Raw genomic sequence first — 72089 nt, forward strand, 5'->3', positions numbered from 1 at the left:
CAAACTTGAATAGCTCTCTGAAGTTTCCTCTAAAGCTTTTGTAATGCATTGGTTTTCTCAGCAAGATTTCCTAGTAAACAGCCCTAAAAGTTTAGTATGCACTTTTAACATTTGTAACTTTTCATTAAAATCATACCAGATCCAAACAAGATACAATACTCTAAGACTTTTGATCAATTTTGGACACCTTGTGCAGGAGAGCAATCTAAATTCTCCTACCTCAGAGCCTCGTAACATGACCATCAGCTCCATGAGAATGTGCCTGGGCAGAGATGAACTCTTATACCATTCATGCTTTCCTATTATTTTGGAGGTCACAGCTCAGATTTACCTTCTGTAGAAAAGTATGCAGATTCAAATCATAGACTAGCAGGCAGAAATCTCTCATTGTTTTAACAAGAAACCGTTACCAGCATTCTTGGAGAACAGTGGATAACCATGATCCTGCCTGATCTGATCATACTCAACTTTCATACTCCCTGAAGGAGAAAGGTACTCAGTGATCTGACTCAGGGTCAGTTTCCCTTCCCAAATTGTGTACCCCTCTAGGGCTACAGCAGTTGTAAACAGCTTGGGTGCTAGCTCTTGGTACCTTTTAAAATTAATAAACATTTTTATAACCTTTTATCAGATTAATCCTGATTTATTCGACAGTCACTCAAGATAACAGCCTGTTCCTCATTTGTTCTGTAATGAATGTACAGGAAATAAACTTTAGTATTAATTATAATAATACAATAATTATGTAGCAGGAAAATCTTGAGCAGTTACAAATACCACTGAGAAATAGATTAACTAAATGTAAGTCATTCAGATCCATAGAACTGGATTCTGGTATCACTTCCCTTCCACAGGTTTTTTCCCCACCATCTTTCCCCTTCCTCCACAGCAGTTCTCAACTGAATTCCATACATCCATTGTTACAAGTCATCCTTTCTACCTCCTGCTAAAAGCTCCCTCCACCTGTTTTGGAGGAGAGCAAATGGCCAAGCATATTAGCAATCAGATGAACCCACCCATCTGTCTGAAATACTAACTTAGGAAAAAGTACATAACACTTTTTTTTTTTTTTTCAAGTTTTGTTCATCTAACAACTGCTTTTGCTGGCATAAGTGAAACAGAAGCAAGAGACCACTGAAGAAGAACGGGTTGATCTTTTCTTGGCTTAAACCACTTGGGGAAACAAACCTCTGCTCTGAACAAATGGATAGGTCTTTTCTACTCCTTGCAGAACATTTTGCCTCTCTCAGTGAGACAGTCTCCCCTGTGGCATGTTCAGAGGGCCACGTGGACTTTCACTAATTTTTTTCAGCAATAAAAGCAGAGTTGTTCTTTCTAATTCCTGGTTTCATATTCTAAAAAGCTCTAGTCTTGCTGAGGAATTCTATTTTAGTTACTATTTTCTCTACTGTAGTCACTGCCAAATACAATTATACTTAAGAAAAAATGAAATGAACACTAATCTAACTGAGAAGAACTGCAATGAATTTAAAACAAAATAATAAAAAATATTTTTTAAAATGTAAATTGGATGTGTTTGCATTAATCTTCAGTTATGTGGAAACAGTAAACAGAAATTATGACTGATACAATTAAGCAAAATGTATCTTATATTATGCAGATAGATATAAAAATACACACTCCTCCTTTCGGGTTTTCAATTGAAAGGCCAAGGGTGCTCACAGATGGCAGAGTTCAGATAACAATTTTAAACAAATCTTTCACTAGTATATTAAATAAATCACAAAATTATAAGAACTCTGTTGGAGGTGATTCTCCTTCAAAGTCTTACACAAACCTATGTCTCTGAATGACAGAAAACTGGATAAGGTTAAAGCCTTTGAAGCACATCAGTGTGTGAATATAAAATATGCTACCCAGAGCTCATGCTTTGGTTGCATCACCACTGTTTGTACATTAAGTGGATGCACTCAGACACATAAGACATGAATCTGAAGATCAGTGAGTACAGACAGAGACAAAACCTTACCAAAAATAACACGCTGAGCTGTACTCACTACTAAACCAGACAAGTGGGAAACACAAACATATAAATATCAAGGAAACATTTTTTTTTTTTTTTTTTTAGAATACATTTCAGGAGATGCTGACAATTTGTGCAGTATAAAATAGTTCTCCAGGCTTGTTTCTCCCTTCCATACTTTTCTGGCAATTTCTCTTCTATGTCTCTTTCTTTCAATAAGAAAATATTTTACTAAAGAGGTTCTGGTTCCCCTCATTGGTGTTCAATCATTTGAGCAACAGAACACCCATCACTGAAATTAATGTAAATTAAGCATGTGTTAATGGCATTGATTCAGGATAACATCAGTCTTTATGACAGTACATAAGCACATGCTTCTTTGAATTCTAGATGTATTACTATATTGATTAGGAATAGGTTTAAGGACACCCTTAAAACAGTGTTAGTCAAAATAACATGACCTCAAATATTGTAGTCCCAATTATCAGTAAATGAAATTATATTCAAGTAGGTTTGAAAAACGGTTGCAGCATCCAAGCCCAAGTAACCATAGTGTGTTTCTTGCTTTTTTTTTTTTTTTTTTTTTTTTTTTTTAATCATTCAGATTTTCTGGAACGAAGTGTTTACATGCAGACTACAAAGAAAACACATAGGACTAAAACAGCACATTTATTACATGCCAAGTTACAGTTCACCACATTCCCACTTCAATTTGCACTCACAGTACTGAGGGAAACTGAAATGATATCACTGGAAAAAAAACGAAATCCAAAGAAAAGTTTGTCAACAGACAGAAGCAAGTGTATCTCTAAACCAAACAGCCATAACGTTCAATAGCTTTATACTCTATTACATTGTTTCATAGAAATTGGTGATGAATGATTTCTTATCCATCCCTTGAAAATTTGGGGGGTTTTGTTTTCCAGTCTAGGCTGATTGGCAACTGACAACCAGACGAATAGAAAGAACTAACTGAATGTGCTGTAAAATTTGTATTTCCCTTGTAAAGCGTCAAGCTCTTTCAAGTTCTCATTGTTTAAAGGTGAATTAATGAAAGTCAGGAGCTAAAAAAAAAAAAAAAAAAAAAAAAAAGGATCTTATATTTTGTAGCAAGTAGATTGCCTTTCAAGTACACATTCAATATGCTGCTACTGAAGCCACCTTCATCCTTCCTACAGAGGAATGTGTTTAGTGTGCTGTCAAAAAGAATAGCACAGCACTATGGAATCAAAACTGGCATATTTCCATTGTACTGAACATTTTCTGAAAATGAGAATGTAAAGAAACAATAAGTTATTCTATCAGCATTGTTAGTTTTGCTGCACTTCTAACCTATCTAAAAGTCAGAAGAAGTTGCTGCTCGCAAAGGCCATCCAACAAATGATATCTGCCAGCCTCAACAGCAGACATTCAAATTCTCTCAACCACTTTCATATTTTGTTGGGTAAATAATGAAATAAAGCTTGCATTAAAATGGGATCTTCTCAGTAGAATTTGCTTGCAGAATCACTGCACAAAATCTTGCATTCTTTATTAAACTCTGGAGCTGAACACTTCACACGTGTCATGCCATTTTATGTTTGGTACCAACTAGCATATGACAGTACTTTACTTCTTTCTCTGAGAAAAAAATCAGGAGACAGCACATTTAACAGAAATAATTAGTGTGTGTGAGTGTACGCAGAAAGAGTGTACTTCCATGTATCATTTTCTATAATTAACCATTAATCATATATTTATCTCCAGTACCAAGCATCTTCATCTACAGCCAAATTTTAATCCCATTAATCCTCTTTAAAGATCTGTAGGGACTTCTGTGTAATTCTGACTCTTAATTTTAGAGGGATTTTTGCAAGCTCACTTGAGACTGGTTTCTTTCTGACAAAGGAGGAAAGATCACATTTTTCCACAACAGACAAAAATAGAAATGAGATACTAAATGCTGCCAACCAGCAATAGTCAACACAGAGAAGTCAATCCAGAAAGACTACTACTACTAAAGCATTCCTACCAAAGCGATCAGAAACTCTCATCACAGACTGAAGAACCAATTCTATGTTTTTGAGGGGATATAACCCATCTTGTAGGAAGATCTGCAATGCATAAGAATTATTACATTGTCCATGTAAAGGGCATTTCCTTTAGAAATATATATATATGTGTGTGTGTGTGTGTGTGTGTGTGTATACACTAATGTAATTATATATACCAAGGAGGTAATTATACAGCAATCCAGAACACAGTATCAGTAAATCTGACTTTGGCTCAGTGAGTAGCATAAGCAATAACGAGTAGAACATACAGAACTCTACTGTATGCAAAGTATACCAGGTCATACATTTTACCCTTAGGGATGGAGATTTAGCACAGTGGTTTCAAATACAAGCACTGTAGAACTGTCAAAGGATTCTTCCAAATTCTGATGATAGAAAGTCAGTTGAGCATAATTCTTTCTCTGCCCCTGAGTATAAATTAAACAAAGGATAGAGAAACGGAGAGGATGTGAAAAGCATTATGGCCATAATAAGTTATCCAACATTTGGGTTCCATGAAACTAGAGCAGTGGCAAATAGGTAGGAATTTTTAAAGTTGTAGCCCTCTTGGAGAACTGTGAGAAACACACCACAGTGATATAGCAGCAGATGGATCACAGACATAAATGTAATCAAAGGCTGAAAGCCAGAAGCCTACATCAGTAGTCAGGATAAGACAAGCTCAGAATTATCTTTGTGGGCTTTTTAGTGATATATACATTTGTTACTCTCATTTCTGCATTTCAGGTATATATAAATCTGATTAATTATTATATAATCATTCTTTTTAACACACTACAGAGAATAAATGGCTAGTTGAAAAACGGAAGTGTTTTTAACTTTTATCAGCTATTTAAAATCAGGAATTAATAAAAATTATCACCTTATAGGTGAAATGGATGAAAATAACTAATCCTGTTTTATTAAGGCTTTCTTTGTTAAAGTGTAAGAGATGCTACAAAATTCATCAGTATTATCACTTAGAATTAAAATTTAAAGATTATGTAGAACTGTCCAGTTCAATGACTTAGTCTCTTGTCTGTGCATTTTGTTAGACCTGGACAAAAATACATGTGCGTACAGATAAATTAAATGTTAACAGTTAATTTTTCAATTTTCTCATCAAAATACTGATACCATTTCTATTGTTGATCACAAGAGGGAGACTATATCAACATGTATCCTCTTGTTTCAAATTTTTAAAACATCTAATTTTAGTAATTTTGGATCAGATATAAATTTTGACCATTCTCTGAAAAACATTAATGCCTGCTCAGTTCTTTTCTGAGTTTGTCTAGTCAGCAAAATTTATAGATAAAGATAGCCAATCCAATAAACAAGATTAAACAATGCAAAGGCAGTTGGAAAGAAGATTCGAGAATAGGAGTCAATTTTTGCAATACGAATGTGTATTCTTCCTTCTCTCCAAGATCCTGTGCGGCAGTCTTCAAAACAACAGAAGAAGCTAGCACAGTCTTTCCCTTCTAGGCACTCATATCCATAATCATCATCACGTTCAGGGAGATGATTAATGTTATTGATTGGAATTAGTGTTGATCCAGGTCGAACAGCAATTGCAGATGGTTTCTTAAGAAAAAACAAAAATAATAATAATAAAGTGTTTGCTTTTGTTTTATCCTCAAATTAAATAATTCTATACAATTCCACAGCAAGGGCCAATGTAAGCACATTTTTCAGTACAGTATACAAAAATTCAAATGTTAGATGATAACAACATGGGGAGCTTTGCAAATTATGAACTATTCTGTGTAATTATCTCATGCAGGCAAAAGATCATGAATGCTTTCCACCTGCCACAGTGAAAACTGGGTTATGCTGGGGTTTGTGAATACTAGATAATTAGTAATAAAGACAGGGTTAGATGATCCCATCTCCATGACACAGAAGAACATTTTGAAGTCAGTCACAGCTTGACAACTGGGTCATAAGCAAGTGCATAGAAAGGATATAATCATCACTACCAAGGGAATGATAGCTTTCCCATCATTTGGAATCTTTAGTATCAGACCAAATGTTTTTTCTAGAAGATACATTTTCGCTAAGGCAAGCAAGTGGTGTTAGGAGAAAAACTCTGGTGCAGTTTTAAAGACTGATCCACAGCCTCTACCCAGGCCGTCAGCTAACCTTATCATGTTAAATCCCTAAACAATATACCCAGCCTGTACAGATACATAAAACACCTTAGGAGAATTCCATGCAAGTCAGTAAAAATAATTATTCTAGCTCTTAATTGTTGCTTCTACTTTCCACTTGTGTAACTGAACCCTCCTGAAATTCAGTTCAAACAGACTGAAATAGGAGCTAAAGTTCATAAATAATTTTCACAGAAATAATCTGGGTGATTTATTGGCAAGTACATAAACTATTTGCTTTCACCTTTCTCATGATTTTTTGCCTTACCTTTTCCTGTACTATCATTGCCCATCTTTCCTCCTTTTACTATTCTGTTTCCATGTGGCTCTTCACACATCATCCTTGTTTTCCCAAGTATTCAAAAATATATTCTCTGTTTCCTTACTTATCCTTAACTTCTAAAACCCAGAGTCCTTTTAGACTACTCTATTATCCTCTTGTATTCTCATTATTTCAGTCCCTTCCCTACTTTGGCATCTCTTCTAAAATTTTCAGACTAAAATATAGTTGTTCCATTAATACTACTCTTACATTTTCTCCTCTCTTTTCTTGAATCTCCATATTTTGTCATGTAATGAATAAAAACAGTTAGAAATGATGCAGCCAAAGTAGGTAAGGGAGTTTACAGTGAAGTAATTAACAACTCTGTCTATGAAGTGAAGAAAAAAATTTCTCATATAATTATACACGATAGACAAAGAATGAAAAATATATAAAATGCAAGAATCAACATCATTTCAGTTCTTGTGTTGTTTTAGAGACCAATTGTCCCACGTTCAGGGAATTACTTTGACCAGTACACAAATCTCAAGTAAAGGAGTAGCTTAATTCTTGTAGAGACATTTTACGACCACATCTTGAGGAGATGGTGTTACAGATGCGCAGTATCCACTACATTTTTTAATTGCATTTCTAACTTCCTTTAATAAGTATTTCTACCAGAGAAAAATTCATACACTGCTGTTTAAACATTTTATACATGTTGAACTAGGGAGCTTATTATCATCTTACAGGTCTTCATTATTCTTTTCAGTCACTATAATTTCAGATAAAATTTGTTTTGAACTTACAAAAACATTGCCTTTAAGTAGCTATATAAGGAAAGATGCCTATCCATTATTTCATTTCATCTTCTGCTTGATTGTATACAGCAACATTCAGCCCTCACCCAAGAAGGTCAACTAATATGATTCAGCTATGCAACATCTTAGTTGATGGTAAAGGGCTTTACAGCATTGGTCCTTCCTCTTATTCTTTCTCAAAGAAGATTATAATCAAGACTCAACTAGCAAGACAAGTTTTCTAATGAAAATTCTATTTAATTCCTTTTCCTAAATGCTGTAGTAATCTAAACACAAACTTTAAATATGACTATATTTACTGTACTATACTATAACTGACAGATTCTTCAGAAATTCCATTATTCTTACTACATGAACAGAAAATCTCTTAAATGGAATAATATTTATTTCTAGGATTTGTGATGATTCATACCATACAAAGCTCAAATTATAGAAGCAGAAGAATCATTTTACTAGAAAGAAACATTGGATTAAATGAACAGAAAGACTTTTCAGAAACATTAAGCCCAGACAGAACTATGTCTAGAGCCACATGCTCCACAGACAGCTCAAGAGGCTTGGGAACAGCATGGAAAATTATTTTTAAAGTCTCACTATCTTAGGCTTATATGTTTTAATTCACTTAGAAATAGAATGATCAAAAAAATTTTGCACGTTAATAGTATTCACAGAAAGTGAATATGAACTCCCAACCATGAACGCTATAATAAAGAAGAAGTAGCATATTTTTAGTTCTTAATCATGTAACTAAACTTACTGGTGGCTTAGGTTTTGCCTTCTTATCTTTTCCTTTGTCCCCTTTTCTGTTGCTAGTAAAGTAATGCAAAGTGCCATATTCCATCAAAGCAGCAAACACAAAAATGAAGCAAACTGAGACAAAAAGATCCATTGCTGTCACATAGGAAACTTTTGGAAGTGACTTCCTGGCAATTGTGCTCAATGTTGTCATGGTCAGCACTGTTGTAATACCTATTTAATAAAGACAGTAAAAGAGAGATGGAAGTGAAAAAGAGGGAAGTGTATGAGGAATTCAAACACAATGTCACAAAAATAAATAAATAAATAAATAAAAATCCTCAATTTCATCATTAGCTCATTCATAAGGCAAGCAAGAACTGAGGCACAACAGAATTCACCTTAGAAAGAAGCAAGAAGCAATTATGTTAGGTCATACAGAAAGTGGCCAGTTGTGTAACCCAGCATGGGGTGTGTCCCTGGGCTGTTAACAAGCTTCAGGAAGCTCAGTAAGTGAAGCTGTCCATCATGACATCTTTAGAAACACCAACTAGCTTCAGGTAGCTAACTACTGTAGGGAGCCTGATATGCTGTGGGGTTGGACCAGATGGCCTTCAGAGGTCCCTTCCTGCCTTACAATTCTGTGACTGTGACACATTTCAACTTTAGTTTAAATTCCTTTAATTTTCAACACACACCGGAGAAATCAAGAAAATGATAAAGTTTTTGTAATTTCATTAATCTTTTAAAGAAAGCATACATACAACAAATTCAATAGACAAACTGGTACAAATAAGAACATACATTTTATAAACAGATAAAAGACCTCTGGCTCTTGGAAGTTTAAATAAAAGCACACACTCAGAAAAAGGTTTATTATATATCACTAATTTTAAAAATAATTTTAAAGCTATTAGAAAAAGGAATAAATTTTTCAACACTTTGTTTATGATGCGTAATAGCTCAAATCAGATGAATTTAATGGCCTTTCTTGTCTCATTCCCTAAATTACTAAATATATTTTCAATACTCTGTCTGAAGTAATAGAAAATATTTCCCTTAATTCACATACAAGTTAATTAAATGAACAAGCTGGCCTTATTGGCAACATGTTTTGTGTCTTAATTATACCACTCTTCACTGGTTTAACATTTAGAAGGTGTTAATGCTTCTTTCTTGTATGTGATCCCATAGGGAGATGCAAAGCTTTTTTTCCTAGTTGTTCAAAATTAGGATGTGACCTTTCCTTTGGAGAGCAATACTTGAACACGCAAATAATAATTTTACTTACATGTCTAGGCTTACTGGAAAAACAAACAAATAAATAAATAAATAGAAATCAGTGAAGTGTGACAATAGTCTAAGGCTGTCTGTGTCTTTCCAGTCAAAACATGGAATCAGTTGCCATTAGCTTATCTTACAGCAGGAAAACACTGGCGATTTTGCAACAGATTTCTTATAGAAATTACATGCCTAAAAAGGGCATACAGATAATTACAGAGTTTTTTAAATGCTTTGCTCCCACTAGATGTTTTTGAGAAACACGTATTTCTCTGCAGACTCATATATCAAAATGCATTTAATCATCTTTTACTTTGGGAAACCTATCTGACAGGATCCTTCAACATGCACGCAAGAAAAATTATCAAGCATTTTCAGTATACTAGGCTTCAGCACAGTCTCCAGGTTGGAGGTGATTCCCACCATACTGAATTTTGTTCCAAGAGGAGGAAAGGTGACATAGTCTTTTCCAGTCATCTCTGCTTTGTAGAAGGGATAAAACCTTCCACATATCACAACTTCTAGCTTTACTTAGTGTTGGCTTTCTTCTCTTATCCACTCAGTCTTTAACCCACCCTGTAAAATCATATCTATTTGACTGGTAAATTCTTCTTTTGTTCACTAGAAAATCTGCATGTGAGAATAGTTACCCTACAATCTGCCAAATATTTACTTTTGAGCATTTACACATAAATCAGAAAACTGTCACTACTAATCTGAGAGTTGTTAGTGTGCATCCTATGCCCTTCATACATCTCTATCTGACACTTCTCCAAGGCAATACAGTTCCCAAGTGGTCAAACATAGGAGGCCAGTGCCACACTAATCAGGTCAGTCAAGTTTGACACTAATGCTGAATTATAACTACAGAAGAACTTGCAACACTAAAATAATATCTGTAATAAAAACAAGGTCCTGAAGGACAGCAGTTTAGGTTTTTGCAAGTTACATGCCTAACTCCTTGAAGTTCAAAATCAGTTGCAAATATTCTCTCCTGTCCTTAAAGGAGTAAATTAATTTTCTTAATTTTCTTCATTAAGACAAAAAAAACAAAAAGGCACAAACAAAAACCACACTAAAATTTAAAAACAACAACAGAACAAAAACAATACACATCTTCAAAGTTTTCCTGTGTAGTAATGACAGCCTATGTTCCATAATGATAAGTTTATTCATACTTGTCAGACTAATCATTGCAATATTACCATCTATGGAGATGACAAAAATATCATATAAAAGAAAAAAACCTATATATTTACTTAAGAAATAGGGAAGCCACTAGGTTTGGATCAAGGTCAAGTTGGAAGGGACCTTTAAAGGTCATCTAGTGCAACACCCCTGCAAGGAACAGGGACATCCACAGCTAGATCCAGTTGCCCAGAGCCCTGTCCAGAGATTAGGCATCCACTGCATACATCTCTGGGCAACCTATTGCAGTGCCTCATCACTCCCACTGTAAAAGACTTTTTCCTTATATCTAAACCTAACATAAGCATGAAATTTTTCCCCTTGTCCTATATCACCACAAAAGTCCAAGGTTTACAGGTTTCTCATATCAACACTCCCTCCCTTAAATCCTTCTGTGGCACCACAGCATGATTCTCTTACTCTTAACCTTGTAACTCAATAGAAAGGGTGACCAGTGATCACAATCATTTAATTCAATGATTAATCCAGGACTCAATGTGGATTTCTATTGCTGGCAATTTCCAGAACCCTCAAGGGTGACAGTAAGCATCCTTACCCAGAGATGTCCTTGCAGGAACTGCATCCTTGTTGATCCAAAATGACACCCATGAAAGAACTACTGTGAGTATACAAGGAATGTATGTCTGGATAGTAAAATATCCCATACGTCTGCTGAGATCAAAGAAGATTGTCATAATAATATAATCACCTATGAAGTAAAAAAATAATAATTCTTTTTATTATACCTGTTAGCTTTGTTGCACATAGATAATACATGCCAGAAAGCTTAACACTTTCCTTACCAGATAGTGTATGAGAAATTTCAGTTGTATTTCGCAGCCCTACAAATGCAAACTGATACAATCTCCAGTATTTCGGATCTGCCACTTCAACAGAGGTTTTCTTCCATTTGTATTCAATTTCATTTCTGGGATATCCATCTAGAATAAAACAACAAATCAAGACTATACCCACAGCAAATTTCAAGACATGTATTTTGATCTCTGAAGTTTGGAAACAAAACAAACGCTGTATATAAAATGAATCAGAGAGCAAGAAAATCTATAATCCACCTTATCCACGTAAAACTGAATAACAAAATATCTTGCGTCAATTTTAAGCCTTACTGTTAAGATCAGACTAAAGTTTTGTAAATATAATTGCTTAGGAAGTATCTAGACAATATTCTGGAATTCAGACATGAAGAACTAATACATGAATGCAATATACTTTAGCTTTAAAAGAACACTTTTAAAAGGAAAAGAAAAGGACCTTAAAAGTACATATACTTCCGAGCACATAATATAAAATTCCTATTCCTCAGATTGGATTTTTGTAACCTGATTCATTGTTCAGTAATCCACCTGGAATTACAGACTTCTTGATTTTCATGTTGACCCACATTATCTAGTGCAAAAGCAGGAATGAAATCAAGCAAGGCTCACTTGTATCTAATTGACAGACCTACCAAAGTTCATTTAGCATTCAGGAAGGAAGCACTAAGTATGATATTCATTTAAGAAGATTCACTGAAGTTTGATTTCATTGTCTTTTAAGTTTCATACTTAAGAATAAATTGTTTAGCTGTGTTCAGTTGGTTTGGGTTTCTTTGGCTAGCAAAAGAAGAATACTCTTAGGAACAGTATTTTATTTTTAATATATTAGAAAAATAAGCCTGAAAGTTATGTTTCTTGCTTGCAAAAATAAGTCCCACTGAAAGGAGAAAGCATGTTTATAGTGATTAAGCATTTATGAGAACAAGCTGAAGAAGGCAGATCTTAATTTTCCTTTTAGTATGGAACCAGTTCAAAGCTGGAAAGTCTGACAGGCATAGAAAATAAAGTTCTTCCAAGGCAATAGATTCTTATTAACTGGAATGAGTATTGCATCACACTTCTTAGTAATACAATTGTTTTTAAAGTTGCAACTAAATGAAATGCATATAATTCAACTCATTATTATTGCATTTAATTATGCAATAAATAATGCAATAAATCAAAGCAAAATACAAATAGAACTTTTTCCTTCAAGGCTTCAAAAAGTAATTACTTGCTCTCTTGCTGCTGGATTTTAAGGAAATTTAAAGCCTGGTTGTAAAGAGAAAAGAAAACAAAGTATTGTACCACCTACAGCTTGAAAATTCCAGTGGACAGGAGTGTTCATCCATAGGAAAGTTATGAAGCTGAAGATAACACTCAGCATTAATTGTCAGTCTAATTAGAAAATAAGAACAAAAGAAAGATTATATCCATGCATCTAGACTAGACACTTCAGACTAGATAATAAACACATGCATAGAAATCGTTTTTGCCAATTAATAGATGTTATGCATATCCAGCTGTGTATCTGCAAAAGACAGCCACCATCATCTCCAAAGAACAAAATTACCAAATGCAACCTAGAGATTTGTGTCATTTCAATCACCATATCAAGTCATTTAAAAAATGCCAATTGATTTGGGAGTCTCTTACTTTTCTACCAGAAAGAGGAGTAAAAAGGAAGGGCTAAAGGTGTGGCAAGGAGGGGAGATAAACACAGCAATAAAATTAAGTTTTTTGAAGAATGTTTTGGAAAGCCACATGGCATTTAGCATCCATATATGTGATGGTTATATACACTTACATAAATATATATATGCACACACATATATACATAAGTGGAAACATGAGGACTGCTCTATATTTGTGTAAGAACAGTGAAGAACAATCTTGATATTTCTATTCATTCAATATCTAAGGCACACAGGTTTTTCAAATAGGTAGTATAAATTTTAGAAGCAGTCTAGAACTAGTCTAGCATTTTAACAACAGAACAAATCAGTTACAGCTTTTGAAAATGCTATCGCAGACTTCTAAAGAGTTTTTAAACAAGGTGAATTTTAACGAAAACTGTAGTTCTTGCCATACACTGGGAAAGAAAAAAGTCCCATTTCCAAGTAAGACACTTGCATCCCTCTGAGGGTGCCCTTCAAGTTTTCCAATTGCACATATATGCAACATATACACTCAATGTTATTCCACCTTAGGATGAATTCAGATTGTATCTTCGTCTATACAGATGTTTGCATGTTGCAGTGCCAGGTGAATACCAAGTTTTGCTGTTTCATTCCCAGCCCACTGCACTTCATAGCTCAAACATCAGCAGACTAATTCTAAGTTATTGCTTTGAGAGAGCTCACATGTTTTTCATTGCATTTGATTTAGTAATCCTATTAAAAACAAAAATTGTACCATTGAAATTGAGCAAGTAATGAAAGGATAACATCCAACTCTTACATATATATTTTTAATTCAAAAAAGGAAATAGTATTTGCATGTTAACAGAAGAGGTTATCACAAGATTTTTATAAACATCAGCAGAAAAAAAAGGCTGTTAATTTAAACTGCCCTCCCAGGAGCAATTTATACATTCAAATAGAGCATACTAAGATCAAAAGTAAGCGAACAGGATGCTTTTAAGAGCACTGTAATTCTTTCTTCTGTTACAGAGCACTTTTATAAATTGCTCATACATTGCTGCTAGTCTGTAGATGAAAGCAGTGTGAGTGGCTGTGTAAGTAATTAATAAGTTGCTACTGTTTGATTTTTAAAAAGAAGTCAGATATACGTAATCTTTTGCACATGCTACTTCCTTATCAGCTTCTAATTTATTTCAGGACTTTTTAGGTGTGCTTAAGAAATAATAAGAAAAAATGAAAGATTATCCTAAAATGCTTTCTGTAGACTACAGCTATTCAAGAACTGTATGTCTCAGAGATCAGTGCAGATAGCCTAGATGGTAAATTTAAAATTAACCCAAGCACCCATCATTTGCCAGAATTACTCCCAACATGTTTGTTTATATCTAACTTGGAGGAACAGATCTGTAGATTTTAATAGCTTGTAAGAGTAAACATGGGAAGCAGTATATGCAGAACTTGGACCTTAGCTTTAATCAAGCTCTTATTTTTATTTCTTGGAGCATTCATCTTTTACTTACAGAATAAAAGTTGGTGAAAATTGCTTACAATAGAAAGTTTGTGAAATAATTTATAACTCAGTTTTGTGATATCTTAGTGATGCAATGTACCTAAGAAGGGATTGAAATTTGCTATCCTTTTCAACTGCATTTAACCAATATTCTGAGCAATATATTTCAATTTATTTTTTATTTTTTATTTTTTTTCCCCATCTTAGCAAACTCTTTGTGAGCTCCTGTGGTCAACAACAAGCAAAATTCCAGGTACTTGATCCATATTTATTTTTGTGTCCTTGCGCATATCAGTTCTATCTTTTCTACTTAGTCAATAAATTCCTACCTTAGAGTGTATAATACTCTTCCATCACTCCAGATTCGAAGTAAGCGATTTGGAGTTGTAATCCAGTGGGCATCAGATTTCCTTGAGTTCCGGAAGAAAGTGTCTGGAATCCAAATTTTTCCGACCATATTGCTATTAAGCATAAGGACTTTCATTGAGCTGTTAAATTTCAGACGACTGTCATACCAAGTCTGGGCAAATATAATATCTATGGTGTATTCCTAAAAACAGAGAAACAATATTTATCTACACATTCACCAAAGCCTGCAAGCCAAGAATTTTAAATTTGGTTATAAATCCAAGGCTATTGCTTCTGTTCTCTTTAGTATGATTTATATTGCATTCAGCAGCCTGTAGCAAACTGAGGAAAGGCACACATAGCTTTCTGTCTCTACCTCCACTCTCCTGAGACACACTGTTTACCCAAAGAAGGGGAGACCTGATAGGATCTTGTTGTAATTTGGCAGTCCTTGCACAATACAACCACTCTGGGGGAAACAGACACATATATAAGGTCAACTTTAGTTCTTCTGGGCTTTGCCAAGTTTCTAGAGACATAGTTTTACACCTCTTCAAAAGCAAATGAAATAGGTTTCTTATATTTTCCACCCTGAATTTCACAAAATGCATCTTTAGATCCTTCAAGAAAGCTATAATCATCTTTAAAATTTCCCATCTGTGTTATGATAAAAACCAATGAAACACATCCACTGGCTAAATATCAGACTTTGAAAAATTCATGTACATGCAGGAAGTAAATATAACTGCTTGCAGAAATAACTTGACCATTTACCTCATACTTTCACCTGCAAGCACACAAAAGTATACACAGTCAGAAAGGAAATTTCCCTAATGCAAATTCACTTCACTTTTTAGAGGCCAAAGAAAATTTATTTTCTGATACAAACTCAAATTCCTCAGTAGATTTTATGGTCAAAAAAGTGATAAATCAAAGAATTTAATGAAACTGTAAATGACAAGGGAGTTAAACATTGAAAAACAAGATCTCACTGCATCTGCAAAGAATCTAACTGTTGCTCAGTATGGAAGCAAAATAAAGGAGCAGAGCAGCAGACTAATCTCTGTAACATTTGTCTCAGCTTGATCATGACTCTGATGTCAAGAGCAACTGCCACTCTGTACATGTACACTCCTACATGGCTACCACATGAAACCTCCTATGAGCAACTCAGTATCTCCTCCCAGAGCTCAGTCCGCAGGGAAAAAATGCTCTGAAAATCAGACTTCCACACTTCACACTGGTTGTTCCCTGTCATCTCTGAGGGGAGAAGAGATGGAGACAGTGCAGACATGAGCCAAAAGATGCAATACTAGTTAAAATGCAGACAATAAAAATGCACACAGATAGCCAATTCTGACTTTTAACGCAATGAATGGAGATTAAATGAAATTAGAATGCAATGAAAGCTGAAGGGTTTGCTGATTGGATTAGGGTTTATTGCTCGTTTTATTTTTAAATAGCCACAGTATCCAGCTGTATGAGTTATAGATTCCTCTTTCATTTCTACAAATGTTAGCAGCTATCTCCCAGGTGAAATTTGTCACTCCATCCTTCAGAAGTGCAAAGGCAGATATACCAGGACTGCTTAAATCTCTCTCCATTTTCCCACTTATCTGGGTGTGAAAATATTTGGAATAGAATAGATATGCAAGGCTAAGACTTGTCTCTGCTCTTTCCTCCATACAAACTATTGTAACTCAGTGACTTGCAAAGTATCAGGTGTATGAGGCAAACAGCAGTAGGACAAGGGAACAAAAGGATTAATCAAAAATGCATCCTGGAGATGACTTCACCCAAAAACTTTGCTTGCTCCTTGACAGTCTTTGTAATCAGGAGAAGTTTCTGCAGGGCAGAACAAGTCCTTCATTATTTTATTTTTATAAAAAAAAAATCTTCAAGACACCCGTGAAAACCAAAACCCCAGGAGCCTGTTCATCCTCAACATCCTGCTTTCTGTGTTCATCTGCAGTTTGCAACTGGAAAGGAAATTTGCCTTAGTCTTTTGTAAATGAATACACAAGACAGTGTGCTAAAGAAGTACTTCAATAGACTTAAATGAAGCAACATGAACAAAGATTTACTTGTCGCCTTAACAATTAAAGGTAGGAGAAAAAAAAGTCAGTGATTGTAATCAACAGAAACAACTGACTGTATGATAAGAGCATGCTGTCTGAAGGTGCTACTCTAAGCAGCCAATTCACAGTGGCACTGCATTGTCTGAGAAAAAGAAATATATCAAAGTGTCATTATAGTCAAATACACCCAGGGCAAGAAAACTCAGGCTGCCACTGAATACCAATATCCCTATCAAATTAAGATAAAAAAAAGGAAGAAGTGCTTGATGATTTTGAATGAGCAAAGCAAAGAAACAGCCCCAGATGCTTGGATTCTCTTAGCTTTCAGTATTAAATGTGCAAGTCTTTAACAGAACCTTGTACTGAAAGACTTACTTAAACAACATTTTAAAGGGGGGGGGGAAGAAAAAAAAAAAGCACTCATAAAAGGAGGAAATGTTAAAAAATGTTAAAAAAAAAAAAAATCTGATACATAATAATTCAATGTCATAATATTAATAACCAATCTTTTCCAAAGCTGAATGCATAACAATAGATCCAACTGCTAGCCTCTTATCTGCAGAGAGTGGTCTTCCATTTCTAAGTTGAAATAAGCACCTAGAACCTCTTTCCTCAGAGTCAAAAGCATAATCATACTCATTCATCCCATCTGAAAGATTCATGACTTCTGGCTCTCCGATTTAACCCAAGTGCAATTATTCTACTTCTACTACGTTCTTCTTCTAATATCTATATTTCTGAACACGACTATTTACTTTGTCAGCATACCAGCTTGTCCTATGCCTTGCTGAGACCTTGCTGTCTTTTAGGGTCCCTTGTACATCCTTTAGGCAGCATATATCCTTTGACTAACTATCCCACACTCTTGGCTCATTTCATATATACTATCATTCACTCAAGTGAACTTGAGCATAAAGACCAAGCATATGCATGTTGTGATCACATGTAGACACTCAAGAAGTGAATATGGGATTCCTTTCTCAACAAAAATTCCTTTACGAAGAGGACTGATGTTATGGGCCCAAACAGATCTTGTACAACCTCCAAGAACAGGTACACATTACAGGATGACTGGGCAAATGAGGCTCAAGTAAGTCTGTCAGCATGCAGCTGTGGTAGTGTACATACCTGAGAACAAAAACCTGAAGAGGGAATAATTTAAAAAGTTGTGTACTCTCTGAAGATCTAGTTTGGAAACAGACCTGAAGTTTTAAGATTTTATGGATTTTTACAATAAATTCCCTTAAATCTGTAGCTCCTGAAAAAAATTCATATTTTTCTATGAGAAGGGAAAATCTGGGCCCTCAAAATTTGTTGAAAATGTGGTAGAAAAATGACTACACTAAGGAAGTGCTTTGTCTCCAAAATTAGATGAACAAAAGCACTGTCTTTGTTTATATGCCATATCAACAAGCACAACAGCACATCAGCAAATACAATTTTCTTTTAGAGTAATAAATCTTTCTGAGCAACTGTTTTGCTTTTCTCATTTTCTTAGAAAAAGTTAAATTTAACACTTATCACTACTTTTATTAGTCTCATAAAGCTCACCATTCAATGACATTCTGTAACCATAAAAATTGGTTTACTACTCTCTCTTTTAAATGAGACTAATGATAAAACATCCATGCAGAATAAAATGAAATCAATCTATGGCTGCATTAGTCACAGACAGAGCAAAATGTGTGCTTATTCATATTCAGCCTCACAGGGTTCAATAAACATCGCACATGTTAGCTCATATTTGGCGTCTGATTAAATCACCGAACTCTTTTGCACAGCTGGCATAAAGAGCCCACCTGCCTAATTATTTCCAGATAACTGCAATCCTCCTTCATCTCTGTCCTCTCTAAAAGATAATAACAAACTCCAAAGGCTGGGAACACAGTGACTAATCAGAGAACACCATTAAAGGGCCAGGCAGTGAACAGTCTGTGAATACTGACAAGCAGGTGTAGAGTCTCAGGGAGATGCAGTTAATAATAGTAATAATAAAGTTAATAAAAAAGCTATATCAAATAGAGTAGGAACAGATAGTGTATGGAATACACCAAATTCCCAATGTTAGTTTCACAAAAGAATTAGTACAGGTCAGTTACAGCCAAATATTAGGCCACTAGATTTTTGTTTCACTGGAAATCTGTGAAAGTGAGGAAGCCATCATTCTATAAGATTACATCTCAGTGCACCTACAACGTGCCAGTTCCAACAAAACACTAAAAGGATGGGAAAATTGCACAAAGCACAAAACCATTTTTCTTGGATATTTTGTCTAGCAATTCCACAGTTGATTTGATATTTCACAGCAAAAACCATGGAGAAATGAGTAGGTTAGTTGTTGCCTATCTTATTAAATATGATACATTTGTACGACAACAGGAAAAGATGTCCCAGTTTTCTCAGGTTAAACACAAATGCAGTGTAATGTCCCAGCAACAAAACCAGAGTTGAAGTACTACCCAGCTACACTCCTACAATACAGACCATTACCAGTTGAAATACTACCCAGCTATAGTTCTACAATACAGATCATTACCAGTGATTTGCAGAGGTAAAAAAAAAAATCAAAACACCCTTTTCTTTCTCCTTCTTTGCCCAGAAACCTACAGTTGCTTCTCCATGAGAGCCAATCCACATCTTACGTTTCCTGGAATGCAACAGACTAATTCAGAAATGTGTTTTACAGGGACCCTCTGAATTCAGTTCAACTACAAACTGTGAAGTGACTTCATCTTGTTCAGTTACTCAAAATCTATAATACTTTCCCCATCTTTCTTCTTTCTATTCAGCTTTCTAATTTCTAAAACAGCAATGTAATGAGAGTGAGGCAGAGACAACCTGATCTAGTAAACGTGGAAGTTTGGTGGCCCTGCCAGGCGGGGGGGTAGAACTTCATGATCCTTGAGGTCCCTTCCAACCCAGGTCATTCTGTGATTCTGCGTGATACCAGGCTGGCTTATCTTCATCTTGCCAGAAAGCTGACAATAAGCTTTCATAAACTTTACCTTCTCTCACATCTGACTATCTCTGGACACCAAAGCAATGCTTTTCAGTACTTTACTAAAATACCTAGTTATACTAAAATACTTAACTATCTTTGATATATGGCTTCTTTCAACAAAAATTCTGAAATATGTTTGTTCTTACTCACAGGTTACTTAGAAGTTCTTAAACTTTTTTGGTTTTGAGCTGCAATAGATTTAACCAGGGTTTCAGATCTTGATCCTCATGGTCGAAACCGAAGTAAAAATAAATTTTCTTGGTTCAGTAAATTATTTTAGTTTGCTCACTCGTGGACCTTACAGAGAGATCTAAAATATCTGAAAAATCACAGTGATTCTGAGAAGAACATCTGTATTAGATTAATAACCCTACAGTAGTGGAAGAAGTGGGAGTTGCCAGAAATATGGTGCATATAGCATCTGCTCCTTTTAACCAGTCAGATTGCCATAGTTGTGCAGAAAATCACACTGGAATATTCTATAGAAGCACACACACAGGATAAGGGGAAATACAGAAAATCATACCCACAGAAGGTGAGGGAGTACAAAGAGGACCCCCTACATAGGCACAATATAAAGGAATCCACTGCTCTTCACAACACAGTTTAGCATCTGTGCTTATCCTTATTTTGAATGCAAAGTGACAGATGCATACCACAATATGAATAAAAGGCAAGATTTATTTAAATGCTCTGTAGATTAGAAACAAAAATAAAAATTCTGCTAACTAGTAAAAAGATCAGCTACATAAGTAACTAAAGCACTTCATCAAAATCTCTGCTGATAAGCTATGATTATGGCTATTTGAAAAGGGCATGAAAGGAGGAAGTAAATACTATATATACATTTGCACATTGAAAACAATATAAAAAAGGTGTGGGATTTTGTTGTTGTTGTTGTTGTTTGTTTGTTTGCTTTTTCAATTGAAATTTGAACATTTCAGTCACTGTCATTCATTAGCAAATATTAAAGTACAGAAAGAACCAAAACTCAGAAATGAAAAACGAGACACAAACACTACTTATATATTAAAAACGCAGGAGTGAATACTGATAAGGAGTAGGGCTTTGGCTTTGAGGCTGTCAAGAATGATTTATCAACTCAATTAACTGTACTTTCTATATTCTGGGCCTACATCTACCTCCTTGTAACAAGAGAGACTCAAGCAGTCAAAATTAATCCCACAAAATATTTCTGCAGCAAAGCTGAGCTGCACTCAAGCGTACATGGTTTTCTACAACTTCATCTTGTAAATGAGCTGCAAAGTCTCAAAAGCAAGGTTTCACCATTCAGTATAGTACAGCTGCTTTAAAGCCAGATCAATTGCAGTTATTCAGTTACAGCTGTTTGGTCTTTTGCTTCCCTGGTTTTCCTGCCTGTCCCAAAATCTCAATATTGGTTTCCAAACCAGGAGAGATAATTACCTGGTTTGGTTCTCACCTTGCAGCTCCCATGAAATAGCACTTCTAAACAGCTTTCTGGTTTCTGAAACAGTCAGGAACCTCCAAAGCTCCTACATGTTACAATGAAGATAGAAGAGCATGGTAACTGCTAACAACTTCCAAAAAATCCTTCTTGAACTACTGGCCCCAGGGAAAAGTTTGTAATGTTTTGTGGGAATAAATCACTGCAAGAGAAAATACTCTTCTTCAAGAAAGTGAAATCTTACACAGCACTTACTGTATCCCAGTGACTAACAAGTTCCGAAATAGTCCAGCAATAAGTGTTTTAGATGCAAATTTTCCAGAGTGGTTGAAATAAGCAGCAATAACCTGACCAAATTTAAAATTATACAACAGAATAAATTAAAAATAATAAAAATTAAAGCTAATATCAGCAGGCAGCTGTTACACCTGCTTAGCAGCAAAAAAAAGTATTGTATTTCCTAGCTGCAATTTTTTCAGCTCACTCAAACATATATCAGCTAAGGAGCAGGACAATAACTTCTACCAAAAAAGGTTTTGCTTCTTTGGTAAAAATCCTAGGGGTCCTTTTGGTCATACAGACTGTTCCACCACTTGACAAACTTGACTTCCCAGAGTATATATTATGAACAGAAAAAATCCTGCTCATGAGATTTCTCAGCTATTAACAGAGGGTGAGTTTTCATAGAGTCAGCACAGATCCTGGCACCAGGGCAGCAGCTTTCCTCTAGCGTGCAGTAGTGAAGGAGGCAATAATAACCTGTGTTGTAGGAGCCATTCCCAAGGACAGTTTCTAGATGGCATCACGCAGTTCTAACAGTAAAAGCACAACCTTTACCTTTCTTTCAAAAACTGCAAATCACTCAAGAAATTTGAATACAGCCTCCCACATTTCCACATGGACAGAAAAATTAGGCATTAATAACAAAGAACAATCAATGTTCTCCTAAATATAAGAGGTACAAGACAAATACCTAAATGTATCTTGTGTCAGATACAGACACAAGAGACAACCACAGCAGAAGCCAGCAGGAACTGTTTGAAACAGATATTAAGGTATCAGAAATAACAGTAAACTGTACAACAGAGCAGCCATACACTCTGTGCAGTTGAGGGGAAAAAGCAGGAGAAAAATACTGACTGGTTTAGCTTTAGTGCCAGTTGATATCTTCCATTTCTTTCAGATGGGGCTAAAGCAGCAGGAAATAGAGAACCTAATAGCAGTAAGAACTGTCAGTAGCACAGCAAAAGTTTAAATGTTCACATTTTGTAGACTCCACAGAGAGAAATAAAATTAAAAAAAAAAAAAAAAAAAAAAGTTTTAAGCAGGAACATGATGAGAAACAGTAAAAAAGCCTTATAGAAAGTTTCTTTGAAGTGTAGGGGGCAGACTAGGAGAAAGCATATGGTATACCAAGTTGAAAATTTGAAAGGATGTGAAGGATCTCTGTTGAGATCTCAGGTAGGAATTGGCCTCTTGGCCGGGGGGGGGAAGACTGAACAGGCTTTGAAATGCCTTGAAGGAAACAGTTTATGTGTGAGATCCAGTGTAAGAGGAGCCTGAGGAGGAACACAAGCAAGAAAGAGATGATTCAGTAGAAACAGAGGAAAATTCTCCCAGCAGGACAACTATAGATAGTATGACTGGAGCAAGATTGGCAATTGCAATCCAAAAATTTATTATCAGAATAATGAAAATGTGGACAAGAGATTCACTGTGATAGAAGGATTAAGAATAAATAAAAATAAAACCCCCAAAAGCTGCTTTACAGTCAGAATTTACAAGACTGTCTGAGACCTTGCAGAAGGCTCTAGGATCCATCACATCATAGAAAAATATTATATCTCAATGCCAAACAGAATATCCACAGCAATGAAGAGTGAGAAAGGGTAAAAAAAGTAAAAATAAAAATTAAAAATTAAAAATTTAAAAAAAAAAAAAAAAAGAGAGAGAGAGAAGATTTAAAGCTACGATTTAGCCACACTGAGATATCTAAGTATCTAAAGATCTGTTAACAGATGTGGGGTACACAAAGCAGTATTTCATATAGGACAGAAGGAGATAGGCAGAGTTACAGACAACAGGAAGGCAGATGAATTTGTATATGAAGTCATCAAGAAGTAGCTGACAGCACAAAACCACCATGGAAGATATTCTGCACAGAAATATGGAAGGAAGTACTGGAAACATAAGAAACCAAAGTGTTTGCTTCTGGCACACTGGTCACAAAGAGAAAGGAAAAAAATTTAAGCAACTTTTCTTAGTCCCAGCCATACACAGCCATCTCAGCACTTCTGCTATTTTCTTTAACAAATTAGCCTTATGCAAATACAGAAAACCAGCATCTGAAATATCAAATACTTCACAGTCAGTTTAGTTATTACTCTGGCTGTTTATCTGTGAGATCTGAGATTATATAAAATGGATTTCAACTAGTGTATGGTGGTATACTCTAATGAAGTCAAGGGAATTCATGCAGACTTTCTTATATAGTTAAACCATATCAGCTGCAATTTAAGTGATACAGTGGATCTACACACACACACACACAAAAATGCATCTCCTGAAACACACAGAATTTGAGAATGAGCAACAGAACAAGAAGTCTGCAGCCTCAGATTGAATCGCTCCTAAACAGCACAAGCAAATTAAGGAATTAAGGCACATTTACAGAGGTGGGCAACTTTCTGATGCTATGTGTGGGACCTTAACTACCTATTCTGACTTTGTATTCATGGAGAGACAACAAGTTATACTTCAGCTGCAGTTTACAAGTACTGAATGCTGTCTAAAGCAAGGGTTGAAAAGATTGCTCTTCTTTGGTTTGCTCTCAGAAAAAATATTGCAATATTTCTCTGTCATACAAAGGCTGGCTTTTCCCTCATCCCTTGTCATTCCCTTCAAAATGATCACAGAAATTGCAACTGACTTCAGAACTGTTGTACTGAGCCAGTATGAGCAGGATATTTCTTGTACTTGGCTGATTCCCCTGAAACCAGGTGGGATAAGCTTAGAGCTACCTTGCAACAGCAGTAGGCAAGCTCACTGCCAGCAACAGCCAGACTAATCAACTTAAGCTCTTATTTTTTTACCATGAAAAACAGAGAGCACTTATAAAATTTTATTTATGAATTATTACTCAAGATCCTATAGCTGGCAAAATAAGTCATACTAATAGATGTGTTTTTTAATGCTTAAGTATGTTTCATAATGAAGAACAATATTCAGGATTACTAAAGGAATATTTAATCAGCTGCTATTAAAAAAAAAAAAAACAAAAAACAAAAAACAGTCTCCAAACATTTATGTGATTAATAGACAATTAACTCTGACCATTGTTAGTGTTGACAAGCACCAGAATTATTGAAATCTATCTTTTCTAATTAAAGAGAAAAAGAAAAAGAAAAAGGAAAAGGAAAAGGAAAAGGAAAAGGAAAAGGAAAAGGAAAAGGAAAAGGAAAAGGAAAAGGAAAAGGAAAAAGAAAAAGAAAAAGAAAAAAGAAAAAAGAAAAAAGAAAAAGAAAAAGAAAAAGAAAAAAGAAAAAAGAAAAAAGAAAAAGAAGGAAAAAAAAAAAAAAAGAAAAAAAGGAGTGAGTTGGGGGAAAAAAAAATGTGTCATTCTTGTTCACTCCAAAGAAGATGCCATACAAAAAGCTAAGGGTGATAATCAAAGCCTTGCTGATACTTCTGTTCTGATTTCTGAAGAACTGTTCCCACCACATGAAAGAAAATGGAACCTATTTCTATAAAATGTACATACTGGAAAGGAATTCCAATCAGAATTGCCATATCATGAAAGCTGAGGTGCTGGCATGATTCTGCCACAGGCAGCAGCAGAGGACATCTGTAAATAAACTGGAGTATCAAAGCACAAAACACTGATAAACACAGAAGGACTGGGTGATGAACACAGTGCAGAGAAAGATCAAGAGGTCCAAAGGCAGCATGTGTGGACACTGTTTACATACAAGTGCCATATATCCAGCTGTACAAATGCACCACTACAGTAGTTTGTTTTTGTTGTTTTATTTTTGTTATTTTTTTTCTTTTGTTGCTTGCTTGTGAGTTCTTTGTTTGTTTTTGATATTTGTTTGGTTTTTTTTGTATTTTAACATTAGTCTTAGCTTGAAAGGAAAAGTAGTAAGAGTACATTTGCATTAAGAGTTCAACAGAATGAGCTTCCACATAGAGAAAAACAGGCTCTAAATATTCATCATATGTCTAAGTTCCATTAAGAAAATACCAGACTACTGCACAGCTTTTAGGCACCAAGACTTTGGCCATAAAAATGCACTTAGATGTAGTTTATATGACTGCTGAACGATGCATTGCACAGGATAGCTTTAAAAAAAATAAATTCAAAACTCTTTAGGCTTAATAAGTGTTAGAAGCCTAAATACTTCACTGATCTAGACACTTGTTAAGAATATTTACTCAGACTGCAGATGCCTAGAGAGACCACATGCTGCAAGAAGACATCTTTTATGCATGGGGTGTCTATAGCATCTAGAATTTTATGTAGATCTTTGTAAAGTTAAATACTAAAAGTCAGACTCCAAGAGCCTTTAAAAATAAATTCTAATTAATGTCATACACATACTAAAAATCTCTGTTTTATGAAAGTTAAAAAGTCTATTACATGGCAAGAGGAAAATAAAATGTATGAGAAAAATAAGTCAGTTTTCTCTCATAACAAGTACCTTTTTAAGTTTCCATAGGAACATATTCCCCTGATATCACGCTACAACCTTATTGTTCAAACAAAAAAAAAAAAAAAAAAAAAAAAAACCATCCCCCCCCAAAAAAAACAAAACAAACAAACAAAAAAAAAAACCAACCCTCTCTACGCTTCTAAACTGAAAAGTTTAAGGTTATCATTTGACAGAGTGAATTAACATATATGGGAAATGATTAATCCAAAGGGGAGTCACAGATATGTGTTCTCACATAACGTAATAAAATGAGGGCTAAGGACAGCCCTGGAAACTGAAGCAAATGTTGGAGTATTGGTTAACTAACACAAACAATATTAACTCCAGGGGAAGTGGTTCCTTATTGAAACAGCTCGCACAAAGAGAGCTTACAAAGTCACACCTGTAATTATTTTTTGCTGAGAACACTTTTTCCTACATTAATGACGTTTTTGTTGGAAGTTTTAATAAATCTAAATATATATATATATATATATTTATATAAAATTACTTTTTTTAAAGTTTGATTTTTAAGTTATATTACATGCTTATATAATCCAGGTTCCTAGAGTCCAAGCTTAGAGAAAGCAATTGCTAGTTTAAAAAGGAAACTTTTACTACTTGCTATGTCTCTATTAAGAAGCAGCAATCTGTCCACACGTTTTGCTCACACTATAAGTTCCATCAGAGGGGACACAACAGGGAGAAGAAGAGAAGAAAAACTGAGTTCTCTACATAAAACCCCCACTTGAGACTTCCCTGCCATGGCTTCAGGTGATGATAACCCTAAACTTGGTAAATTGTTACACTGGAATGAATGTCCATATCAGCATCTTGCATTTTTAACACCTTTACCAAATACCACTAGTCTTTCTTGTCTGGTATCTCATCTCTGAAAGATGAAAAATAGCTGGAAATAACATCATTTTGCCAAATGCTCAGAAGTTCCCTGCACTGGCCTAGTCTAGCATACCTAGACTGGAAGAAAAGGCCCTTCTGCACACAAATGAAAAACTGAGCAATTCTGTAGGGAGGTAAAAATGAAAAAGACAGGAGGGAGCTGAGCACAGACCCATTCAAGTGTCCTTCTGCTTCTGAGCTACTGAGAGGAGCTACTGCCAATGCACTGTCCTGCAGAGGTCATGCATCCAGGCCTCAACACCTCAAACTCAGGCAGAATTGAAAACAAATTCTAGGCGATTTCAGGAAAGGCCACAGGCTCAACTTCCACACTAGTGTTGTTCACAGTTTGTATCAAACAATGAGATCTAACCTCAGCGGTTCCCCCCAGAATTTAGATAAACTGTGCTTTTTAATTTCTGAAGAAATCAGCTACACATACACATTGACAATGACCCACAATACTAAGTGAGTCTGAAGGAAGGAATACAATTAAGTTTATTCCAATTGTTTTTTTCTAGTGAACTAAATAAATAAATGCACTGAAAATAGTTTTATTCAAAAATGTTGGGTCAAACATTATTTTTCCAAATCCCTGAGGAGCAGCTCTGGAAATATCGCATACTGAACCAGAGGTAAACTAAGTATAGATGAATACAGTAAAAATACTTAACATGGGCCAAAACAAGCTCCCAGAGCAATGTCTTCTATATATACTCATTTTTAAAACTAAGTTTATTGAAAAAATTAAAACAATTTCAACTAGCTAAATTGGATTTTGCAATATCCAACAGTGTAAGAATACATATTCAGAAACAAAGAAGCTCATTTGATTGAGATTAGAATTACTTCAGAATACTAGCCCACAGCATCTCTCAGATAATGTTTTTTGTCAATAGTCTGAACTTACCATATTGATTGGGTCAACTGGGCCAATGCTGTTAACATAGACATCTGTTTCAATTACAGTAGTTCTCACTAAAAAACAAAACAAACAACAATAAACAGCAACCATAATAATTATTTATTCAATTTATTCTCTACATTGATAATGTATTTTATTAAAATAATTATCAATCTGATGTTTTATTAGATTCAGAATAATTACAACTTTATTTTGTGCATTCTGTGAAGACTCATATGACTTGACTTCCTTATCCCATATGAATTAAGTTAAAATTGTCAAGATGAATTTTTTGTAGCTTAAGGCAACTTACATTTCACCTATACTTTGTGAATAGGTATAAGATAGATACAAAAACTGTCAAAGGTAAAGGCAGCAGTGAGAACAAAAAGATTCTTCCATCATTAAAAAAAAACTAACACAAGTAGAAAAAAACATTCAGAAAAAGAACTTTTGTACAGTAAACCAGAAGGTCTAGAAGCAGACATGTTTACCAGCTGCAAGAGAAATCAATATGCAGCATTTCCTACTGAAGATACCTAAAAAAAATAAAACAACATATTTCATATTTCTAAATAAAACAACTTTTAACAACATATTTCTTCACACAATTACATTGCACCTAAGAGTTGCCAATATACTTTCATCACTTTCATCAATATATTCTCTACGCACCAAACTGAAAGACCAAGAAATTCCAAAAATTACTGTTTCTGTGCTGACAAAGTTAATTGCTTTAGAAATACTTTTTTTTTTTTTTTAAATGTATTAACTGAAAGACACAAAGTCTCAGCAAATTTCCATGAAAGTGACATCTGATGTATGCGTCACTGATAATTTTGTTGTTATGCTGATTTATAGGGGAAAAAAAGACAAATGGAAAAGGTCAGGATGTGGTACAGGAGAGTTCTGCATTTAAACAACACCAATTTACTAAGCACTTTTTTTCCCAGCTTGTACAATAGACAGAATGGCAATGAATGAGCACAAGAGGGTTCATTCTGAAGTTCTTCTGGTCTTTCTCCCATGATCTAGCATGTTAAAATGAAGTCCCTCTGTTCATTTGTAGACAGAAAGAGGGAAAGTACAAGAAAAATATACTTTGATTTCACAGAAGAGGGATTCTCCATCACCAGATATGATTTCTTCACATTGCATACCATTAGAGATCTTCTAAGCCTTCTACAAGAGATGTAAAATCTTAAGTAACACAGGATTTTTCAAACCTCAAAGACCTAGAACTCAGACACACAGAAAGAAATAGGGTACCATTAACAACCCTGCCAGCTTTGATAACAGGCAAGATACATTTCCTAATTATCCACAGATACATTTCCCTGCCAGTCTCACCTGACAGGAAATTCTCCCTGATCCCAAATCCGATTACCAGTTCCCTGAGCTTGTGACTGAGACATGTCAGTCAGGCTGCACAAAGGGTTTTCTGTACAACCACAGAGTGCCCAGTCACCTGATCACTCTCCTGTCTCCAGTGTGCTCTACTGAGAGTTAAAATGGGAAATCAATTTGTTTCCTGAGGAAAAAAAAAATAATTACTCCCTGAGCTTTAAATGGCTTAAATTTAAAGAGGCAGGAATGGGGAGAGTATATGTATGTGTTTGTATGCATGTGTATGATGTAACATATAGTTTATGCATGCCACATCTCACAAATACATATCCACTGCCCTTGATTTTGCAAATTTATTTTTCTATACAACAGATAAACTCTTCAGTTTAGTCACTGCAAGACTTGAACACAAGGATCTTTCCTCACTGCTCAAGCAATGCTGAATCCAGCATTTCTCCCTCACATTTGTAGGAAATATCTAGTTCTTCTTAAAGCTAGGAAAATGTGTTTTATTTAGAGGTTCAATTCTTTGATTAACTTTCATCACTACTTAGCCACATAGTAAACCTGTTCCTTAGACACAATTACCTGCACAGAGTGAATAAGGTCACCTCTCAGACTAGGATATGATGAAGAGTTCTTATCACACACTGAAAATGCAACCCATGGTTTATCTGTTCAGCTTTAACATCTAAAATTTCACTATTTTTTCCAGACTCATCTTGGAATTTGGACATCAGATCTGGCATTCTTTTTAAACAGTACTATCAGTGACTCGTGAACACTTCTAGTTTTCTACTTAAAATGTCTCTTTTCAAAAAAGTCTTATCTCAGAACAGTCCTCTGGGAGACACATACCTAGGAATTCACTATAGTTATTGAAAAATATATAAGTAATTACATTTTCTCCTAAATCACTACTTTTATGTGAAGAACCTCTCACTTTGAAATATAACCCATATGCTTTCTTTCCACACTGTTATCTTCCTTTTTTTTTTCTTTTTCCTACAATTAGCCTTTGTCTGCATCTCTGATTTTACTGAAGGAGGGGATTACTCTGCAGATGCAACTTCTCTCTTGCCAACAGTCTTTGCTCCATCTGCCAAATTTGCTACAAAAATTCATTGATAAAATCATTCAAGATATCATTATTCTTGATCAAGTCACCCTTGTGAGACCCAACAATAGACAACCTAACATTGATATTTCATTATTAACAACTAAATTTTGAGATCTGTCAGTGAGATAGTTTTTAATATGGGCTGTGTCAATTTTATGAAATTCCAGTGTGCAGCAAGCAGTACTTGATCTACCACAAGGGCTCTTCTGTAATGTTCCACAGAGTTCAATTTGCCTTTTCTATACTTCTCTGAGTAAGATTATTAGAGCTATTAAGAGCTAGTGAAGGGTCTGAAAATCCACCTGTTGAAATTGTTTTAATTGACCCAAATGATACAGAGCTACAGACCCAGTGCAGTAAGATTGGAAGGGGTTGTTTTGTTTCCTTAGTTCTTCTGTGCAGAAGCGATCCCAGTGCTTCCGTGAATTAGAAGAAAGAATTCATTTTACTCGTGTTTGTGAACTAGAAGTGATACGAGCCCATGGAAATGATGACCTCCATATAATTACTGTGGTTCATTTTCTTTCTACAAAGAGCTAACAGCGATAGATGGTTTGGAAAGGTACTTTTCCTTCTTTTATTTAGGAAATGTAGTAATGGCCTTGAAAAAACTGTGAGTAGAAAGGGTGTTTAACAAACCTTGAGTGCAAAACAGTACAGTAGATCTTATAAATTTCTAAGTAAGAGAAGAAAATGATAGTCCACTTTAAATATTTGCACTGAAAAAGGCAAGAGTAAAGCAAGAAGGTAAGAGAACTGTAGTTTAACCTGCATATTAAATAGTTTGAGTGAAGAACACCAAGCAGTTGCCCCCAAGAGAGAGTTCATCAGCTCCCAAAGTAGCTGATGTGTGCAAGGAACTCATACACTATGCCTGATATGAAGAAATACACTCACATTTCTGATTTCCTGCTTTGCTGCATTTTCTTCGCTAGAATCATAGAATCATTTGAGTTGAAAGGAACCTTTAAAAGTCATCTAGTCCAATACCCCTACAAGGAACAGGGACACCTACAGCGAGGTCAGACTGCTTAGAGCCCAGTCCAGCCTGACCTAGAATGTCTCTAGAAACACAGCATCCACCACCTCTCTGGACAACTTGATCCAATGCTTCACTACCTTTACTGTAAAAAGCTTCTTCCTTATATTCCTTCCAATCTAAATCTTCCCTCTTCTAGTTTGAAATCATTTCCCCGTGTCCTATCACCACAGACTCCACTAAAGAGTCTATTCCTTTCTTATAGTCTCCTTCTAGATACTGAAATAGATAGATACTATTACTGGTCTCCCCAAAATCTTCTCTTCTCCAAGCTGAACAGTCCTAACTCTCCAAGTCTGTCCACACAGGGGAGGCCTTCTATCCCTTGGATCATTTCTGTGGCCCTCCTTCAGACACAATCCAATAGGTCCATGTCTGTCCTTTACTGGGGACTCTATATCTGGACACAAATATGACTCCAGCTGAGGTCTCATTGATGCAGAGCTGAGGGGGCAGGATCACCTCCCTCGTCCTAATGACCTTTATTTGATTTTTTTGATTCAGCCCAGGATACAGTTGTCTTCCAGGCTGAGGGCAAATCACTGGTTCCCATCCAGCTTGCCATCCACTCCAGGTCCTTATTGGCAGGGCTGTGCTCAATCCTTTTGTGCTCCAGCTTGTATTGATAAACTTTTTAAAGAAGTATAACTGGTATTTGACTGGTTTAGAGCATCATTTAACACAAGCACATAGCTAAGAACAGGATTGATCTCTGGAAAGATGTGACTCTTATTCCTGAAGTTTAAGAGGGAGAATGAATCTCCCCACAGGAAGCAATACATGGAAAGCAGTGTTTCTTGGAAGACACGACCACTGCTTCCCTAGCAAAGAATGATGCTGAAATCCCCAGGCATATTCTGAACACCAGTTTGGGTTCAAAATCTGCATTCTGAAAAGGTTAACTATGGATTAGAAAAATTACACTGATACACATCCACCTCAATCACTGACAAAATTATTTTAGTGATTGTTCTTGCTGTTGAAAATGCCTCTTTTATTAACCTGCATTTAACTAGGTCCAATTTTCAGATTCTGATACTTGAAATCTCTCTGCTTGCTATGTGGGAGACCTTTCTATATCCCGACAAAAAATATAGACTTGATTTTAAAAGCACAGAATATTGCCCTTTCTATTGCTGAATATTCCTCCATTTTCATTAATCTAGTCCTCAACATTACCCAATAGGAAGTTAGTCCATCTAAATTTGCTAATTTGCTCCGTTAACTTATCAAAAATGTGCATCTTAGACTGAAAGTCTAACACCTATCTTTATTTATCACAATTCTTCAATTTAAACAAAAGTAGTTAATTTCATCTAAGTTGTTTGGATTTTTGTTTGTTTGTGGGGGTTTTTTCTGAGCAAGCTTTCTTTAACTCCTCAATAATTGCCTAAAGTAATCAATGATAAAGCATCTATTCAGCAAAGCAGTCTTCAGTGCTTGAATACTACTTCAATAGTATTTAATATAACAATGTAATTCTCACAATAATTTACCTAAGAATATTATATATGCAACTATCTGTATGAAAATTCAACTTCAGATGTCTACAGCAGGCTTCCAACTCTTTCTCTAAAGAATTTTTTCTGTTCTTCATTTTTATTTTTATATCTTTTTTTATTTAAAATGAAGCAAAGGTTCCTACCCCACCACCTTTTTTCCCATCATTTTCTTTGCAGGGCACACTTCAAATACTTTAAAATTCACTGCATTTACTCTTATAAACATTACTCTTGTATTTCAGTTTCCTTCAATTCATGTAAAATATTCTTCATGAGAGTACATCTCTATTTTTACCTGCTATTTTTGTGCTTATATGAGTTTATTATTTTCCTACATACTTCACTATTTTGTTTATGCTATTCTAAAAGCAACAGTTCAAGAAAATATCCCCTAATATCATTTCAGAGTTAGCACATCTATCAGTCTCTAGAAAGTTCACTTTCTGTTCTTGCAGCTTTTATACCTCTGAGTACATAACTTTTCACATCAGTGAATTGAGATGCAATTATTTGTTCATTCCTTGCTAACAGAACAATTACAACTATTCAAATTTCTCTAAGTAGGCTTTTCTCCTATGTTTGTGAACTATCATCCTCATCATTCTTAAAGATTGTATCAATAATGTCTTTCCTCAAGTTTGTGATTGAAAATACTACATTAGAGAACTAATGTGATTATTCCTATTTCTAAATGAACTTTCAGACTATCAGTTGCATTTCACTAATGCAATACATGACACCTGACATGAGACATAGCTGGAAAAAATATAAATTGATAGACTAACATTGATATGCCAGTATCCCTAAGTTGTGAGGGATGGAATAGTGTGCAGACAGTTCTTTCCTTTAAAAAAGAGAGTTTAAAAAATGCCAATTACAACTAGGAATGAAGATGTCGTTATAAATTATATATATATATATTCTTACCTTACAGTAAGTATAATATTGTTTTGTTAATATATCGACACACCAAGGCTGCATCAGTAATTAAAGGATTTGTACTACAGATCAGAAAGTCCAGGTGGCAACTGCCACTATTTCATACTGTGCTGAATCTACTTTAATAATAGTATATTTGTGCTCCATACATCTAAAAATATGTTACATATAACGAGTTAAAGCCTACTAAGTTTTATAAACATAGCAAAGAGTAGCAATTAACAAATCAATACAACTCACAGATATTAGTATGAGACACACAGAAAATGACACAATGTGATTTTCTGAAATTAAATTTCAGTATTGCAGTAGATTTTTTAATTTTCTTTTGGCTCTCCTTTGTCACGTCACTCTGCCTATTCAACAATGAAACCCCTTTTTCTGCTCTGAGATGCTGTGTCAATGTGAAGAGGAAAATTAAATTTGACTCTGTTATTCAAACCCCAAAAGCCTAAGCTCAAAATATACAAAAGTCTTGCTATTTTGACTGAGCTTTGTAACTCAGTAATAACTTTGCATGGGAAATTATTACCTTGAAAGATAATTATAAGTCCAGTCAATAACCTTGTTGTAGAATAACTGGCATACTCCAAAGATATGTAATCTGACACTAAATTTTATCCACATAATTGGCTCAGAATAAGATGAACATGCCACAGCCTAGTTTTATTATTCTATGTTAGATATCTGCTGTTAAATATCTCAAACAGCTGGACAGAATTTAATACCTGTATTTAAAGCTGGTATTTCATCTCACTTTTGCCAAAACTGCAACTTTTTCTCTAAACAAAAGAGATCCAGACTTCACATTTGCTCTCCCAGCAGCAAAGTGAACATATTCCAGTTATCTACTGTTCTTATCACTCTAGCTTTTCACGAGCCTTTCAGTATTTGGACAGAGTCAGGTCCCAAATAGCAAAGGTCAAAAATGTACTCTTGGGAAAGTAAAGAAGAAAAAGTAAGTGAGCATTGATGTTAGACCAGCTAGAAGCTAGAAAGTGCTTTCTTTCAGAAATAGTAATTCTACCAATAATTGAAATCCAGAATACTGTACATTGAAGTACTCAAAAAAGACTCTAAAAAGTTTTTGCTTGACCAGGACTCAGTGCACAATTAATCTTTGTTGTAAGGATTACATAAAAAATGTTTGGTGTCCCTCAAAATCCATTTGACATCCAAGAATGAACTCCTCTTCCTTTATTACCTCTTTTTCTATTTCAGAATTTTAGAGGGAGAGAAGAGCAAAAGTATCCTCTTTACTTTCATCCCCACACACCAGCTAAGAATTAGAAGAAATCCTAGTGAAGAAAGTTTATTCCCTCACAATTCTTTTGTTCTCCACTGCATTAATCAACCCGGGAGGGGAAAGAAAATGATACTACATAACTTTTATGAGTTGAGAAATTAAGAAAAAATTTGCTGGAAGATGTTTTTTGTTGTATGTTCACAGTAATTCACTTAAATGAAGGTGAAGGAAAAGACAAGGGAAGGACTTTTTGTAAGGGCTGATAGTAACAGGGCAAGGAGTAATGGCTTTAAACTCAAAGAGGGTAGAATTAGACTAGAATATTAGGAAGAAATTATTTACTGGGAGGATAATGAGACACTGTAAAATGTTGCCCAGGGAGACTGTGGATGCTCCTTCCCTGGAAGCATTCAAGGCCTGGCTGGATGGGACTCTGAGCAACTGAGTCTAGAGGGAAGTGTCCCTGTTTATATCAGGGAGTTTAGAACTAGGTGAACATAAAGGTCCCCTCCAACACAAACCATTCTATGGCAAACTTCATTAGATTCCATACAGTGACAGGAAAAGAAAAACTTCCATAAAATATCTTCAGGGTAACAGTCAACAATAAAATAGAACTAAGAAATTTAGGGAGGGAAAGAATTTTACAGAAGCTTTCAAGAGAAAATACTTAGTCTGAGATTGCATCTCTCTTTTCTCCTACCTAAATGAAACAAGTCTGGATTGCATTACTGTTTATTATATATGCACCTTATAGACTTACATTGCATTCCTTTCATAGGGAACACCAGGCATTAAGCAAATAATTTCATCCTCCACCTCTCTTCGTAGTTCAGAAAACAAACTCAAGAAAAACATTTTTCCTAGTTTGATCCAGCGAACATATGGTAGACGACAGCTGGTGACGTTTTCATGTACTCCAGGATTTCAACATGAATGCTTTCAAATATTAACACTTAACTGTTACATTTAAATTGTCGTTTTGATTTGTGAAAGACAAAATTCACTTCCTACTAGCTGCAAAGTTTAAACTACAGTAATGCAGTCTTCCTTCCTACAATTCTCCAGAAAAGATATTGCTCTAAATTGACTTTGTAAATTCTTGCAAAGTTTTTCAAAATTTGAACTAAGGAAAAATGAGCACTGAATTGAGTTATATTTCAATAAAATACACACAGTGCATTTTCTAAAAAGAGAGAGAAAATATCTAGAAATAATACTTTAAAATCCTGCAGGATCTTTTTTTCCCCAAAATTATAATTCATGTATACACATAGATTTGTCAGAAGATCTTAGAGTAACAAGACAATATATAATTATCTTTTAATGATTTATTATATATCTTGCTTGTTGTCCTCTCAAAAAATACATAAGTAAATGATAGTGAATGTAACACAAAAATTTTGCTTATGCATCAATAATTATTTTTAACATTTTTAGCAAAACATTGCATTTTATTGGTGTAATATTTAGACTACTATTTTAATTTAAAAAAAGAAATCATTTGTCATCGTTGACAAAGCATAAATTAACTTTGCTTCACATCTAGTGAATTATTTCAAGTGCTTACCCCCAATATCTGGCCGAAGTTTATTGTCATATCCTTGAAGTAAGGAGTCCAGTATATGAGTCACATCCCCACCATGAATCTTTGGTGCAAGGACCCATGTTTTATTCACAGTTAGGTCTTCGTCATCTTCATCATCTGCTTTATCAGCTCTAATAGTGATTGAATCAGGAAAGAAAAATAAATAAATAAATAAATAAATAAATACAAGCTTAGAAAAAACAAAACAAACAAACAAAAAAAAAAAAAAACAAAAACCAGTGAATCGAAATAATGAAGAGATGAAGAAGAAACTAGGAAATATCAAACACTTACAGTGCGTTCTGGTGCACCAGAAAGAGGCAAGCATTTATGTCAAACACCAACATTTTGTTTTATGACTGTAGAAAGTGTAAACTAATAAATTAATCAGGAGAAGGGCTGACATATCATGCATACAGAGAAACTCAAGCCATAAGTCAAACACATAAAAGTATCCCCATACTCTTAGCCTTTTCCTGCCTTAAAATGCAAAAAGGAATTTCCAAGCTTTCCCCAATACATACACCATTTTCAGGTCATGGCACTAATATTTCCAAGGGACGCTTATTCATCATAATAGATGTTAATAACATTAATAGTATTTTTTTCTTCATAGCCTCCTGCTCTAGCTATTATGTAAATAATTAAACCTCATATATCCTCACTCAGCTCCTTCCAAACATTAAGAAAGCAAACAAACACTGCATCCATATGCTATGACTAAACATCTGAAGTCACGTGTCAATAATGTACTCACATGTAGATATGGTATAGTCGAAATCTTGTATCATTCCTTTAACTTAAACTTATTTTTTTGCTATCTCTTTTATCAAGATGACACAATTGCACAAGAAAAACACTCATGTTCATTTATTGTCTATCTTTTAATTAGATAAGCAGCAATATATATTTTATCACTAAGTCATTAGGAAAATGGCAATACCTTAATTATGTCTGCAGATTCACTCAGATATCACCAAAAGGTCAAAGAATGCCTGGAAGTAGTTTTCTTTCCATTTGAATTAAATGAGTGTGGACTTAAATATTCCTTCAGTGCTAAAGTTTGCAATCTATATTACTCATCCAGCTTATTTCAGGGAACTGCTATGGGCTTCAAGTCAAGCAAAGTGCATCAGACTGATAGCAGTAACTCTGACAGTCATACAACGTATCTTCACAAATGGACACTACCAATTATTACTGAGGGTATGCAATTCATATAAATCAGTTCCAATGTTAGCATAAGCTTAGCTATTCCAGTAAGGAAAAGAAATATAAGTACTGTTCTTGTACCAATTTGTATTGTACACTGAATCTAAAAATATTACTGATAAATTATTAGGGAGGGATTTTCAAGAGTTTTTAATTACAGTCATACACTGCCTTCAAGACTAAGGGTAACTTCTCAGTGAACCTTCCACAGAAGTGAAGACCACAGGGTGTTCTATGGAGAGACAACACTATATTTACAAGAGCAAAGGACAGAAAAAGTCAGGAAAGGACAGAAATGGAACAGGCATGTCTGGCTATTACTGTAGCCCTTTGTGGGAATGCACCAAAACAGTTTGTATTTATAATTCTTTGCACCATTTCTCAGATAACACTACCAAGTTTCACTGAAACTTAAGATTATCACCACTGTGAAAACTGCTCTGTCTTTTCAGCATGCCTGGATGATTTTAGAAATGCAACTGGGAGCTTGCCACAACTTAGTGAGTTTCCAGAGGGCAAACAAAAGACACTGCTTATATATCAGCTCTTTTATAACTAGCTTGCTGCAAACAAGTCAAAAGAGTCTACTACATCTGAAAGTGACGTGCAGTCAAAATAAAAGGTTCACCATCAACTTCCCTTTAACAGTCCAAAAAGTGTTTTCATACTTTTAAATCGAAATGTGTTGTATAATACTGAATATCTTTACTGCACAACATAGTCGTTATAGAAATGTCAGATATTAAATATTTAACATCTCCTATTAGCAGGATTCTGTGAATGTGAGCACTAAAATGTAGAAAGCAAAGTTTGTAAGTGTGTACTCTGTATCACACAGAGCTACCTATTGCCATCTTTTTCATGTTTCATTGCCACACTGCTTTCTTTCTCTTATTTTTGGCCCGGTTGTATCATATGCTATCATCTAATTGCTATGTAAATTTGCTTAAGGTTGCTAAGAGTGCAGAGGCAATCCCTGCTCCCCTGAGGTATTCAGATGATGAGGAGTAAAACTTAACTCATAATCACCTCTCTAAGAAAGGAAATATTCACCACAAAACTGATCTTTTTTTTTTTTTTTTTTCCCCTCACTTTTTGTTCTGCAGCCTTTAAACAGCAGAAAGTACAGAGAAACTGCCAAAGATCTGAGAGCTCTGTACAGAGTGATGCAGAATGACAAGCATGCAGTTTTGTCCCTCTTTCATTTTCTTTTTGCATCATTATTAAAAACAGCCTGGATACTGTCCAAATGAAATATACAAGACATCATGCCAAAGGCCCATGCCTACTATAAGAGTCTGGAGAGTGGCCTTGCGGAATAGGATCTGGGTGTTCTGGCTGATGGAAAGTTGTATTTGAGTTGGAAGTGTGCCCTGGCAGCCAGAGGGGCCAACTGTACCATGAGGTGCCTCAGGTCCAGCACTACCAGTTAGATGAGTGTTCGGATTGTCCTGCTATGCCCTGTGCTGTGTGGCCTTATTTGGAGAACTGAGTGCAGGTTTGGGCACTACAATATAATTACAACATCAAGATGTTAGAGACCATTCAATGAAAATAAACAAAGATTCTGAAGAGTCTGAAGGGCAAGAGGTATGAAGTGTGGCTGAGGTCCCTGGGTTTGTTCAGCCCAGACCAGAGGAGCTGACGGGAGGCCTCCCATCAGCCTACAGCTCATCACAGGAAGCAAAGGGGCAGTGCTGATTTCTGCTCTCTGATGACAGCAACAGGACCCATGGGAACAGCATGGAGCTGTGTCACGGGAGAATCAGACTGGGTGTTAGTGGAGGTCCTTCACCAGACTGTGGTGGGCATGGAACAAGCTCCCAGGGCAGTGACCATAGCCCTAAGGTGCTGGAGTTCAAGGGATGTTTGGACACCGCTCTCAGACATAAGGCTTGATTTTTAGGTGATCAGGAGTTGGACCTGATGATTCTTATGTGTCCCAACTCAGGATGTTCTGTGATTCCAAATCAAGAAAAACAAAATAAAAATGTAAGTACATTTCAGGTTTTCATTTCCTATTTTATCTAACAAGAAACCTCAAATCCTCCAATTTTAAATCTCTGAACTACAAATTGGTATAAAGACGAGGACACTGATAGCTTACTGAAAGTTACTAATAATGCAATATCAGTGAGGAGGGAAGAATTCCATCCCAATATCCAACTGCTTTTTCCAGTCATTACTAAAAATATCTATTCAAAGAGAGACTTCAACCATAAGCAGTTTTTTTTTTAATTCCATACCAGTACGCTACCTTGCATCTCACTAATCCATTAGCTAAACCAGTAAAGAAAGTATTGCAAATCTGAAATTAATATAACCAAATATGGAGGAAGTAGGCTTACACCATAAAATAAGCTAGTCTCACTTGCTCTACTCCTATCGTAGTAGCCTTTTCAGAGATGACACGTTGCTACCAGAATACCATTTTTCTTAAACTCTACTTTAAAATGTGACTGAAATCAAGAAAGTAATAAAGGCTATAATTTCCCTGTAATGCTGCTAGCAGCCAGTTCTGCATTTCTGATTCAAAAGCCATAGCCACTGATGTGCAGTCACATAAGAGAGATAAGACAGAAATGAGTCTGGCTGAAAAAAGGAACTGACCAGAATATAGAGAATGTCTTCTGTATGCCTTCCAGTGAAGTGGAGCATGCACCACCTGTCAACCTGAGTTCTCCATTCAGAGTGTTTTTGGGAAGTTTTATAAAGCAGCTAGCACCCAAACAAAGCACACTGACACATGAATGCAGTATGCCAGACAGTGGGTACATTTTCATTTCTTAGAATCAGAATTACTTTTGTCAAGCTACATTCACTGCCCAAATGCATTTCAAAGGTAGAAAATCCTTCAGAATTAAGAAGTCATCAGGATTTGCTGAGAAGCTGTTGCCAGAATCAAACTAAGGTTGCCAGAAACAAACTAAGGTAGCTAGAGCATATTGTTTAAATAAATATTCACTTCAGAGTGCAAGTTGGTCCAAAACTGCTTACCTTTCAACTAATTCTCTGTGCTTCTCACTCCACTTTTCAAAGTTCAGCTTTTTTACTGAGTTTGGAATGGGATGAAAGACAGAAGATTTAATAAATAAATAAATAAATAAATAAACAAAACCCAGTCTGAACCAGAAAACAAAATGTTATACGTAGCAGCAACAGTTAACTCTGGCACCTTTTTGTTCCTTTAAGTTGAAATAAGATCGATGCTAATCAACTCTATACCATACTTAAGAGTAGCACCTTCCTCTGTCTCTCAGAACTCTGTGTGGAAAGGCAAACTTAATTAAAGAGGAATTCTTTTCTTTTCCAAGCTCTTGTAAAATTTATTTCACTATACACAGACTTTCACATTTTATTCTCTCCCCATTTACTGTAAACTGTAATTTATTCAGCAGAGTTCACTTAGTAAATCTTTTGCAGAAAGGAAAAGTCAGGGCAAAAATATGACATCAGTACACTGAAACTCTTCTTCTTCAGGGCACAACACTATTTTACATCTATTATTAACTATGTTAATCCTAATTTTAATAATTCTGTAAGTATGAAAGACTGATTCTTAACATGCTTGTTGTTAGCACTTCAGCTAGCCCCATAAACGCAGGAGTAACTAAACTACATGTATACAGTGAACAGTAATTAGGCACAAAGTGCCCTAATTATGCTCTCTGTCCTTCAACTAATTTGAGACATTACCATGACTAATAAATCCCTCAGTACAAGCAACTAATGACTGAATAAGCCTTTTCAACATCAGACAGATGATCATCAGACTTTAATATCATAGGTCTTTGTTCTACTTTAAATATGAGGAAAACCAATCACATGAGCTTTAAGTTGAGATTAACATCTGTCAGGTTATGTAATGAATGGAAAAAAAAACCACAAAACGCTTGGATATAGTCAGGGTTGCTACCGCTATTTGCATCATGCATATCAAATCATTACACATAGAAATATGCGTATACCAAAAATGGTGTATTCAAATTTTGTTTTCCTCTCTCCTGTCCTTATACAACACATACAAGGGTCCCCAGTTCTCCCAGTAGAGTTATCTATGTGGAACCCATAGACTTCAGAAGAAGCTCTAGAGACTGGCCAGAAAACTTTAGTTATCTCAATTGACTTTTCATGCTTGTGCACAAGCAATATCAGGCTCCCAGAGGCCATGAGGTTTAAAAAGTAAAAAAGTAATGCACAGTAGCTTTGCGTAGTTGGAGGTAAAGTATTCCCTCTTTACATAGAATACTCTATCTGGTGAGTACTTAAAGTAAATATAAGTGCATACACATATATACATATATATACACACATATATATATACATACACATATATATAGGTATATATTTATTTTACATATGTATGTGCATATTCAGTGGTTCAGACAAATTCTACACTGAAAGGGCTGAAAGAAGCATGTCATTTTTCATTCTGCCTTACTGTCGTTACCGACAACTGACCCCGGGGCCAGATCCTTTCCAGAATAGACCCTGTGCAGAGAGAGACACAGTCATGGATGCCATGGAGTCTCCTCTCACTTTAACTGCTGGGTCACATGGCTTGTATACCAGCATGGCTTCCATGCATGTGTGTCCCATACACTCTCTACACAACCCCACACACACAAGACCCTTCCCACTTCCAGTGTCCTCCCTTGCATAAATCATGTCATCACAGGGTATCTGGCAAAGTGCTTCTTCATATCCCTGTTTCATAGTTCTGCTTCAGCTGCTTTGGCTGTTGCTACTTTAGCAGTTCTTTACTCAGGCCCATCCCCCAGTTGTCCTTATTCCCCGACAGCCTTACAAATTACATTTTGCCACACAAAGAAACACACAAGAATAGTTGTGTTAGCTCTGAAGAACTTCTCCAACAGCAGACAAAAAGCAAGCAGTTTGTGAATTTTATCAGTACATGGTCAGTGACTATAACATATACCAGGCATACTCACTCAGGTGCAAAAAAAAAAAAAAAAGTAATAACAATAATAATTAAAAAAATAATAATAAGAAAATCCACAATCAGGTCTCTCATCTGAATAAAATCAGCACAATCCTATTTTACTCCAGAAGCACTACTAACTTTCTCTGCTGCTATTAAGTTAAGGAACCCTTTGACTTGCATAGGGCATCTCACACATCTGACCTCTCGAGATAGGGTAAAAGAACAGATATCAAAGACAAAAGTGAAACCTCCTTTTAATGACTAGATCTTGGAATATTTGAATTTCTAGAAGACCAGTTCTGCTTGTCTGCCCAAAGAGTGAACTGGTTCAGCAACTAAAGATACAAGTAAAGTCTTTACAAAGGAAAGGAGAGACTAAGAGGAGGGAATCTGCACTTCACCTTCCACAGCCAAGTAACAAAAGGCTCTCACTAGGTATACCAAGTGGGACTTGAGAGTGAAAGCACCGCAGATGGGTCTGCTCCTGGCACATGCTGCATGCCCAGCTTTCAAAAGCTTGTATAATGACAGAGCACAGCAGAAATGGGAAGATCACGTCTTAGCCACCTTCACAAGAATAAGATCCACAAGAGAAAGTTTAAAAAATTGAGACACTCCACAATCAATAACTATACTCTTCTTCTTTTTATACCTGAGATCCCAGAAGCCCGTATGCTTTTGTCATGCTACACACAAGAAGCAGCTAATTAATCATAAAACATGCGTCAAAACAGCTGTTATTCACTTGTTGTCTTTTCCGGCATACTACTTTTACGATCTTCACAACTTTATAATTTAAGCTTTATGTTTTGAGTATTCAGTTAAAAACTTTTATTCAATTCCAGCTTTTTCTTGGAAAGTAATATTCCTGAAACTGTAAACATGGGAAAACATCGCTAGTAAAAACACCGTTTCAGAAGTTTGTCAAAAGAAAGCATTTAACCATACAATATTTTATAAGAAGTCAGTCCAGACAGGTAAATTTTCCAAAGAAGGTTTCAAGCATGTCAGACATCTAACCAGACATAATCTTGCTCCACAACAGCAAGCATGATATGGTTGCACTGAGGATGTGTATTTTATTGCACCATCAATGTGAATTCAGAGTCAGAGGACCCAGCCAAATCCCACACATGAAAAAGACCTGAAGCATTTCTGAAAAACAAGACATGGGAACTCTCAAGATTTATTTTCAAAAATCGATGACCAACTTCACACTTATCTGTTTTAGGAAATTTCCGTGGAAGTAAACTCTATTATGTATTTATTTATCTTCTTCTTTACTGGTATGCTTTATTCTTCACAGAAAATTTCCAGAAAAATACCATAGCTGCAAACAAAGAAATGCAGCTATTTAAAACATGTTTCAGAGTATTACCAGCTCTTTCCAGTGCTGTGGGACAGAGTTGACATATTCCTTCATCTTTATTCTTCCTAAACTAGTTCAACACTGATGAAAATATCTCTTTTCTTTCATCTCAGGTGCTTTTATCAATTTATTCTCTCCTCTGCCCCTTTTTGCTTTGCTTTACCAGAGTCTGGCATCTTCTTTTGTGCATCAAAATAGCTTTCTTTATCCCCCTGAAGTAACCATATTATTTATTCCCTACACATATATATTTTTCAATGTATATACCGTTGGGTTGATTCTTCTTCTATACATACTAACTCTCCTATGCTCTTTTCCTTCCCTAATCTCATAGTTCTCAGACTATTCATAATTTTTTGTCCTGATTCCTCTTTCCTCACTTCTATCCATGTTTTTACTGAATAAATGAATTTGGACCTTAAGTCAGAAAAAAGAAGAATAATCAGAGAAAAGGGTGAAAAGGTTTTAAAAAATTCTAAGATTCCTATCATAGAGAAAGAACCAAACCATTTTTAGGATAAGAAGTATCAAATAGGTAAAGTTTTGTTAAAAATAAATAAATAAATAAATTAAAATCACAGTTCTAACATAGTAAAAGATAGTGTCTCATTCACTCGTTCCCGGTAAGGAGAAATGTTGCTCCCAAATCTGAGAGTGGAGACTATCAGACTTGTGCATCTTAATGCAGAAGTATCGGGTGATCGAGCTCCTCCAAGTCATTATAGGTTTGAATTACATCTCTGAAAGACATGAAACTTTTCTCCCACACTCAATAAGTTTACTACAATTAATTTTAGTCACAGCAAGATCGTCATTTAAAAGCATTATCACATTTCTTATAAAATGATCTTCAAATTACCTGTGATACTAATGCAACAAAAACTAAGAAATAGTCAACCAGGCTTAATTAAGATCACTTAATAAAGGCACAATCTGACTGCAAATAACACTTATAAAAATGTGAATTTTTGACATTCATAACAAGTATTATGAGAGATACTTTACAGACAAAAAAAAATGTTTCAAGAGCAACACGAATTTCTCTCTTCCTATGTCAACTTTCATTAAATGCTCTGTAATACTGGAAATGACACTTGTCAAATTTGTTCTTATTAGTTCAAATAGCTTCAAAAATCTCCCAGAAATTATCATCTGGAATCAAAGCATTACAGTGATTCTTTATCCACCAGACCAGTCCTATAATACTAAGTTAATTTTCACTTGAAAATTCATGCAAATATTGATGTGCTCAACCTGGTATAAATGTCACCACTACTCCCATCAAGTCATAGTCCAAGAACCAACTGAAAATTTTCTTTACATCTGCCTATCTGCAGAGCATAATCCAGTTGGGTCTTTGAAAACTAGAGCAACAGAAATCCCACAGCCTCACTGCTTAGTGATTATTTTTTTCTTTATACCTTATTGGGACTTTCTCTGTTGCAATTCATCATCATAATTCCTTATTCTCTCACACATGGTTTAACAGAAGCTGAGCAGAGGGGTTCAGTCACTTCCCTCAGACTCCTGAGTATCTGTTCACAAAGCCCTGACCTGCTCTGCTTGCAAAGCACCCTGCTGCCCAACACAGCTTCTGTCTGACAGAGAATCTTCCCAGCTGCCTGAAGTCTTCCTGCACAACTTTACATTCAGACCTTATCAGATTCATAATGTTCCTCACAGACTCTCCAGGTCTCTCTGAATGGCAGCCCAACTATCAAATATATGAACTTGGAATAAGCAGTCTCTCCATAGTTTAAAGAATATATATTATCTTCAGTAAAACCATGCTAACATCATTACTCCAGAGCAGTCCTTTTTCTGCCCTAGATAAGTAAGGAAAAAAAGAACACAATTCTCACTTGCCCTGTTTCTTCACACCAATTACTCAATGCTCTGATTACAGACTTGTAGAATGTGTCATGTATTTTGTTTTGGCTAACAAAGCTTGGTGACTTATTGATTGTAACGCCCACAATCAAAAAGTATTCCTTCTATTCTCAGAAAATCATTACTACAATATCTTAAGGCAGTTCTTTGTCTAAAGAAGTACTTGAAAGTGCCCATTATGTTCAGTAAGTTGGCACTATTTTAGGGCAGATACTTCTAATTCTAGCTGAAAAGTTAGCAGAACCCTTATGCTATATTTACTTTAATCTTAGTGATCAAGAGTATTTTGTCTTTGTAAAAATTTTAGACAAATAAATATAGATTGGTCTTTTTCTACCACATGTCTTCTAAAGAGAGCTTTTCCAACATTGTATATAACAGAAAATAAAATTTATCAGGAAGATATTGTAAGTCTTAAGGAAATCTGTATATTCTTGGCTGAAACTGAAGAGTTAATGAACTGAAAGTCTTTGGGAGATTTATTTCAGATGGATTTCAATGAAACCTCACAATGTAGATTGGTAAGTCTATTGGTATCTATTGGTCTCATCTTCTTTATGAGTTTTGGACAGCAAGTACTTAAAACATGAGCAGCCATATTCCACTGCACAGTCAGATCAAACATTGGGGAAGAAATTGAGATTCAGAGAACAGAAGAAAAAAGGATAACCATAGCAAATTATAAAGCCTAAGTAGATATAAATGATTAGAGACAAATGGTACTAAATACTAAATAAAGTACAAAACACACCCAAACTACTAAGGAAGGACATGATATTGAATACACATCAAGATTCTGAAAAACTGAAAAATACCAAGCACAGGGAAGTGGTAGAGTTGCCATCTCTGGCAGTGTTCAGGAGGCATCTGGATGAGGAGCTACAAGATATGGTTTAGTGGCTTGTGGTAGCAATGGTAATGGGAGGACGATTGAAATAGATAATCTTGTAGGTCCTTTCCAAGCTTGCGATTCTATGAGTCTATGAACAGACCTTCTAGGAGTATCAGATTAGAATCATCAGACGAACACATATAAATCCACGTGCCAGATATTACAACTCAGTTCAAGAGACTGCAGATTTTTATCTGCAGTTGTCTGATGAAAGTTTAATTATCATCTAGCTCAAAATGAACTGATGCATTGCTGGTAGGTCAAGTGTTTTGATTAAAGAAACATTCTCAAGAATAGAGATAGGCCTAAACTGAAACTAATATAAATGAACGCTGAAAAGCAAAATCTCAAAATAAATAAATAAATAAATAAATAAAGCATTTATCCTAATTAAATTAAACTGTATGGCACTACAGAATTCTTCAAATCTCAAATTCTAATTTGTTAGATTTTTAACTTTAAAATGTCACATATGTCACAAGAAATAGATAAAATAAGCTCTTTCAGTGTATTTTCAATGATTTCAACTACTGGTATTTCTACATGCTCACGTGAACATCTTTTCTAACAGAATTCACTGTATATTTCTTGCAAAATCTCCAGGTAACTGGTTATCTACTACAGAAATAGCAAAACACAAACAAAATGAGCTTATTCAAAATGCTTTTGAGTTCTGGAACACACCTGAGCTGGTACCAGACTAAGAAAAATTTATAGACTGAAGCAGTAACAGAAACAGAGACTTGCGTTGAATGGCATACCATGAATGCAGTATATAGGTGAAACTGCCTTAATACAGAAAAAGCCAAACTACAATAACCAGACAATTGAGACATGTTTCTAAGAGAAATACAGTTAATAGGGTCTACTAACATTTTAGTGTAATTGCTGTTAGGCAATTCCAGTCCAATCTGAACATCAATGGAATTAATGAATAATCCCACAAACAGATGAATATACTCAGTAAGGGCTAGTGCAAGTTCCTACACTATGCAGTAAAAAGTTTGCTGTCTCTGCAAGCAAAATTTTCTCCACAGAACTATACTGTATATATATTTTACAAGAACATAGTCCCTCTTCTTTTCAAAGAAGTTCCCTACAGGATACAATCTGCAGGCCATTGGATGGATGGGATTCACTGAAAAAGCAAAATTCTAGGACCTGCCTCCACAGCTCACCTACAGCAGATCTGACATAATCTGGTACATATTCAAAACTCTGTGTGCTAATGGGGTCAGATAATTTTCTCCCTGAAGGAAAACTTTGGGGCTAGTTTATTTTTAAAAATATCTACATAATTTATTCTAGCATGTAAATGTGACATTGCACAATGATGATAAAAAATTATCAGTGACAGAGTTAGCAACGTAAATTAATACTTAATATACAACTTTTCCTAATATAAATTTCATCCAACTGAACTTTGTTCTGAAAGACAAATTGGACTATAATATTAAATTATTAAAAATAAGACTTAATGCCTCATGGTACACTGCCTTAAATAGGAAGAAAACTGTATTAAATGGATTAACCATCAGCAACTCTATAAAACCTTGAATAATTTAATCCAGGGAGAATGTATTTCATGTTACCTCAGATCCTTTCTATCTACAATTTCTGTCTATCTTCTTGAAAGCAAGAAAAATGACTGCATGTAATTTAGGAACCCCGAAAGACATTCAGAGCCTACCATGGATGAGGAAAAGGATTTGAGGATCAAGGCAGAAAGCAAAAGGAACACAAGGTACACCAGGGCAGTACTGGAGCTAATCCCAGGATATATTATCTCAGGAATATTAAGGAGTAGGGAAGTAATATTCTATGTGTATATACCAGCAGTGAGGCTAATATTTGTATAATCTGCCCATTTTTGAGGTCTGCTCTTCAAAGAAAAATTGCAAAGGGTTTACAAAATGGCTAAACGAACAGTTCAATATTTGCTGAAGAATTTTAAGTAGCTCAGTTTACTTATCTGAGAGAAAAATGTAAGCTGCTGTCAAAATGCCTCTTAAACTACTTGTGCCAAGGAAATACTTCAAGAAGTAGATTGTAGTGTGGGTAAATCCAATTCAGTGGAAAATTTCACTCTGCTCTGAATATCCCTGACTGCAACATGATTATGTGAAACTTTTGTTTTGGACTAGATCATTCATCCCACAAGAAATGCAAGGCATGTAACTACACAGCTGTTTCCCATTGTGGTGGGGAGGTGAGGAAGTTTCTCCAAGCAGGAAGTAACCTGCAAGATATCATGAAAGACTATGCTGAAAACAGGACATATCATAGTATCATAGTATCATAGTATCGTGCGAGTTGGAAGGGACCTTAGAGATCATCGAGTCCAACTCCCGGGATTCGAGCCCTCTGTGTAGCAGAGCGGCACTTCTACCCCCTGCTCCACAGGGGGGGATTCGAACCCGGGCCCCCTGGTGTTGCAAACGGGAATTCTACCGCTGCGCCACCGGAGGCACACATACAATGTTTTCTGACCAAAAAAGAGATTGCTTTTAAAATTTTCAGGATGAATTTGAGGTTCTCTGAGGGTTCTCTTCAAGGCAAAACCTGACCAAGGCTCACTGGACAAGAATGAGCTTTTACAACTGTTTTTGTTGTTGTTGTTGTTGTTGTTGTTTTTTTGTTTTGTTTTTTCTCTGATGAAAAGCAGCTTATGCAGACCACTCCACCATTCCTAAACAGCAACTACAGCCATAGGTCTGCACTAAGAGTTTGCCATACAGATCCAGAGCTACAAACAGAGTCATAGACTTCACTGGAAATGAACCAAAGCACATCGGATCCAGCAGGCCAGCTGTAGCACATGGCACAGGGGAAAAAGGAAAAAAGACAGCTCTAGCAGCTAGCAGAAGGAGGCAGCAGATCCAGTGGCTGGAAAACAGGAAAACCTCAGATAAGAAATGCTGTAAAATATCTTAGGCTCCTCAACAGACATCAACAAAGTTGATGCAGAAGTCAGATGAAAATTTGCAGCTTAGTTTATTCTGATATTGGTCCAGATTGTCACAGCAGATCCTGCAGATTTAAACAACCATCAATGAAAGCGTATTTCAGAAAACCTGTCTGTCTTTGTCGTATCACTGAGATTCCCCTCTTCTTCAAAGTAAATTCCTTTCTGACCAACACACCTCCAGTGTCACTGCATGATTTAACATTTTAAGTTGAAGGGCTTTTACATAGGTCAGTAAGCCACTGAACACTCCACACTACTTCCAGCCTTCTTAATAAAAGCATTCACACAAGTTAATAAATAAATAAATAAATAAATAAATAAATAATCATGACTTCCAAGTCATCTCCAGATTAATCCAATTAAGTCTGAGTTACTTCTTTTAACAAATTATTACTGTTAGGTAAAGTTGTACATTAATAAAACCTGAAATCCAACACCATTTGAAATGCTCCTGACAATGCACTGCTATAATTTATCTCTGTCACTTTTTACCAGATGTTATGATATTATTATTTTATCTGAGTGCATGCTCAATTTAGTATGCTGAGTAAGAAAGGACTGTGCAGGTAATTAAAAAAGCCGAGGCACAATTCTCTCACAAATATTACTATAAAAAATGTGTTTCTTTTCTTATCATGGGAGATGTTCACCTTTTTTTCCCCATATGTTCAAAATGCACATCCTCTTCAGTATATATATGACAGCAACACCAGGACTACTCATTTCATCCCAGAGTATATGCCAAGAGACTCAGTTATCTCCATTTATGTAGTCCTGCCTACTGACCACACAATCTAGATGCTGCATTTCAACCCAGAGTGTTACAGGTCCTCTACAGCTTCAAAGGAAAAACACAGGTCCTTCTACATCTTGTAATTCATTGTGGTCAGACTCGTATTTGTGAAAAAACTGATCAAAGCCAATGAGTGGCCACCTATAATATATTCTACCCAACTTAGTAAGGCTTACTTTGGAAGCAAGGATATTCTTATTTAAAAACACAATATTTAACAAACAGGAAGTTAAGAGTAATTCAAAATAACACTTGAGAACTTTTTTCTTTGATTGCCATAGTTTGAAGATTTCCTTTAAATCCACCACAAGAAAACAATGCACAAAAATAGTAATTTTTGATACTTAAATATTCCTACTCCAGAAATGAATAAACTGTTAATAAATTGTATTTTAAATAACTGACTGTACTAAGTAACAAGTTCTTCATGAACAAAGAGCAAGGATAACAATGAATAAGTATCATGTGTTCAAATGAAATACTAAATCACTATTATCAAGCATTAAGAAACCTGTGTTGTTATGACAGGCTTAGCTCTGATCCAGAAATTCATCCAAGAGGAAAATGTAAGCTATATTATGCATAAGTTGCTCTGAAAGTAATGCCTCCTATTTATTTCCTTGGAAACAGCAACAGATACAAAGAGCAAAGTTACACTGTTTGATATAGCAATTTTTTTAACACCGTCACCACCAGTAGCTAGGCATTTTCAGCAAAAATGAACAACAGCTTGTATGCCACTCTTGTAAATATCTACGTGGACATCCAGAACATGACTTCTCTTCCACATCACTGTCACCACTCTTGAAATGCACCACTCACCACCTCACTGTGCCCACTGTTTGCTTTCTATACACGTTCAGCAAGTGTTGTTGAATGTCAGTGGGTGTCATTTTCCCTGCATGGAAGAATTTAGTGACACACCTTTGCTTCATATACATTTCCAAATCAGATGGCATTTTGTCAGACTGCCCCTCTGCTGCCATGTTGCATGGCAACAAAATATAACAGAATATTGATATGAAGGTAACAGAATATTGATATGAAGGTTCAACCTCTAACTGCCATAACACCAACATTTGCCTCTGATATCATGGGCCAACGTAATAAGAGTCATTACTTTCAGAGCAGCACTCACATAAGTATTTTCCTAACAGATGCTGGGAGGTGAAAGAGAAAATGTTAGCTGGCACTTGCCTCTGCTGCCAGTCAGATAGCAATGGAGCACTTTTAACTGTGTTTTAGAACATCCAGGTAAAAAATCTAGAGAAGATATAGGAAAATAAAGTGAAGCCGAAAATACACTCTTGCAAAAGCTGACCAACGCATATCATAGTAAAGACATTTGGAGGATGCCCTCACTAATATGTTCTAACATTTGGCTAACCCTGAAGTCATCAGGCAGTTGGACTTGATATCTGAAGGATCTTCCAACCAAGCTATTCCATTCTGTTCTGTAGAAATGAAATGTTGCAGTGCATCTGTACCTGTATACTAAGACCTGAGCAATATTAATTATGGTGTCAGTCCTCATGGCCTCCCCATGAATTATCCATTTATTTGAGTTCAATAAGAATAATGGGTGTGCTGAATATATAAGACTGCAGTGGAAGGGGGAAAAGTTCATTTCCAAAGCGTGGAAATGGAAATGGAAAGTCTCACAGCCCTAGTTCTCCTGTAAAAGAGGTGAAGCTATTGAAAACATCCCTCCGCAATGTACTGCATACAGAACCATGAGAAAACAACTAATTTATGGGACATAGTTCAACTATGGGACAACTACTTTATGGGACATAGTTCAACTGCTGCAGATTCCTTCAATGAGGGAAGACTGATCCAATGATACACTATGGTTTTGGGAGCAGTACATTAAAAGGAATAAACTCTTGATTGACGTCTTTTTCACTTAGGCTTTAGCTTCACATGTTGTAACTAAAATGACTTCTACCCAGCCTCATCACAAAATATTTGGTGCATCAATGGGTTTTCAGAACCAGGTGATCTTTAAGGTCCCTTCTAACCCAAACCATTCTATGATTCTGTGGGATGCACATGAAAACTTCTTCAATTTACAGCCTTTTAAAAGAATCTCTTAAAATATGGGTTAGCTCCCTCAGGACGTGGTGGGTTGTTTTTGTTTTGTTTATTTGTTTTTTGTTGTTTGGTTTGTTGTTTTGTTTTTGTTTGGGTTCTGTTTTTTGTTGTTTTTTATACCAGACATAATTGGCATAGCCCAACCTATTCTTGAGAGAGTTGCTTCTGTGTGTGTTTGTTTGAACTTCAAGGAAAAGCTCTAGGTGAAACTACAGAAAAGAATCCAAAGCAGAATTGTGTTTCCATCCTACTTTGTGGCAGGCTGCTAAAGGGCGTAAAAGCTCCTGAGCTCTCTGCAAATACCCAGTTGTAATGCAGCACATATCAGAGAAGGAGGATCTGAAAAGCATGTCCATTTGCAGCCACTTAAAATAATAACAACAGAAACCTCTCAATAACCACCATTTTCCTATGTAGCCTCTGAATGAAAGACAAGCCTGAAAACCGTCCATTCAGATATATGCATATTTGTGCTAAAGGTTACATTTTATCTAAGATGTTTGAAGAACAGAAGAAAATAATGTATGTAAGTCACCTCTTTGTCTCACTGAAAACTTCTCATCAACTTCTTTATAACTGCTACTATTGAGATGTATACATAACAATCTACGCCTAGACTTGTAATCACGGCCACTTTGACGAACCAAAAAGTAACTTTCCCTCTTTCAGCTAGTCCTTCTCCCTGTAACCAAGACTTTGAGCTGATCAATTAGCATGCAGATTCTTTTCTCTCGAACCGCTTGATAATATATTTCATACCTGAGGTACAATGCGTTCATTAAGAAGCATTCTGAAATGCACAGCTGCACTGGTATAATTTCCATCAGTGCTTTTGAAAAATATTTCCATAATCTGACAAGGTTTTAAAAGACAGAAAAGTATAATCAATGGTGTCGCTAACTGGGATATCACAGCAGCCTTCTGGAGATGCTCTGAGATCAACATACTTCACAGAGACTGATATAAGATCAGTGCGTTTGAGAAAAGGATCTATATTCTAATAGACTTGTGGGAAAAGAAAGAAAAAAAAAAAAAGAATTGTTTATAAATTTATTTTTTGCCACATCTGCTTCAGCCTCTTGGAATGATAATTTGGTCTTCCTTCAAAAAGACTGAGCGACAGCTGAATACTCAATGCTGCCGTGTGATTGTTATGAGTATAACCTGTGGAATGGTGCACATAATCACTGAATTACTAATGAAGTTGAACAATCAGATCTTTTCCGTGGACACTAAATAACACACTTACACAACCAGCACCCAACTGTTGTGCCTTCAGCACTTCAATTCAGCAACTTCCCCTCAGCCCCCCGCCCCAAGCGACCGTTGCTAACTTCACGGAGCCGAGCACGACGGGCCCGATCACCCTACTGGGGACGTGCACAACCGGGGCTGGCAGCCCCCGACCACGCGCTGCCCACTCTCCTTCCCGCAGCCGCCGCTCGCAATCCCGCAGCGCGGAGCCAGAACCTCCAGGGAAACGCGGGCGCACGGCCACAGGGGCAGCTTGTTGCGCGGGTAGAGCGGTGAGAAACTCTCCCCGCGAACAAGTGGGATGCGGCAGAAGTTTTACTTTGCCGGTTCCCTCTTCTCCCGCAACCTATCGAAGTATCTTTTTAATTATTATTCTTTCCATTATTTTGCTTTATTTTTCACTTTCGCAGCACGCCCCCTCCTCCCTTTTCAAGGCACCCCCCCCCACCCGGCACCCCTCACCCCGCACTCACCCGCTCCCCAGGCGCACGGTAAGCAGCAGCAGCAGCAGCCGAGCCCCGCGGCAGCAGCTCCAACGGGATGCGGGCACCCCCCACGCGTCCATGAGAGTGCGGGCGCTCTCCCGTCCCCGACTTTGTTCCAGAGAGGCTGGGGAACGGCGACCCTGCCGATCCCACCGCCCCCCCATCCCCCCCGAGCGGCACACAGTGGGGAAAGGGAGGAGGAGGGGGGGAGGGGAATAAATAAATAAATAAAACACCCAAACAGGTAGGAACCCACTCTTCAAGGACGGAGCAACTCGCCCAATAGGCTCATCAGGTTGCTTCATAAATTATCCTAAAAACTGCCCGGCGAATCAATCCCTAGCAGAGGTGGAGCCTGCTTTACTAGAAGGGAAACACGCTTGGGGGGAAAGGGTGGCATTGATTTGCTATTTTCTCCAAAGAGGGAAATAAAACAGATCTTTAGGATATATAAATGTGATATATATAAAATATTAAATGTGCATTTAAAGCCACATGTATATATTTAGCTATTTTCTTCTGTATTCAGAGGATGGGAGAGTTGCGAGAGGTAACCTCGGCCCCGCCGCCGGGAAGAGAGCCTCGGGGGGTGACGTGCGCGGAGCCCAGCGGGAACTGCGCGGCCCAGCAGATCTGGGGGGAGGGAGGCAGCAGTCTCGGGGATGGAGGAGCCCTACTTCCAGCTCTTCCCCAGGAGCCCTCCGCTCCCCCTGCCGCCCCTCTGGATGCTGGCCACTCGCTCGGCGAGTAAGGGTGAGTGCGGAATCTGCGCGCAGCCGGAGGAAGAGAGCTGCGCAAGCTCGGAGACTGCTGGTATCTCTGCGCTGCCGCGGAGCGCCCCCGGGGGGGGAAGCGGAGGATGCGCGGAAAATGCAAAACGTCCCCTTATTTCCTTCATTTCTTTATTTTTCTGTTTTCCTCCTCTTTTTTTTTCGTCTTTTCTTCCCTCTCCTTATTTTTCTCCCTTCTCCTCCCTCTCCTGGGAGAGCTGAGGGGAAAAGTAGTCGAATAATAATTCTGAAGCTTGCAAATCCTCACGATGATGCAGTAGAGGAAACTGTTTCTCACCCGCAGAAGCCTCCGGCGGTGGAGACGGGTGGTTACCTCTCGGCGGGACCAGGGCGTAAATAACGCGTATTTCTTTGCATGGCTTTTGAGGGAGGGGTGGGGGTAGCCCCTGCGTCTGTCCCCTAAACTTCCCTGGCCCCGGAGGTGTCCCGGCATTCAGCTCTCTATAGGGGACAATCCTGGAGCAATCAGCTCTGCGGAAGGAACAACCTGTTTTATTGTCGTAGTCATCTTTCAAGTCAAAAACGCAGCTGTATCACGACGTAAACAATCCCCCGTTCAGTGATTATTCTGATGGAAGGTAGTGTTTTGAGTTGGGTTCTTCTCGATGCAACATCATCCCTTTATTGTTTTAGGTGTACAGTGTACAGCTGCTCTAATGGTTAACAAAATTCACCACGCTTCAGAGAGCTGCAGTACATTAAGTGAAAATTCAACTACTTGAAAATTAATAGCCAGTCCTGGGGGTGCTGGCAGAAGGTAAAAGCACACATTACTGCATGACCCGAGGTCTCTTTATTGGTGAATTAACACAGCATCCTGGCATGATAGCAAAGGCATGAGCTCAGAGGAGCATTTGTTGCAGTGAGTGCAGAAGAAGCCCTGCTGCATCTGGTGGTAGCAGCTCTATTTTGTACTTATTGCTGAGGGAATCTCAGCCACCCTCCAGGTCTTCCTCTTTCTGTGAACATCTTCTACCCTATAAACAGCCATGGTATTTTATTTTGTTGTGGATTGAGCCTTCAAACCAGCTTTGCTTCACAAAACAACTGATGAACTCACCCTCTGCCTTTGATTCCAAAGTTTATGGAGCCATTTCAACTCTTACCACTCTATAAAATTTAATCTCATTGTTAAAAATGTTGTATAATTAATGTGACTACTTGGAAAGTTTGACATAAGAAATAATACTGCTAGTATTCTGGAAGAGAAAAAAAACTTCTTTCTACATGAGCAGTTTGGAACAAAGATTTAAAGATATTCAATTTCCCTCCTGCACAAGTCCAGCAACCTGCTAGCACCAAAGGAATAGATAGAGGATTAGAGCTAAAAAGGCATGTAGCTTGAATAGTGCAAAAGAAGAAAAAAAATCATTAGAATTCTAGGATTAGAATGCTAAGGGGAATAAAAGTGCCATTAAAAAGAGTCTGAAATAAAATCAGCACCAGTGAGGTTTCTCAAGTGACAGAAGAACAATGATGTAGAGACAATATAAAACATGCTGGTTTTGGATAGTCTCAAATCTGAGTTTTCATGTTACTTTGGTATAAGCAATAGAAGTCAATCTGAAATCAGGGAAAAGCGTATCTTAAATAAATAGAATGCTGGCTGAAAAAAAAATGGGTTCAGACACTTAGAAGGTTAAGCACAAATTAACAGCAATAATTCAATGAATCTTGAACTTTGAGAAGAAAACAAGGATGAAAAACAGTCTTCTTAGATATTCTCAATTTCCGATGAACAAAAATAAATAAATAAATAAAGGAAAATGGGAGAGGGAATAATCAAGGAAAGCTGGAAAGTTACCCTTACCCAAATGAGTGTTAAAAGGAGTTACTGATACAGTATAATAAACTAAAGAACAATGAGTTATCCAGACCAGCTGATACTCATCACCCACTTGATACTGGAGCAGCTGACCTAAAAATGATGTTTGCATTCTCATTTGCAAACATATTCTCCAGCTGAGAGTGGTTGGGCAGTATTCAAACCAAGCAATAAAATAAATAAATAAATAAATAACAGCAGAGAGGTCAGCAATGCAATTTCAGAACTATTAGGCAACACTTCAGAAAATGAACAATGTTAACATTCAAGCAAAATTGATCTCTGTTGTTATTAAAGAGGAACAAACCAGAATACCCTCTGCATGGGAAAAACAGTATCTCTCTAACACGTCCAGTCCAATTTAATGAGTCCACAAAAAGAAGAACAGCACCTTTCAAAACCTTTTTAAGTCTATCACTTAGTTATTAAAAGAAAAATATATGTGTGTGTATTTTGCATCTGGGAGGCTTAACCCTAATACTGAAAAGCATTTTGAGTTCTCAAAGTTTCACTGTTCAGAAAAACTGAAGAACCAAAAGTTCTCATATGTGATAGTTCATAGCTATATCACACCTTCCCTGTATTTCTCTGGGGCACAACCACTTTTCTGACAGAACACATGAAACTTGGCAGATCTGGGTGCTTGCATACCATTTGAGTGCATAGAGAACTTTGAAAAGCAGGCACTAGTGGGTGGCCCATCCACATTCACAGTGCTTTAGGAAAGTTGGTGGCCTTGACTCTTGTCCTTATGAAAGGAACACTTACCCTGCTGAAAGCAAAGATGTCCCATGCATGGAGAGGGAAGAGAAAATGATTACATCATTTTGACCTCCATGGAAATAAAAGTTCATACAATAGTAAGAGCTGAAAGACTATTGCAGCCATTGTTCAAAAGAGTTGATTTATTACGTACGTTTTTGGTGAAGTTACACACAGAGACTCTATGTATGCACAGAGTGCATTTATGTGTGCCTTACCCCTGTAATTTATGCGTGTGTACATGAGCATTCACAAATGCAAGTGCAACCAGATGCACTGTATTTTGAAATCATAGCCCAACTGAAAATACTTACATCTTCATAGGACAAATCAGAAAAAGTGGCTTTAAATATGCAATAAACTTTCACACTTAATCCTACCTGAATGTTTACTGTGTAATAAGATTCAAGAATGACAAATAGCACAGTAGCTTGCTGTTGCATCTGCTGTAAAAAGCATCTCAAGAACAAAGCAAATGAATACAGACATTTTAGCATTGACCTTTTAAAATGTACCTTTAAGGATGAATGTGGTAAATTTACATGCAAGAAAGATGTAGAAACATCACTTCAGTGTAGTTTTCATATTATGATTAAAAACACGCAATAATTGCATTCAGTGAAATGGTCAACATCTTAATAGAAAGTAAATTATAAAACTCTCACTTCCCATAGCTAAATACCATTTTAATTAAGATTTCATCTCCGATACTTTGATTTAACTGTTCACTCACTTATGTTATTCATTAAAATGATTACTAACAGTATGAGTTTAGGAGCACTTAAAAATTAAAGGGGAGAAATAATCTCAAGTCAAAAACCGTGAATGTGGGGAGAAAACTGGGGAAAAAACAGGGGAGAGCAGAAGGGTTGGATCATATAAAACCACATATTTTACAATTACCACTTGTTACCCTTTTCCTTTTATGCCACAATGAATTGAAACATTTTGAAGTGCATACAGATACAGGGTAACAAGGCTGAAGTGCTTGGGTGTAGGATGATCACTTCAAATCACACAAATTCCCTCGGCCTTCCTAGTACCTTCCAATGGAACTTGAAGCATTTCAATATGAATCAGAAAACAGAAGGTAAAAACTTCCTTGCCCCATTCTCTTTTTCAGGTTATACATCAGCACTCTACTTCTGTTGTTTGAAAGTACAATTTTTTTCTCAGTCTCCCTCTCACCCTTCAGGAAATACCACTGAAAATGAAGGCAACAGCCACCAGATTTTTCAGGGCCACGGATTTCTCATCTTTCAAGATAGCAGGCTTTGTTATGGAATGTGTTGACCAACAGGAAGAGGGCTGCACCATAGTTGTGCGTGTGTGAGACAGAGAGGCCTTGGAGCATATGAGATATTTGCAGCATCTTTGGGGGGCAGATAAAAGAAAGTGAATTGCAGCAGTGCTGGAACCTACTCTGCTCTGATGGTAATAGGTCTTCAACCTAGGGGACCAGATTAGCATTACTCTAAAATAAAAAAATTCCAAGTGTTGGTGTTGCAACATCATCAGCTACGTATTATCTCAGAAGGCTTTCTTCTGTAACACCACTGTATTTGCCAAAGTAGCCAAAGCCACATTTCCTGATTAGAGGACAAGGACCACAGCATGAAACATGGCAAATCAGCCGGCTGATGTAGGTGCTCCCATACTTTCAAATCATATAGCAAGAACACTTTGCTTTTTGCCATTTCCCTTTGTCTCCAGGCAGGATGGAAATTCTGAGAGAATGGTAAGAACAAGAATTTTTTTTCATGGCTTACAGGATGCTCTCAGGAGACTAACATTTGATTATCTGTCTGGTTTTATTTTGTTAAAGGCTAACAGGGCAGCTGTCCTATCTGACTACTGTGAGCACTTGCTGTTCCAGTCAGATCAAGAGGACAAAGACATGTGAAAATGAAAAATAATGGGGCAGGCAAAAGACTATGGTCTGCACTTTTCCTGGTTTCAGAAAGATCTGGTTGATACTTGGTACAGCCTCTGCTGAAAGTTGAAAGTAGCTTTTCACTACACTCTGTCCTGACCAATTCACCTTAGAGTATAAGAAGTCTCTTTTTTTTTTTTTAATCAGCAAAGCATAAGACATAAAAAGGTGAATCCTATTCATAGGTCTGGTCTGTCACATAATTGAAAATCTCTTTCCAGAATGCCGATTTAAAAATCTCAGTAACAGAATCCCATAGCAAATCTAAATGAAGGGCAATATAATTGCTGTCCAGAACATTAGCGCTCTCTCTGCAATATATTATGTCATTTGCTGAACTTCTTCTATAATTGTTATTAATTGAACTTTGGACCTTTCAATTCTAACAGAAGCCCAAGGTATTTAGGAAATTGCATTTCCCTGTGCACTTCTGAGGGGATACATTCTTTGAGGTGCACTAATTTTTCCTTCTTCACTTGCATCTCCAAATTCCTTCTTAAGGTTCTTTTTCCATCTTCCCATTGTGAGTTACAGTAAGAAACATTAAAAAAAAAAAAAAAAAAAAAAAAAAAAGTTCCTTTTCCATTTTGAATTTATCACAATTATCAGTATCTCCCACATTTTCTAGGATAATAAAAGAGATCTGAGCTTTAAATTATTTTGTTACTGAGTATTCACTACATTGCTAAACAGAAATATCCCACAATGTAGTTTGCTGTAAACTTAACTGTCAGATCAACAGATTTATTTTCTGTGGTAGAAATAGGTCAAAATACACAATATTAAAAACAAACAAACAAATAACAACAACAACAAAACACAAAAAGCAGTGATTTTAAGCTTAACTACTGAAATCAAAACAGCAAAAATAACCTTCCTAAGTTCTGTGCCATGGCAAGTCCTCACAAGGTTGTATAGGGATAATACTATTAATTACCAATAACAATTTGTTGACAGTATCAAACAAACCAGCATTAAGCAGTGGCGAGTCAGAGTGATGTTTAAAGAATGTAACGTATGTTGCGTTGTATCAAATTTGCCAGCATTTTAGGAGATGTATTTCATGGCATCTTCTCAAAACTACTTAATCACATAATCAATGCAAAAGTGCTTTGATTTTATTTCTTAACATGTCCCAAAGAGTATTTTTCTATTACAAAGAACACTGGAGGGGTAGAACTAGACTACCCTTAATACCAGGATTTTTGTTTCTCTTGGTTGCATGATCATCCTTTAATCACTGAATTGCATATCCTAGTATCTACACAAGATGAAAATTCATCATCTTAGCATGACAAAAACATACTGCTTTGCCAAGATAGTTCTGATGAATGATGTAGAAATAAACTATTTTAAAATGTGGAATAATTATCTTACAGTTTATCATATGCTCCCACGAAGGTCATCATCAGCTGTGATTATCAATACCAGTTCATTCTTCTGATTGGAGAATGAGGGAACAGATGTTTCAGTTTGTATCACTGATGACTCTATTATTCTTGAGTAGGATCTTTCCCAAGGGTAATTCAACCATTCTCCTGAAATGATTCCACTGATAAGACTGGTGATATTCACATTATCTTGTGCTTCAGCTGGTACTCTGAATGTTATAGGCTTTGATTTCCCTAATAGCAGTTAAAAGCATTGCATGTTTTGAGAACCATTACCAAGCTATATTAGTCATGTAAAAGATTTTGTTATTTAGTATAAAAAAATATAAATTTAACTTAATCTGAATTCATAAAATAAAATACAATTTAAAATTGATTTTCTAATTAATTTTGTTTAATTTCTTTACTTTAAAATATTTCCTCTAAACTGTTAATCCTTTTTCAACATTAAGTACTCATTAGCTCCTGGCAAAATGTCATCCACCCAGAGGCTAGCCCTCTTCCTTAGGAAGTGTTGCAAATACTGCAGTCTGTTATGAGCTGCAAATCACAGGTCTTCAGTAGCTGTTGAATAAAAGCTGGCATTCATGCAAAATTTAACAATGTATACCACAGCCATATGTATACCACTTATACATATACAATGCGTATCACACATCACACATTCTACACAGCCCTTCATCATAATCCTTCAAATCAATACACAGATGTCCACTTACAAGTAGTATGACACTCCTCCTGGCTCACACTACTTTTTTCTGAGAAAGTTAATTTTAAGAGAGCATGTCCCAATTCCATTTTCAAGCTTGCCTTTCTTGCCACATAATTTCTTCTAACTACCTACCACAATCTCTGTGGTTTTGTATAATTTTTTTCAGTACTTTGTTAGATTTCATCACGGTATGCATATATATTCCAGTTAATTGAAAGCATATGCCTTAAGCATAAAATCCTTCTAGAAAGACAGAAAGATAAAAAGACAGGCACTGTTCAGTCTTATCATAGAATGAATTCGGTTGGAAGGGACATTAAAGCCCACCTTGTTCCATCCCCCTACCACGGACAGGGTGGTCACCTACCAGATCAGGCTGCCCAGGGCCCCCATCCAACCTGACCTTGGATGCCTCCAGGATGGGGAATCCATGGCTTCTCTGGACAGCCTGTGCCACTGTCTCACCACCCTTGTCTTCCTGCAGAGCCTTCTGTCCATCACAAACACTACTTTCCTCTGCTAATTCTACAGATTAGTTACCATAATATTTTATGGTAGTCCTGCCTCTAGGTTTTGACATTTGCGATCTGGGTTATCAGCTGGACCTGAAGTCCATCTACACTCTCTTGTTGAATCATGGCAAGTATTAGAGACTTTGTTTTTAGCTTGCCTCAGACTTTGCTGTATCTTTGCAGTCTGTGTCCACAGTAGAATGAAATCTGCCCCTTCAAAAAATGTATTGCAATTAAAAAGAACCCTTTAATTCTATCTCTTGTCTGTGATTCACTGACACATTATGTCCAGCTGTTCCTATTCCCTGCATAAGCCCCAGATAAGGTGAATCAGAGCTGCACAAATACCAGCAACTGTAGGAACATACTGAAATTGCAAAATATTCTTGAACAGCAATGGTGTAGTCCTCTGCCAAATAGATATCACAGAACATTTTTCTCCTGGTGACTAAACACTAAGAACTGTCTTTAAAAAGTAAAGCCACTTGCCTTCTTGAGATGATGGAGATTCTTGTTTGCAGCAAGTATTCCTGCTGGAACCTTATGTGAATGTCCTAGCCAGAAGCACATATTTCTTGTTCAGGCTCAGACTAGGCTGCTTTTTTTTTTTTTTTACAGGCATAACATCTTTAATGATTTGTGATGAATGGGTGACCCTGCACATTGCTTCTGTTGAGGACAGATGACTTCATTTAATCCTATTCAAGTTTCTGATGAAAATGTGTTGAAGACAAATCCACAAAGTTTTTTGATAACATAAAATGGTGGGACATCATACTAGAAGAACCTAATGTAATCTTACATAATGTATGTAGCTGGGATTGCATTTTTTTATTATTTAGAGGCATTTCAGACAGCATGATATGCTTTTATTCTGCAAACACACTCCTTAAAATATTGTCAAATTTTCTCAGAAGAGTAATTTAGGTAAAAATTTTCACAGTGCTGAAATAATATTTTCTGTTTATATCTATCCATAGCAAATGAAAAAAAAAGAAAGTTTTTAAAAGTCATCTCTGTATTTTGCTATTCTTGTCTTAAAGACACAACATAACCTCGTTAATATCAGGGTCTACAAGTGGAAAGATGCTGACAATAAGGAAAAATATGTCAGTAGGAAAGTGTTAAAAGAATAAAAAAAAAAAAAAAAAAAAAAAAAAAAAAAAGCTGATTTGATGGCTTAAATTATTTAAAGATACAATTATTTTTATTTATTAGCACATACACTTTAGGAGTTTCACACTGCTGTGGTCCTGTCCTCTCAACCATAAATACACAGCAGGATGACTATCACTTTAGTAACTGGGTTGAACAGGTCAGAAAAGGTAAAGAAACTTTTATGTCCAGGAGAACCACTCCTATAGGTTAATTTCAGTGGTTGCTTTTAGTAGTAATTTTCTTATCAGAGTACAAGAAAATCATGATGCCAACATTTCTGATATTATATGAAGATTAACCTGTTGATCTACTTTTTTATTTACCCTTAGTAGAAGTTTTAAGGAAGGAAAAGACGAGAAACAATTTGCTGCTGCAGACATAATTTCAACATTTTTGGTTCTGGTTTGGACACACAGATCATGGTAGCACGTCAAACAAAAGCCTTCTGGACTTAATTTTCCTATTTATGTGCAAAATAGATACACTACATGTAATCCTACCACACAGTGTTTTTTTTATCTGTGGGATGTATGAGTGAAAGCCTCACTCATTCTTTTGGCCTATAAATTTATGTTCTCTCTAAATCTGAACAATACATAAACTTGGGGAATCATTTTTCATACTGCAGAACTAACATTCCACAACAGCAGGAATGAATTCTTGCTCTTACTCTGGTGAAAACTAAATAGGTGACTGTCCTTAGAATTCTTGGCATCATATAAGTATATCAAGATCTCTGACTTTCAATTCTGCATTGGTCCACAGAGCATAATAGCGTCTTTATCATTTTATCACTCTACCACTCAGGATACTGGAATCAAATCTGTTGTAATAATGTTTGGCTTTCTTAGGGAAACAAAAGGTAGATAATGTCTCAGACAGCTGAAATAACTGGAGAAAGAAGGCAAACTCTCACATACATGACATCTTTACCAAAACTGAAAAAACAAACTGTAAAAGTTTTCAAGCAAAATAGAGGTTAAATACAGTTACTTTCAGTTAAACTTAGTTTTATATGTCAAACAGAAAAGTTGGAAGCACTTAGAACCTGTTAAGTGAGGTATACACTCTAGAGGCTAGAGGTATATTCTGCTAATGAGCCTTCAGACACTATTTTTCAAACATGTAAATTCTAGTGCCTCTTTTTTCTTTTTAAGCCCTTCAGTAAATTACCCTCCCCTTGCAGAAATTACTCAAATACTCTTTTCATAAATCAATTGAAACTTTTGTTACCTGAGGAACTCCTGCTAATTCAGCTGCTAGGAGTTTTCTTCCCTGATTTCTTACCTGCAATATAACTTACTTCTGCCCATAACACTTTCTGGTAGCTGGAATGTTTTATTTTCTAGTCCTGCCCTTTGTCATAGGAAAACCAGTCCACTGTTTTCAGTAAAGGATTTCAAGTCATATTTGGAATGTGTAACCATTAAAATAGTGGGCCTTTAATGGGAGAAGTCTTACTAGTATGCATTTTAAGCTGCTATTGTTACAAGCCTGCTAAAGGTGATATCAGTATTTGTGTGAAGCAGAAATGAATTTTAAACACAGCTGTTATGTTTGCAAGGGAAATTAATTCATGCTGGTAATAACAATGAGTTGGAACCAGTGATTTAGGAATTTTATCCCAGTACAACCTACCAATGAATTTTACATATTCATTGCATTCAAACAGAATTATTTCAGTGTTATTCTTACACAGTTTTCAATAATACGTGAAGTACACCAAGGATTTGAGTTTAGTTCCACAAATCTTCTCCTAGAGCCTTATGACAAAATATTGCACTATCAATTCATATACATAAAATAGGGTGGTGACCAAAACTAACATGCTATAAACTATCAAAAATAGCTACTAAAATTTTAGTGACTTATATACTTCTTACTTAAAGGAATTCTGATTATAGAGATATTGCTTAAAGCCAATGGGATGAGGTTCAACAAAACCAAATGCTGCATCCTGCACTTTGGCCACAACAACTCCAGGAAGTGCTACAGGCCTGGGGCAGAGTGGTTGGAAGACTGCGTAGAGGAAATGGACTGGGGGGTATTGACTGATGGTCAGCTGAACATTAGCCAGCAGTGTGCCCATGTGGCCAAGAAGGTCAATGGCATCCTGGCTTGCATCAGAAACGGCATTGCCAGCAGGAACAGGGAAGTGATTGTCCCCCTGTACTAGGCACTGGTGAGGCTGCACCTTGAGTACAGTGCCCAGTTTTGGGCCCCTCACTGCAAGAAAGACACTGAGGCCCTGGAGTGTATACAAAGAAGAGCAACAAAGCTGGTGAGGGATCTGGAGCACAGACCTTAAGAAGAGAAGCTGAAGGAGCTGGGTTTGTTCAGCCTGGAGAAGAGGAGGCTCAGTGGACACCTTATTGCTCTTTATAACTACCTGAAGGGAGGTTGTAGTGAGCTGGGGGTCACAGTCTATTCTCTCATGTAACTGGTGATAGAACTAGAGGGAATAGCTTCAAGATGAGCCAGGGGAGATTTAGGCTGGACATTAGGAAATACTACTTCTCTGAGAGAGTGGTCAGGCAGTGGAATGGGCCACCCAGGCAGGTGGTGGAGTAAGAGACCCTAGAGGTGTTCAAAGAACATTTGAACCATGAATTTCAACATTGTGTTGAGGGACATGGTTTAGTGAGAGCTACTGCTGATTGGTGGGTGGTTGGACTGGATAATCTTGTACGTCTTTCCCAACCTTGGTGATTCTGTGATATGTATTATTATCAATTAGTCACCAGAGCATATCTGTATAGAAATATATGTATCTGTGTAGTGAACTCTTTAGTAAGTGTTGAAAAAGACTGTGTGTTTGCCTAGGTCATGCTTCATCAGGAATTAATTCTTTTAAGGCTCTTGAAAAATACAACAGATCTCAGAATTTCAATAGCACATACCTTGAAAATATCAATGTAGAAAGACACCAGAAACTACAGGGCTTAACTCATAAACAGCCAGTTACTAGTCACTAAAGAAATGAAATCTTGAGACAAAAGTAGTTCTGGGCTGCAGGATAACAAAGACAACAAAATATTTAATACATTGTCGTGGGTTAACCTAAAATCTACCTGCACCCATGACAGGAGGGCAGTCAGCCCGCGGGCTGCTGGCCCAGAAAGAAAAGGGAAAAAGGGAAAAGGAAAATAAATACAGCAGCAACAATCTAAGGAGGCACACTTATTTACTAAATACTATATCAGAATACAGAATAACACAATATAGCACAATATAATACAATATAATTGGAATTAAGGCTAACGAAACAAGTAAAATAAGAGAGTGAGTCCCGAAACTGAGAGGCCTACTGTAACTCTAGGCGAAACAGCTGGAACACTCCCACATGGCTCCCCCCTGGCTGGCAAGGTCCAAGAGAGCGAGTTCAGCACCGAAGTGAGATTATTATATAGAGTCCTTGTCATATGACTGACCGTGGTGTTCTCTGGGACATTCAGTCTTCTTTTGTGAGTAGCACATTCGTCAAAATTATACATGCTTTATCATGATGCTATGATGTGGAATACTGATAGCAAAATTACAAAATTGCAAAACCATGACATACATGGTGTAGCAACTAGGCAGATCAATACAACGGGATGATCAGCACAACAGAAAGGTGCCATAAGAGTAGGGAAAAAGACTGCTTACCCATATCAGAAGATTTCAAATTCACAGCAGAAAACTCCACCAGAAAGGAATGTCCAGAAAGGGACCCTGCCTTAGAGCCAGTCAGCCTTTAAGTGGGGGGGGTCTAAGAGAAGTGGAGCCTGACTCCACCCCTTCTGGTAACACAGCTGAATTGCCTTCACCTGTGTTCCCAAGGCTGGCTCCATCCTTTCCCCAGGTGATCAATCAGTATATCAGGCCGTGACTAAACAGTTCCCATATACATGAAAAACATGGCATATATACTAAAACCCAATGGTTATGCTGAATTTGTAAACCACTGTAAAAAGGATCACATAAGTTCATTAACAAATATATTTTAAAAAAAAAATAAAAACTAGAAATGAAGAGGAAGGAATCTTGCCTTAAATTGCAAGCCTTCATGGCACTAGCTGTATGCAGTCACTGAGCAGTGGTCTGTGAATTTCCCAAATTAGGAGGTATGTCACACACACATAAGTCCACGGTGCTCTCAGTTCACCCATACAGACACCACTTGATCTCTTGTTTATCTCTGAAATGTCTGCATATTCTCATTGCTACAGTTGCTGATGGCCAGAAAGTCCCATCTCAATACAGATTTGCTGGAAGTTTTTTTTTGCATAAGCCTTTTCCAGACACAGTTTATCTCATGATGGTCCCAGAGAGCACCTGTGTAGGTACAATTTCCCCTTGCACAGAAAGCCGTATTTCCACTCAGCCAGAGAAGCCTTCTTTCTAACATTATATAGTTTCTGAGACCTAAGTGAGAAAATCAGAGTGACAGTTCCTTTATCTCTTATAGTTTTTCACTAGTAGAAGCAGCTTGGGTAAAACAAACGTTTATAAAATAGTGGCAAATACTTATGAGATGAACTTCTGGAGTCCTTGATAAAAATCACAACCCATCACATGAAATCACTGAGGAACGATGAATTAGTTGGTATGCCACAGCATATTTTTATAATGTATCCTGAAATCTTTCAGCCCCCTAAATACATAAATCCCCAAAGGTCCTTTCTAGGCAATCAATGTATTTTTACCTCCCTGATGTGTCTGATTCTCTCAGTTCACACAATTTCTTAAATAATCCCTCATCCTAACATAATTCAATAATTTTCGAGCAGAATGTCTTCAGGAAATCTCCCTCTAAGGGAGTAACACAGCAGCTTGTGATTAAATATAACAAATTATTAATGTGTTTCCTTGTTGCTTTTCCTATTATGAATTGCCTAAGTATAATTATTTTATTTTTTTTTTGCCCTTTATCTGCATTGTAGGCATTATTTCCCCTTCAAAATAACTCTGTTAGTCATAAAGCATAAAAGAGTTATAATAGCTGACTGTAAGTGGTGTCCTAAAATCCCTTAGGGACCATCCACATTCAGCAGATTAAAGTAGCAGTTCTTCAAGACTGAAATGACATCTAAGTGTGGAAACATATTTTAGGGGGAAAAAAGCAAAACTGTTGGATACGATAGCAGACAAACAATCATTTAAAAGACAGCTCTTGCAGAGCTGAGTAGCTATCCAGATATTAATATATGTCTCACATCATTTTTCATACACTCTGAATGAAAGTACCTGGGATAAGAGAAGGCTGGGTGTGCTCCCTCATCATTTAGATGACATAGAGTTGAACACGGCTATCACATAGTCATCTCTCCACTGTACCTGTACCTGTTGCTGTGTTGGAGTCATGCTATTGGAAAACAATCAGATCACACTTAGAATTCACAGCAAATTCACAATATGAGCTTTAAATACAGCATCCTGAAGACACCATGGTACCTGGATATCATATATTAACTCTAACGTCTTGATGTACCTGTGCTTGTATACAGGCACCAGAGTTATGAATTCTAGAGAAGAAAATGCCAGGACCACTTTACTTTCTAGCCAAGCAAAAGGAAAGTATGGTTGAGTGTCCTGTGCATGCAAAATGAGGGAGTAGAATTTTTGTGAACTAGCTTAAAGGACAAGCAAAATATAATTATTTTTCATGTAAATCAGGCTAACTCAACTGGGAATGGAAAAGCTGAAGGAAAGGAAACTGTGAAAGCCCAAGCGGCATTTTACTAAAAGCTACAATGTAATCTGCTTTAAGAGAATTCTCTGGAGATTGGTCCAAAGCACTCAAGTGCAAGAATGAATATACTCTCACTCTATATTTCAGAAATAATTTGAGGCACGAGGCAAGTTGGAGGAGAAAGAAAATACCTTAAGTAAACTAAGTTAAATATCCCTTGTCAGAATTTGTGAGTCTTATGAGCCAAGAAGCTCCTTTAGTGCAGTTTAATACTTGTTACAATTGCTAATTTTCTTCGGCATTATTCCAACACTTAAACCATCCCGGTTGTTCATAAATGGAAAATAATATTAATAACAAGCTGGTTTGTCGAAGTACATCAAATAAAATTATTTCTAACATCTGATACATGGTAGAGGGAATTTTATTCTCAAAGGCACTTCTGGGTGCACCTAGTATCTTGCTATCAGAACAAATGTTCTCAATTATTTTTATTTTAGAGAACTAGCATGGGACTTGCTGGGAATTAATATTGGCTTGAATCATTTTTAGGCATAGGTTTTCCTTCTGGGCAAACTTTGTCTCTATAGAAAACCATCTAATGATCTGAATCTTTTACTTGCCTAAGTGTGTTCTTTTTTTCCATCTTGGTAGGTTATCCCATGCTCTCCAGGGTTGTCACTTCTCTTCTGCAGAAGGATGGGACACTCATGTGCATCCCATCTTGCATAGCCTGATCTCAGTTCACTCATTTACATGGGCGAAGCAGAAAGGGGATACCTCAAACAAACTGACTACTCACAAACTCTAAGGAAAGGGGGAAAAAATGTTACCCATTTGCTTGGGACTGCTGGCACCAATTCTCCTTTTCTTGGCTTACATGGCTGTTGGGAGCTGCCTACCACTTCCATCGGGCTCTGTGCAGAAGTGGCAGCAGTTACTCCCTGCCCCAGGTGCTGTACAGGATCTGGGTATCACCCTGCTTTGTACACCTGCCTGCAGCTCTAGTTCCGTCTCATCCCCACACCACTGTAGGGCAACAGGGAGAATTTCTCAGGATACTCAGGAAAGATTTTCCATACACTAAAATCCCTCAAATCCTCATATTTTCAATCTACAAAGGATATTATGCAGCTGACGTTTGCCTGATATTGACTTCTCTGCCATGCATTCAGAAATTTCTGAAAATAAAACTATTTATTCCTTAGGATTCTTTGCCCAAGAAGAGGTGAATAACATTTGATTTCCTGAGGGTTTTAGGAGAAATGGGGTTCTCAGAAATGGTCTTGTAAGCTCTCACCCTTTTAGAAAAGGAAATGAGATGTTAAGCACTGATGCTAAGGAAAAAAAATCCAATCACAACAGCTAATAAAGAATTCACCAGAATGCAACATGTTGGGAAAGCAATCAAAATTCAAAATCAGTCAAAATGTGCCCCCTGTGGCGCACGGTGTTAGAACTACTGCTTGCAACTCCGGGGGCCCGGGTTCGAATCCCCCCTGTGGAGCAAGTGGTAGAACTGCCGTACTGCTACACAGAGAGCTCGAATCCCGGGGGTTGGACTCGATGATCTCTAAGGTCCCTTCCAACTCGCACGATACTATGATACTATGAAAATCCAAACTAAAATGAATCCCCAAACAAACAAAAATTAAGCAAAATAATTTTAGAAAATCTTGAAGCCGGAAATATTGGAAAAGATCTGGAAAAGATGGATGATAAGGAAGAATTTTTTTTTTCACTAAGATAAGGGAAAATATCATAAGGATGAAATATGCTAAGAATAGAAAAATTATCCCTCACACAACTGGAATTTAAACAAACCAATTTTGGAGAAAGCTGTTCCCCTTCAATTGCTCTACAAGTTTTCTTTGAGAAAGTCTAAGTTCAATAGTATTCTTTTTTTTTTTTTTTTTTTTTCTGACCTTCTGCTGTAAAAAAGAAAAGAAAAGCAGGAAATAGAAATGTTTTTTTCTTTTGATAAAACCCTCCTTACCTTCTACATATATTACAAAGAGCTGAAACACAATAACAACTGCCTTTATCCTGCACAAGTCACCTTGAGAAGTGCAGTCTAACCCTGAATTTATTTATGGTGACTATCAAATATAACTATGAAAGGGAGATAGTACTGAGGAATGAATATGAAATACATTTTACTTGAAGTAGTACAATATTACATAACCTCCCCTTTGTTATATAGCCTCTTATAACCGGATTGAAGGCCATAAGAACAAAAAGGGAGACACTCTGTGCAAAGGAAGGTTTACTAGAAGTTGAGTGCAATGTGAGCTCACTGTTAAGTACAATGTCCCTTTCAGTCCATCCCCTTCTTCTGAACCACCTATGTCATGGCTTCTAAATTAAAGACACATCTAAGTACTAATCTTTTTTTAGAAGAGAAATATGTAGGAGAAGAAAGAACATTTAACAAAATCAGAAAAATTGTTCATTACTGTATGAATTAAAAAATAAAAATAATAAAAAAGAGTATTTTTTCTCACATGTGCCTGTATTGCTAGGAAATTTGCTCGAGCAAGACTTATGTGGCTGAGTTGTGGTTTAAGAGGTTAATCATTTTTATCAGCTGCCTCTATCCAAGTTGTCATTGTTCTCCCATCTCTAACAAGGCACCTATAGAACCGAGGTTTTGTCACAGCTGCCACAAGAGCAGGTAAGGAAAGTTAGAAGCTTCACCTGGAACACAGTCTGATTCTTTCCTCCATGGCAGCTTAAGGTCTAGACCATGCACCTTCAGATAGCAGGAAGAACAGATCTCTTCAGGATACTACCTATGCCCAACCTTTACTGAATGTGAGCACCATTGTTCTCCTGGGAAAGAGAAGAAATCAAAGATCCAAGCACTCAGTTAATG

The 72089-nt window shown here is 36.5% G+C and overlaps 1 protein-coding gene across 1 annotated transcript; it reads right to left on the reverse strand.

The window, feature by feature from the left end:
* Nucleotides 1-2087: 2087 nt before the first annotated feature.
* On the reverse strand, nucleotides 2088-54843 carry GABRG1 (gamma-aminobutyric acid type A receptor subunit gamma1). Its single transcript, XM_072334264.1, has 9 exons — nucleotides 54445-54843; nucleotides 36537-36685; nucleotides 27780-27847; nucleotides 14755-14975; nucleotides 12588-12670; nucleotides 11261-11398; nucleotides 11014-11166; nucleotides 8011-8222; nucleotides 2088-5604 (listed from the first exon to the last, which is right to left on the reverse strand). The coding sequence occupies exons 1-9, from the start codon at nucleotides 54759-54761 to the stop codon at nucleotides 5326-5328; spliced, it is 1620 nt and encodes a 539-aa protein (XP_072190365.1). The 5' UTR covers nucleotides 54762-54843; the 3' UTR covers nucleotides 2088-5325.
* Between the last annotated feature and the right edge of the window lie 17246 nt (nucleotides 54844-72089).

Source organism: Excalfactoria chinensis, chromosome 4 (assembly GCF_039878825.1).
Source record: "Excalfactoria chinensis isolate bCotChi1 chromosome 4, bCotChi1.hap2, whole genome shotgun sequence".
In the NCBI taxonomy this organism is placed as follows: domain Eukaryota; kingdom Metazoa; phylum Chordata; class Aves; order Galliformes; family Phasianidae; genus Excalfactoria; species Excalfactoria chinensis.

Excerpts from the sequence above, each read along its gene's own strand:
- GABRG1 (XM_072334264.1), bottom strand. The coding sequence starts at position 54,761 with ATGAAGCAACCTGATGAGCCTATTGGGCGAGTTGCTCCGTCCTTGAAG. Across the intron at positions 27,848-36,536 it reads ACTTCGGCCAGATATTGGGG|TGAGAACTACTGTAATTGAA; the intron begins GTAAGCACTTGA and ends TTTGTTTTTTAG. Across the intron at positions 11,167-11,260 it reads AATTTCTCATACACTATCTG|GTGATTATATTATTATGACA; the intron begins GTAAGGAAAGTG and ends TTTACTTCATAG.